We start from the raw sequence: 60723 nt of genomic DNA, 5'->3' as shown, positions 1-60723 counted from the left end.
TTTGAAGTAGGTACAGCCCGCTGGATCGGGTATTAGAAAAGGTGGAGTCACGAGAGCCGGGCAGGTGTTAAAACACTATGGCGTGTGTTAATCTAAGTGTTACTGAACTAACGGCTTGTCTGCATGTATCGTGCATGTGTAAAGAAACAAGAGAGAAAGAGGAGATGTAAATGAACAAAATGACTTTTATTAAGCATTGTTCTAATTCAATTAGTGGGCACTAAGATCACACCGCATGAATGATTGTTAATCGGCACTGGACACCGCCCCTCCCCTCACACACACACTCACAACCTCATACATATATTCAGTGAATTAAGTAGTAACACATTATTTACACACACCAGCCCTTCTGTGCACATTTACCAGGCACAGTTATAAATAGTTTATGGATGTGGTTGAAGTTAATTTCACCGCGGTCCTATTGACAAGTGTGTTAAAATGCTTCCTCACTGAAAAACAAGTTTGATATACGATGCTGATAAATTCCCTACTACGCAGAGCAAACTTATCTGTTGTTTGCTTTCGTGATGAAACAGCTGGGAGATTTCTTAATGTGTGTCAATACTTTAATGAATTACTGCAATTGTGGTTGAATGATACCCAGAGAACACATATCGTGGGTGGATAACCATCTGCTACCGCAGCCTTTTGGATCAGCGTCCTCTTCTGGGAAGTTAGCGGAACTGCAGAAGATTTGTTTTGCGTGATCTGCATTGTAATCGTTGCCCTCCAGAATGACTCTGCGCCTTTGTAAATAAAACGAAACGGCCTGTGAAATAAAGTCTTCTTCGTCTCGATCTTTCATTCAAAATATTAACAGTTGTTATCTGAAGTAAAATAACTGAAAGTAAAAAGGATCACATTTTGTAATATTTTTAAGTATGTGCACCACAATTATTGGCACCCTTGATAAGTCATATGAGTAAAACGTAGCCGAAGTATCTTCTCAGTCATATTTTATGTTGCATGTCTATCTGAGTCATTAAAAATACTTAGATGGCCAGCCGTGTTTCACTGGGGTATGAATATGAGTGTGTGTCATACACAGAGCAAAATCCCTTAGTCAGCTATCACGATAGAAATATAGATAGAATCTTACACATAAAACCTTCTGGTGCCCCCTGGACACACACCCATATCACCACTCCGCATGACACTGTCCCAGGGACAGATTATGGGTTGTGTGGGTCCCTAGGCAAAAAGTTTGCGAGGCTCAGAAGTCAAAGTAACACAGTAAGAGCTAAGGGAAGAGAGTGTGTGAGAATGACCTGCAGCGCCACAACCTTCACAATGAATATAATGCATGATGGTTTATCACAGAGTAAAGTCAGATTAGCCATGATTAACTTAACTAAATTAACCCTAACCAGTGACGTAAGCTTGACCCCAAAATCACAACTGATTAATCCTCATGTTATTGGTGTATAACACATAATTCAGGATAATACTGGTATTAAAAACACTGAGTTTAACAGTTTTAAGTTTCAGATCCGAGAGGGACATTGTTTTACACAACCTATAAAACATTGTTCTTGATCTGTTAGGTTTATCTACTAGGTTTACGATGACGGCCAGTCAGTCATTTCCACGTGGGGAAAAAAAAGATTCTCCTCAGGTACGCTGACATTCACTGTAGAAAATGTCTGGTAATGGTTTACTAATCTAGACAATGATTGTTGCTATTAACAAAAACTGTGGCACTGAAGATGGAGGTTCACCGTGGGGAGGGGGCAGGCCTGTCACTGGTGTGCTGACTGACGACTGAGCCAGGACATTCCCCATGCACTGTGTGCACAGGAACCACAGAGAAGTCAAGAAACACAGACACACAATCGTGGCCGAAGGGACAGATTCAGGAACTAACGGCGACACACATCTCGACAGTCCTCTTTTTAATCAAAGAAAAGGGATTAAAAACAATTTAAAATACAGAGACGCAAAATACAACTAACTGAGGAACAAGAAAGCAGTGTACTTATGTTCTGTGTTGAGATCTAAGGTTCTATTAGTCAAATACGAATCGTACGCGTGTGTGGCGAGATTCCCTTCCACAAACTGACTGGTACCTTAAAGCTGGCTCTTTTAGATGTTAATTAAATCATATATACCTACAACTCTGTAAATATATATATATATTATATATATTCATATAATCATATAACATTCATTATATATAATCATAAAAAGGTATGTGTCTAATGCAATTTAAAAGCAGTCTGTTCTGCACAAGATATAACATTAGAAAACTAAAATTCAACCTACTGCCAAGCAGAGAACAAAGAACCGAACTCTGTTTTTAAAAATAGTACGCAAGGAGACATTTAAAAAAAATGTACATGAGTACTCGAGTCCACACCTTAATTCCAGTTTTAATTTCTATTCGTTAAACAGATGACACCTATAGGTTATTGGGAGGTGACAATTCTAATTTGACATGTGATAATTAGTTTAAAGACTTCATATCTGCTCTATCCCCAGAGAACTTAAGTAAAGAGGAAATAAAACGCAATACGTCAGTCCACGCAGATCAGACAGTGTTATGTTGTGTGCTGGTATCATAGTCACACTCCTACTCTGAATACACACAGCCAAATTAAATTAACTATACAGGCCGGTGAAGTAGCTGAAAGACAAAAAACAGTCCTCATTCGATACACTTCAAGTTGAAGGGTCTGGGTGGTTAGTAAAGTGTAGCATCAGGTTACTGGCAGCATTGAGACAAGCAAATCCCTTTGTTGCAAAATGTATGGAATGTAAACTCCACAGCAGCCGTTTGACACCAGCAACAAACAAAACAAACAAACAAACAAACAACTAAACAAAGCCCAACAGTCTATCTTCACTTCTCTGCCGCAAAACCTAACTGCTAACATTTTTTTTTTTAATATATATAAATTTTGCTTTGACATCATGAGTTTTGGACTTAAATGAGGCGAGTGATATCGACATCTGACATTTTTCAAGCTTCGAAACGAGAACAGAGTTTTGGCAGCTGCTCTCACTCAGGCACTGCAGTACAACAGATCCCGGCACAGGAGTAGCTTCAACATCGGATATGATTTGTAAGACAAAGAGATACACAGAGAGCAACAGACACGTCTACGCATTGAGGTTCTCTGGAATCACCACACGGTACAAGACAACTGCGTGGGATCGGAGTTTTAGTTCACTAAGGAATGTCACATATGTAGTCCACAGCTGCATGCCTTGTAGTCTTTGTTTATGTGTGGGGATATCTATATTTAAAACAGTATACACAGTTATAATACCGATTTATAGTACCTCCCCACTTTTGATTAAAAAAAAACAAAACAAGAAAAAAAACAGAGGATCATGAAAAATAAAGCACATGGTTAACTGCTTACCAATAAGTCCCCCCCCCCCCCCCCCATTTTGGCCTTCCTTAAGCTGAAAATAGAAACTAAGTGTGTGTATGATATGAATTAAAAAAAAATGTCGTAATGAAAATGAAGGCATGGTCCTAGAAGATGACAGACAGTACTGTAATACCCTAATGTATATGCAAATACTTTCATTTTGGAATGTTCTGAGATGGTCACGCCTCTCAGCCAAAGTCCTCTAAACCAGTGATTCTCAGCCTGGTTCTCAGGAACCCCGGACAGTCCACATTTTTGCTCCCTCCCAGCTCCCGGAGCAAAAATGTGGACTGTCTGGGGGTTCTTGACAACTGGTTTGAGAATCACTGATCTAAACTACGTGTATATTATTTATACCAATTAGCAAAAACAGCCGTTAAAAACACACCCCACCCCCAAGTCACAGCTTAGCAGAAGCTTCCAAATTTCAGCTCGGGCAAAGGAATGCAGAGTTATAACTGAAGTCTTTATACGTGAAAAGGAGCTATTGGAGTTAATATTCTATGTTGTACTTCAAAGCACTGGACAACGAAAGTGTAGTACAGGCAGCCATCTGGTGATGATCCACATCAATATGACGAAGTCGCACACAAAGACATCTTTAAGGAAGAAAACAGGAAAAGGAATCGCAAAACAAAATGCCTGCGTCAGCCAATGTTTTTTTATGTCTGTTTTGCTAAATTTGATTAGTGTTCAGGGGAATGAATTGCAGGTCTTTACACTGACGTACAAAAACACTAAAGGTTAAAATGACCACTGGAATAAGCACACTTGATTTGCTTTTTTTTTAAAAAAAAATGGCATGTAGCTAGTCAATAATGGAAAGAGCCAATTGGAAAAATTCCGACATGATGATTTAAAAACTAAAGAACGGTAATAATATTAAACTGTAACACAGCTTTTGCGTTTGTTCCCATAGCATGAACCCAGTCCTTCCTCAGCCTCTCCAATCTCTTTATTTTAAGAGCCTTAATTAAAAGGGAGGCGTTTCCACACCATGGTTGGCGGTAATTTCTAGGGGCCGGGCGACGCCCCCCGCGGCGCTGCCGTAACGTACGCACTCACCAGCACACACACACAGACACAGAGTCTCGTTTTCCTAAGGAGCTGCTGGATTGGGCAGAGGGACTCAATTGCTGTCCTCCTTGGCCTGGGCTAAAGCCTTTTCGGCGGAGGCCGAGCCCTCGAAGCGCTGCGAGGCGATGGCGGCTTGGTGGGACATGCTCTTCCTCACGATGTCTCCTTTCCTCCAGAGGGTGATCTCCTGCAGGAGGGAACACGGACGCTTCAGCAAGGTGCCTGCATGCAGTTCTTGTTGTTCGGAGGTTTTGCAATAAGCCCCACAACCACTGGACAGATATCAACAAGTAGCACCTTCTGGATTCAAGGCGTCAAGGCAATTTCCCCACGGGGATCAATAAAGTATCGATTATTATTATTATCATTATTATTATATTTTATTACACGGGTTCCCAACCCACGTGTCCGACTCCTGACCACAAGACTTAAGGAACATGCTTCTTTTTGGTGAAGGATTCCCAATTTCCATTATTTCGACAGGAACCAATTCTAACCAAGTGTTACTGAACTTTAGCATAGAAGCCCACAGACGCTACAGCTATTGACATCTGGTCTTCCCTAAAACTGGTCATGATAGGGATGCAAAAACACGTCGAGCCTTTTCCGCGTGGACCTGCATCACCAGAGCGATACCTGCTGTTTGAAGTAACGCCTCTCCTCTTCATCTATCAGCACCAGGTTAAGGTAGTAGCGTACAGAGAACTTCTTATTAATGTCCCGCATGGTGGGGGTCATCTCATAGCCAGCCAAGAAGAGCCTAATAGGGATGGATTCCCCTAAAAAAGAAAAGACAGAAATAAAGAAAGAAAAACACACGTGACGTGGAAAATTCAAAAGAGTAGCGGAGTTTCAGCCACACACACGCCGGACGTTCGATTTGCCACTATCATGAAAAATTAAACTTCTTGGGCTTCTGTAAATTTTGTTAGATGCACAGCACAGACTCCCTTGGCTGCTACCTGATATAAATATATTAGTAGGAAAAATTGCACACATTCTTCCTTTCCCCTTTTCAGAAAAACAGGCTTACACTGTTTCTCCATATCCTCTACTTCCCTCATCTACCCCGTTCCACACGAGCAGGTGCTATGGACTGATATGATTCTATACTGTTACATTGCCCCTTCATTCAATTTTCATTTAAAGTGTAAATGTCACATATTATAAAAAGGAAAAAGACAAAAAAAGGTCTTCTACAGTTACTACATGAATGCATCTCATTTCATACATAATCCATTTCAGTGAAATCTTTAACATTTATGACACCCTGGCATGAAAAAGAATGACCATCAAGTACATTCTACGTGCACCATTGTTCCACCAAGCTAATGCTTTTCATGTTTCCTGGTGCAGCATTTTCTAATTATCAACTAGGGCCGCACGATATCGCATCACGATCACATGGTGCTTTCGCAATAATCACCACGGCTTTACTAGTATCACTTTATATAAATCCGGCGTATCCTTATGTTTACGTTCAAACGTGTCGGACTTTAAACTGCAAGAAGTAGCACCGCACCACCAGCGTCTTTTCACCTTGCTTATCCACAATGTCTCCCCTTTTAAAACATGTGGCTGCTGAGCTGCGCCTTTCTTCACCGCCACTTCAGTGCTTTTCACTTCCATGACTTACAAAAACATTAGTGTGTGGCATCCTCCACGAACTGGGATTTAATAAACATGAGGATATGCCGAATTTATAATGACTACCGAGTTTTGAGTGGCACAGTACGCATCTCATTAATATTTTAGGCACTAAATTGTGGCCATATCGTGCAGCCCTATAATCACCCCATTCGTTTATGTTTTGCGAGTTGACTGAGAAATTAGGAAGGGCACGGTTCATTACCTCTTACTGGTGCTCCGTCCATGATCTCATACTTAGCGATGGTGTCATTTTCATGATATACGTTGGGACCGGTGCCCGTTGTCTCCCGTTTGATGATGTCGATCTCCATGTGTTTAATCTTAATCCGTACCAAAAGGAAGTAGATCTTGCCCACTATGACATCTTTTAGGTGGTACCTGCAATTTTTTTCCCCCATCAAAAAAGAAATATTTTATTATTGGGTGGTTATTTTATTTTCCTGACTGGAATATACCATTGTGTGGACAAGTTAAAAAAATTTAATAAATAAAGACAGAGAACATAAATTTGGGTTGACGATGCAATGATGTCAGTTTTAGTTTTAAGTTCCTCTTTCCAGTGCTACTAACGTTAGCATATTGGGGGAAGATGGTGGCGCAGGAGGTAGTGCTATTGTTCGGCAACCGGAGGGTTGTAGGTTCGAGTCCTGGTTCCTCCTGACCCCATCAAAGTGTCCTTGAGCAAGACACTGAACCCCAAATTGCTCCTGCTGTGCAGGTTGGCACCTTGTATGGCAGCCTCCACCACCGGTGTATGAATGGGCGGCACTTTGAGTACTCGTAAGAGTATCATTCCATTTAGTATAGCAAGTATTTTAAGTTAGAAACAGCAACAACAAAAAAAGAAGATACATTTCAAAGCAATGTAGTTCCTCAGTCTTACTTAGATTTGTTGTACTCAAATTCAATGTGCAGGCAGTCTTCAATTCCCACTTCCATCTTGATGGAGGAGTTCAGCTCGGGGTATGTGCTGAGTGTATGAACCACAATGTCCATCTCCTTGGTGATGTCATTCAATCTCCTGCTGATAGTGGCCCTTAAAAAATACCTGGAACACCCAAAACGTCCACAACGAAGATGAGAACCAAGGAAAAAACGTACGCAAAATAATCGCGGACTGCAAAGCTCCCATCATATTTTGCATTACCAAAATGATACGCAAGGTTAATTTTTTGCTTCTCGTTTAATTATGTCAGCAGGACAAATCTTTTGTAACATGGGCTCAATCAAGGTGTCATTAGCAGCTTAGCAGGCTAGCTGAAAGGAGTTGTGCTGAATGATAAATTTAGAAACAGTCTGGTGTATGAGATCATGCAAAAGCCTATCATTACCTTCTCCTGTGCATTGCTGCCTTCAGAAACGCAGAGAGTCTTCTACGTGCATAAAGCTAATTGTCTCATACAACCAGGTATATAACCAGATTTTTATCTTGCCACTTGTCTTAACACCATACTACCAAATGAAGCCCCGGGAAAACGCAGGTGGAAGTGAAAGACAGTGAGCATTTCGCTTACCGTAGTTTGACGTTCTGGCCGGTGTACGACTCGTACGGTTTTTCCACATGTGTGAACTCGAAATCAAAGGTCTGGGACTGTGTGAGCTCACCAGGCCGTGCCAAGTCTTTAACTAGAGACACAAACTCATGGTGGTTCCCTCGGTCATAGTACAGCTCTGTGGAGACAGGAACGGTCACTCCATATCGACCCCAAATGGTCCACAGAGGCAAGATGCAGAACAACTCATAGCTAACTGGCACAGCGCAGTTTTTTCAGTTCCCCAAAACAACAGAGAGGGCTTTCATGTAATCTCGTAGACGTGAGATCCTACGTTTATTAAAAACCGGCATTTTTTCATGGCGTGATGTAAAACGCTCACTTATAGGCCATCTTTAATTTTTAAAAATACTGAATGCGGTTTTAAAACCGACACCACTCATCAAACCAAACTGAGCTAACCACATAAATAATCTTTGTTCATTATTCTTCTTTGTACACAGGTATCAAAACACAGCGAACCAAAAGACAGCTGGTGACCTATACAATTCAATAGATTCCTTGTGTTCTTTAGTACCTGTTGAACCTAATGATTATCAGTTTTGTCAGAACATGACAGCGCTTGTCAATCTTTGAATACGTTTTAGCAAGGATTAATTAAGCATTAAAATAAACGCGATCTGAAGCAGCTATTAATATCCACACATTTCATGCTGCCATAAAACCTACGTTATAGCGTTGCTTTGCAGCGACGGTGCAGCAGTAATACTCAGACAAATTAATGCACAAAACAGCTGTGTGTGTAACTGTCACATGGCTCAGCTGCAGCTTGATCTGTCTCCATCTAAGACTAAGGTGCATGTGCACGTTGCAAGGAAGCTCCGCTGTCTGGTGTTTTCCCGCAAGTTTATGCGACTGGGCCGTTTTTTCCTTCCTTCCTTCCTTCTAGCGCAAATTAACGCCCGATCTGGTCACGAGACTTTAGTCACTTTCATTATCAGCCCTACTCACGCATATATGCGCGTCTCAACCCTCTCTCCCCCCCAATTAAACGTAGTGCAGTCGGAAATTCACCGTTTATACGCATCTAACTGTGGGTTTTTCATCTGCCCTCTTCAGCGCTGTTGCAGTTCTTATCGGGTCACTTACAAATGCATCACATCGTCCCCGCGTTCATCGTGGCCTCCGCTCTCTGCAGACCAGCCTCTACGTGCCAGTGCCACTTACCAATCTGCCCGATGAACTCGATCTTGATCCCCTGATGTTCGAATCTTTTCCCTGCATTTTTGAGCGTCACGTTTACTTTCCCAGACACTGTCTCGCCATCGTAGAAAAGAAAATATTTGTCCTTTTTGCCATCTTCTGTCTTGTGCTCCACTTTCTTTTTTGTCTCAGCGTCATTCAGGACTATGTCTATTTCTGCACTTTGACCAAAACCAAAGAAGCTCATCCCTACACCGTTGGATTTTACTCCCCTCTTACTGTAAAAACCGAATTCAGTCACTCATCAAGATTGCCACCTTCGTCGCCAAACTGAATTCCACCAAGCTGCGGCAATAGTGTTTTTCTCGTTAAAACAAGTCGACTTACAGCAAATAATGCAGGTTGCTGTAAATATTACCAATTGAAAGACTGTAGCAATGTTCGAGATAACACTTCCGAGCAGCTTCCTCTCTGCAGGCGCATGCGCACACCGCAGGCGTCACACTGGCGCAAATACGGGAAGCGTTCTCCGCGTAGGGTGTCCAGAATGTATTTTAATATCTGCAAATCGGAACACGCATAGGTTAATAACAAAAGTTTAAAATAAGCAAGATATAATAAACGCCAAATTTCTCATGAACATATGTTTATAGCGACATTTGGATAAAATTATTAAGAAGTGGCAGATATTCTAAAGTATGACATTCATGTTCTGCAATAGACAGTTTTTTGTTTTGTTTTGTATTTTTATACTGAATATAGAATTTGAACGTTGCCCTCAATTTTGAGATCACTTCCTGTGACAGGGTGCAGTTCAACTTCAGAGGCGGTAGGAATATGAAGTTTTAGAAGATTTCAAAATAAAAGACAAGTAACGACGCAAGTAAAATCTCATTTTAAAAAATGGGAGCGCATATGAAATATTAGACGTTACTTGACCAAAAGCGATAACAGCGATAACAGCCCTATTTTATACATACGTCTTATATACTGGCAATACAGAATAACATTTTGCCTCATACGGTCCAAATATATATTCAGCATGTGATGTCTTTATTGCAAACATTTCGTTTTCCGTAGGCTACGAAGACATTGTGAGAGAAACTTTTATTTTGATACACATATGCAGCGGTAATAAACAGCATTTCCGTACTGTATGACAGCCGCATTAATTTTTGATTCGCTGAAAATGATCACATGTTGAGAAAGTCCGCAGTTCCTAATGTTTTAATATGCTTGAAAGGACGGTTGAGTTAGGCAATTCCAATTTAAGAGGCTAAATGCTTTATTTATTACTTGTAACCAAATGGAGTGTGTTATTCTGTTTCCAGTTTCATGTGTTTTCGTTAAGCCTGCAGCGACCCGATTTCAATCCCAATTCTGTCCCAAAAAATAGTGTTTTCGGATATTCGTTTGACCTTATGACGGTTTATTAGTACTAATCACACAACAGTGACAACTGTAACTATAATATTATAAAGCAAAGGGAAACCGCCACGTAAAGTTATATATGCAAAAAACTAAATTAATAATATCACAAAAACAAAAATACGAGGCATAAAATGGAGGTGAACGTGGTGTGACGGACTTTGGAAGAATTCATTAACTGGCAATTAAGCAGCAATTAATAAATTCCTCCAAAGTCCATCACACTGGCTTTACATTGGCATCAAGGCCACGGTGTGACACTACGCATGCGCTGGAGCGCTTAGTGTTTTGGCGCGTGGATTCGAAGCAAACATGGAGCTTGTTAGCGCGCTGGATTTACTGAAAATAAAAACCGTTTCAAGAGGTAAGTGGCGTATGTTCAATGCGCTGTTGTGACTGTCGACATCGGAACATTTATCAACAGGCTGCGCAGTTTGGTTAGTGAGTCGTCAAGTGTATTTTATCCTGCCAGCTGTCATTGCTAGCTAGTTAATATTAAGAGCGAAGTCGCGTTGATATTTAATGTGCAGTAATATTTAGGTGGAGTAACTGTAGCACTATTAAGGATCTTATTTTAAGTAAGGTATTTTATATATCGATGTTATTAGCTTTTCTTTAAGGTTGTCATGCTAAAACGTAACTTGACTAGGTGTTTAGCTGACATTCTAGGTAGCAACTTCCGAAAGCCTTGTATATACATTTGATTAATCTGTCTTGTATGTAATTATTCGATGTAGTCTGGGTGGACAGTGTTTGGGGCTTGGAATTCACCGAAGCGGAACCGTTAGATGTGGCTGTTGAAGATGAGCTCATTAGTAATGGGCCCGATGCCTTCAGAACTGTTTACAAACTCCTCCTGCCATTTGCGACAGACGGCGAAGGAAACGCCGAAGTAAGTGTGTATATATTTCTCTCCGTATTTAATGATGCTTGAAAGTAACATGTAATTTCAACCGTTGTAATTTACTTCTGTTTTCTTTCCCATTTCCTCCGATGTCACTGATTCCCCAGAATGTTTGGACGGTGTTGGGTGACAGTGGGATTTCTACCCACGCCCTGGTTGCCGTGCTGTCCCACTTCGTGGTTAGACGTAACTTTAAAACTGCTGATCTTACTTATCGGTTGGTTGCGCTGCAGGCAGCTTCACTCTACCTACTGCTTCTAGGAATACCAGGCAAGTTGCTTCATCCATCCATCCATTGTGGGGTTACAGCGACCCCTATAGCTTATCCCGGGAAACACATTGGACAGGATACCAGTTCATTGTGTGGCGTATACTCACACAGTATGGACAACTCGGTTTCCATTTCCTCATTAAGATAATTGTTGTTTCAATGAATATCGGCCTGAATTAAGACATTAGATGGAAGTCCTTTCCATGAAGTATTCTGCATACCTAATGATACCATCACCACAAAGATGGTATCTTCTCACGTGTCTGATTTGCCCCCCAGGTAGTATAGCAAACAAAGTGTTCCACCCAGTTTTGTTTGATGCCTGTCTGGATTTGGCAAAGAAGTGCTGGCCCCAGGATTCAGGCAAGAAGCGCAAGAAAGATGCATTCAAGAGTTCTCAAGGCGTTTCCAAGGGCAGGAAACGGTCAAAACCCCATCGGAAGGACGACGAGGAAGTAAGGGACTCCTCCGGAGTCACATGCTGTGGGACCAGGCCTTTTCTGCCATGCTCTCATTGCTGCGTGTCTCTGTTTCGGCAGGAGATGGAGGCCGACGTGTTTGGGGAAAGCAACGAGGATGAAGAGATGTTGTTCTCTGGCCGAGATCTGCTGGAGATCAGGAATGGAATTGTCCTCCTTGTGAAAACTCTCCTGAAGCTCCTGACGAGATTTTCCCTGAAAGACAAGCCCCAGTGTGTTCTGAAGTGTGCCAAGGTATGTGTGCCTTTTACCCCTCATTCAGGCAGAAGAAGCGCAGTAAAGCCATTTTGGAGCTTGACACTCGGTTGGAAAAACACCTCAACCGCGTTGGCATTTATAAAGGGAAGCAGTCAGTTACAGTGTATAGGTAATTATTTGTAACTGTGGCCTGAAAGGTACTATCTCATTATTTTGCAACCAGTAGTGTTGTGGCTGGGGAAATGATGCGAACATTCCTAGGTCAAACTGTAGGTGGTGCCACATTGTAGTACCAGGAAATAACGTCCAGATGAATAAATGGTTGTGCATTGTATTGGCATAATCAGACACAAAATAAACTATGTGAATGATTGCCTCTTTTGTCCTGCTCTTGCTGCTGTCTCATGATGTGTGACTAGACCCTTGAAATGGTTTTGGTGGTGTAAATTGTATTTTTTGTGCCAATTACTTTTTGTTTAGATTTTCACTCAGCTCACCCATTTCGAGCCAGTGATTGGCGAACTCACGTTTGAGAAGGAACCGTGAGTAATCCCATGTTCTGTGTTGAAAGGGCAGTTGGGAGCTCTTATGCATTAAAAAACAGTTTATTGATGCATTTAAAAAAATTTTTTTTTATAGGGTCATTGATGACATGGGAATGTTGCCGGAGTTGGCCTACCATGGGCTGAAACTTCTCTGTTTGCCAAAGCAAGGAGATGGGACTGAGGTACATAATTATATTTAAATTGTGTTTCTTTAAATTTGTATGCAGTTTAATGATTTCAATTGCCTACATCTGTCTTTAGAAATGCTTTATTTGGGATTTTTCTGTCCAGTCTTACAAATTACCAGAAAATTTGCAAATATGCTCTTCCTGCTAGTTATAATTGAAATTATTTTTATGCACTCCTACTACGTACTATTTTGTTTATAACGTAATGGTTTTGTTTATTTCCACTCACTGTTTTTTTTAATGCTCCTCAGCTGTTCATAATGTTCTCATCCAGATTACTGCTTTTCTTCATGAGTTTCCACATGGAATTTCATTGAGACAGTGAAGGTGTCTTGTGTCTTAAAAGCCGATTTTTTTTTTTTTTTTTTTTTTTTTTTTTTTTTTTTTTTTTTACATTCACATGTGATTTCGTTTCTGCCCGCCCCATTTGCATTGCTTTAGGCTGTGAAGCTGGTCTTCCACAGACTCCTCTACGTGTTGCTCATGATGAGTGAAGGAGATTCGTCTCGCCCTTCGCTGCTGGTTCCCGGGGCGGCCGTGTTTACCGCCCGAGATCAGGCTATTAAATTTGTATGGTGAGGGACGCTGCTGAATCTTCACTCCTTTTCATTTTATCTATCTTGTTATGGGGGGGGTGGGTGTGTCCCTCAGTGGGTTAGAACACTGTGCCTGTGATCAGAAGGTCAGCAGTTCAACTCTCACAGTCAGCAGAGTGACTTCGCCGTCGGTCCCTCATGTCAGACTCAATTGCTGCAGGGACTGTATCCTTTCAATTGCATGTTGCGTTTGTGAAGTAAAGATGTTGAAATTGTAGTTTATTTACATCAGTATATTTTGAAGTATTTTACCAATCTGTATATTTAGCTTTGTTTGTACCTTTTTATTTCATGTGTACCTTAATTATCGTTCCCCCTTTTTTAATGCATCTTTTTAATATCAGAATATCAATGATGATTTACCTCTGGCGATGTAAGTTCTGGAGAAGTGGCATCTGAACTCATGTGTTTAAGCCATCAAAATATCTAGGCTAATCTAAGAAGTTGGCTATTTAGGCCCCTCTGCTATTCTGATGGGTAACTGCTCTCCGTGTTTTTCCTCACAGCCATATTGTCGACGAGCTGAAAGAAGTCGTTGTTCTGCCGACCCTTTGCATCCTGCTCCAACACATCTGCGTGCAGGTAGGCAGGGCAGGCTGGTGTTTTATCACCTCCATAAAACTGTCCCGACTCTGCCAGACACGGTCTTATCCCCCTGCCAAAAGGTACTCGATGACCGAGCATTTTCTTGGCCTGCAGATGGTTGACAAGGTGGAGTATCGCAGCAGTGGAGCACAGACCGTGGTGAAACTGCTGGCCAAAATGCCCTGTGCTAAATACGCCTCCTTCATGCAGTGGCTCCATGCCTTCTCCTTACACTCAAAGGTGAATTCCTGGCTCCATATTTCTGTGCTCATCTGTCCTCGTCATTGCCAGTACACATGTATGGGCAGTATGCAACGCGTGTAAATCCGGACTTGCATAAAACACATCCAGACTTCAGTGTTTTACAGAAGTGTTCATGCAAAAAAGCAACTCTGAAAATATCTTCTAACTTTATTTCCTTGTTTTATTTAATATATTCTTTGGTACATGTCACTAGTGTATTTCTGGTTTGTTCTTTGCTATAAGGTGTCTTGAATGGTATGCAGTAAAATTGAACTTCTCTCTGGGTTTGTAGAACAGATTACTTCTGAGAGCAGTGAACCGCCTGTACAATAATAGTTTCAGTGTTATGTTAATCCCCAATGTCTTCCAAAGAGGCTTGATAAGAATTCTCACTGTTCTAGGATTTGATAACAAGTTTTTGTTTTACCTTTATGCTACCAGTCAAAAGATTTTTGCATGCACTGAGATTTTCTACATTTGCATGTCACTCACTTAACATTTACCAAAAATACACTAAATATTGCACCAGAACAAATTCCTCTGTAAACTGCCCTGGAGTAATAATGTGCTTCTAATTCAAATGAGGCAAATAGTACATGACAGGATACAACCTAGGGCCATTTAGTAAAGTGTATATACTGATCTAGTACGTACATGTTATAGGAAGTCTGTGTTTTCTGGCAGGTTGTGCGCAGGATGTTCGCCCTAGACGTGGCGATGGCCCTGATCGAGCAGCCCGAACGCCAGCCTGAGTCCTCCCTGTCTCCAGAGGAGGCCATCTTCCTGCAGCACAAGTTCCTGGTCCAAGTAATGGTGTTTGGGCGGCGTTCGGACCGGGCACCCTCGGTGCGAGGCCACGCCCTCTCCTGCCTGGCTCGGTGTCTGGAGCTGCAGTCTCCCAACACGGTGGAGAACATCCAGGAGCTCTTCTCAGCCAGTGAGCATCCTGATCTCACGCTGGTGTCCCCAACCCCACAATATGAGAGGACATTCGGAGCAGATGTGTGTAGAAATCGCTAGAGGCTTTTCCCACAGATATAAACCGTCCTGCTTCTGCTGCTCACTCTTGTCCTTTGGACCAAGAATGGCTTACTTTTTGAGGCATGAACACCATTCTGTATAAATGTTTTTGATAAGCATAGGCTTGACTTGGTCTGTGTGTGTGTATGTATGTATGTAATATAATATAATTATCTGGATGTTTTCAGCTTCTGCACAGACTGTTCTTGAGACAGAAGGCTGTGAGGGTAAGTTCCTTTTAAGTCATATATATATATTTTTTTTTATTCAATGTTTTGTCAGAGCAGACTAAAAAAACGCATGTGTGGTTAATGATGTTTTTGTTTATTTAGCCCAAAGTAAACTGCAGTTCAGTCTCTTGAATTCCGCAGTGTTTCTCTGTTTTCATTTGACTTCTGTTTCAGTCACCAGTAACGTCCATGAGACGAACTTGCAAAAGATGGGCATAAACTTCAAAACCATAGAGATGACTGGAAAGGGGGAAGTGACCACTTTTGAATGTAAGGTTCTCGAGTCGTCAGTACAGCGTGAATGGATGGAAAAACGTTTTATAGGCCCAGTCTTCTGGTAAAATATAATTTGCTGGTATGTGATCCGGCCGAATGATTTGACCGTCATCTAACGCCCTGGTGATTATTGCAGATGCACGATGTGATATCGCTCAGCCCTAGTAAATTAGTGTATAATAGTCAATCCGCTTCCACACAGCAAAAGAGACGATGGCTTTGCTGAAGAGACGCTCAAGCGATGAGAAGACCAATGTGAGGAAGTCTGCCTTGCAGGTGAAGCCTCCTGGATCACCATGGATTCAGAAGCCAGGAGAACCTTACCAGATGTCTGACCTTTTTTATTTTTATTTCATCATTCAAAACACAACTGCTCTATCCAGGCACTGATGGGTCTTCTGAAGCACAGCGTGATCCCTTGCACCCAGGAGAACCTGGCCATCCTGTCAGACCGCTGTCGGGACCCTGCTGTCTCCGTGAAAAAGAAGGCCCTCCAGTGTCTCATGGACCTTCTTGCTGTGAGTGCCCCATCCGCCACTATGCTGCTACCTTGGGTTTGGTGCCTCTCAGTTCACACGGTCTTCTCATGGGTCTGGTCTTCATTGTGCCAAGGCTTTGCCTGGGTCCAGTCTGGTGCAGATGGCCTGGCTGAGGGGAGTGGTTCCCGCAATCGTTGATTCTGAGAGCTCCGTCCAGGAGAAGGCCCTGGAGTGCCTGGACCAGGCCATAATTGGCCAGATTAAGAGTGGTGGCACTTACAGTAACCAGCATGTCTCACAGAAGCTAGCCTGGGACTTGCTTGGGCTACTGTGCGGAGAGAGCCAGGACCTTGGGTAAGTGGGGTTCCTTGCTGTGGTCCTACTTGTCGTATCTAAGAGCTATATTTTCCCAACCTAATTTTTTAATTACACATCTTTTATTGATCTTCATCCAGCATTCTATGAGGTGGCATTCGTTGTTTTTGAAGTTCTTGAGAAAGCATGGAATTGCCTTTCCGTTAGCTTTTTTCTCTTTGTCAGCCGTTACTTCAGCAAGGCCTTCGTCATTTGGTCCAAGCAGAATAAGTTCCCCTCTGCTTTTGTCAACCACCTGATCTCCCACACGGGGCTGGAACACGCCTCAGCTGCCTGGCTGCTGCTCTCCAAGGTGTCAGGTTCCTGCTCCAGGCTCAACTATGGCAAGATCCTGGATGCTTGGGATGAAATGATTAGGTATGCATCTCCAGACTGTCTATCTTGCGTCCTCTTCATTATCTGATGGTACCCCCCCCCCCCCCCTCCAAAATACAACACAAAACCACATGTCTGTTCCCTAATGGCATTTCCTGTATTTGTGTGTGTTTACCTTAGGACAAGCAATGTTCCAGTTTCCACGTCTTGTGACATCCTGTGCGTGATCGGGAACATCGCCGCACATCTTAATGACGAAACAAAGAGCAGGATCGTGGGTGTGTTACTAATCAAGATCTCGCTTTCTTGGGAGAAGGGAATGAACGCATCATAGATCATGCCGTGCTGTTTCCTGCCCACCCCTGCTGTCCTCCCCCCACTCCAGACGATATCATGAAGTGGCTGAAGAGTTTCGAAGTGCCCCTAGAGATCATTGGCGCCTCTATAGAGACCCTATTCCAGCTGCTGAAGGTTGAGACGGTCAAGGACACACAGGTCAGCAGGCGCGCAGACACAGACAGCACAGATGGCGAAACTCTTGGGGCACAGAACTTGATAAATGACAACGTGCAAGAGCTATTGAGAAATGGTCGTAAAATAAAATAGAAGAAGCAGCGTGGGGTGTGGCTGAGGTTGAGCCAGTGCTTTCGCCGCTGCTCTCTGGAATTGCATAGGACTGGCTAATGTCACGTCCCATCTGAGTCTTGGGTTCTGTTCCACTTCTCCAGAGGATGCTGAACAAACACTGCGGGGAGCTGGTCTCCATCTGTGAGTCTTACCTATCCAGTGTCATCTTGAACGAAGATGGCCTGCAGAACTTCAACGAAGATTTGGTGGTACGCGCATTCAACAGCTTGACCCCCTACCCTTATGTACGTCTGCATGAGCACATAGAAATAGCGAAGCTCTCTCTGCTGCGTTCCCTACACCCCTCCCTATCGATCTTTCCCAAAAGGTCAAGCACTTGTATACCCTTGGGGTCGCTGCCCTCCAGTGTCCGGCCCAAGTCGGGAAACGCACCTCTCTCCTCGTTCAGTCCATCCTGGCCTCAAACGTCGAGCTCCCGTCGGGTAGGTTGTTGGAAGGTCAGCGTTTTTCCTCACGCTGGGTGTGGGAAATGCGTGGTCAGGCTGCTGCGAGTGGCTCTCACCCCTGGCGTACTCCAAGAGTCTCTGTCCTTCGAATGCTGACTACCAGGTCCGGCTGCAGTTTCCACAACCTGAGCTGTCAGCATATTGAATAGCTGACTGCAGAAATATTGCACTCTGGATATTACGTGAGGAGTAAAATGTCTCTAGTCTTCACTGTTCCAGTACACATGTATTTTTTTTTCTTTTATTATGTACTATTATTCCCTATATTGGGTGTGGTTGAATCATTCCAGTGCAGTTGTTGGTCGGTAAAATATCTTGTATCCTGGCCTCATTCCATCAGTGTTGTTAATGGTTATAGAGATCTAAAGTCAACTGGTCTCCCAGTCGCTCCCAGAACAGTCTGACTCTGCTTTCCCAAAAATCTGTCACTTTGAATAAAAAATAAATTAAATGTAAATATAAGCAAAACTCATGGTTTTAACTGTTTAATCAGTGACCATGCTATCCTACCCATTGGCCCTCAGACTTCAGTGCGGTACAAATCTCGTTGTCGTCTCTCTTCAAGCTGACAACCCGGATGAGCCTCCCGCCACTCAACCCCTATCGCAGTTCAAGGCCTCCTCGTTGCCAACTGTGGTCCGAGCCCATGCCTTCATCACCCTGGGTAAGATCACCTACTGCTGCTTTTCCTTGCATAGCCGCTTGGACTGGTTGTTGCGTGATTAGCTCGTAGTGGAATTTGAGCATTGTGGTAGAAATAAGTATGACTGACTGGTTCGCCATGTTTGTTCAGGGTCGTAGGAAATATGACGGGAATGTTCTGCGTTGCGAGGTCTTCATCCAAGTCTAAATCTTCAAAACGAATGCGGTGACACTTAGACACTTTTTTTTTTTTTTTTTTTTTTTCCTCCTGGTAGTTTGACTGCTGAACAGTGTAACATGGGGTCTCCTGAAAGACATCTAGAGCATCTTATGTCCGGTGTTTGGTCTGTCTGTCCTCATCACACTCTAGTCTCTGCTTTTGCCCTGCCTGAAATGGACAAAAAATGAAACGTTTTTTTTTTTTATATATAATTTCATTTTCTTATCGTTCGATTTTTCACAATTTCCTTCAAAGGCGTGTTTGTTTTTCTTTTGTGACTGGATGAATTGATGGACGGATATTTTCATTCCCAAAGGAAGCTGCAGGCTCTACACAAATGTAGGCCGTTAAAAACAGCAGTTGGCTATCTATGATTCCATGGCGGTTAATGGGGCAGATGGGGTTTGATGCTGCTTGTGTCGCTTCTCCCCCCGGGGGGACGGCAGGCAAGCTGTGTCTGCAGAATGAGGATCTGGCCAAGAGCTGCATCCCGGCACTGGCCCGCGAGCTGGAGGTGAGCACCGAGGTGCCGGTGCGCTGCAACGTGGTGGTGGTCATGTGCGACCTGTGCATGCGCTACACCACCATGGTGGACCGCTACATCCCCAACATCTCGGCCTGCCTGAAGGACCGTGAGCCGCTCATCCGCGAGCAGACCCTCATCCTGCTCACCAACCTCCTTCAGGTGAGGAAGGGAATTGCACAGGGGCGGGGCTACAGGGCTGCTGGCCCCAGCTGGTCTCCCAAGTGCCTCCTCCCCTGTCACTCCAGATTCAGAATGCATCATTGGCTAATGATAAGGTTGGCTTCTCTGCATGAAGTAAGGATGAATACTTATGAGTAAAGCCTGTATTTACTCCAAGATAATAACAGCATGTTGGTCTGCTTTTTTGCCTTAATTATTGTTTTGGTGTAGGGCTGTGGAGTTTATAGTATGCTCCGCTGTAAGGATGATGGTGTTTTGGCTTCACTAATTCTTTAGGGTCATAGTGAGCTCAGACTCCGGTCTGTACCCTTTGCAGAATATTTTGATTATTGGTGTTGGTCAGAATTCCCATATTTGTTAACCATTGAGTTGCGTTGTGTGTCACGGGGCCACTTAATAGAAGAGAGAGTGAAATCCTTAGAAAAGCTATTTAACATGTTATAAGTCAGTGTTTGGTCTTTCTGGCACATTGTGGATGAGTAATGCAGCACGTTGCTCACAGGAGGAGTTTGTGAAGTGGAAGGGCTCACTCTTCTTCCGATTCGTGGCTGTGCTCGTGGACCCCGAGCCTAAGATTGCCAGGTACTGGTCCTGCTTCCGCCACTTGTGGGGTTTAATTTACTGTCTCCTTACTTTCCCTCTTTCACTTCTGTTTGTAGTGTTTCTCCAGGATGGGAAAACCCTGCCGAGCTTTTAATTGACTTCAGGGCTGTCAGTTGGAGATGCTTCGAACGTAGTTTAATGGCTTCCTTGCAGAAAACGGGTTTTCTGAATGCACATATAGCAAGAAATATTTATTTCCGCTCCTTCCTCATCTCCCCGAATGATCAGTTCAGACTCTTAACAGTTTCCATCCCCAGCTCTGTATCTATGTGACATTTCTAGAGCATTTTATGACTGGTCATAGTCTGTTTTTGTCCTCGTCCCCCATCCCAGTCTCTGCGAATTCTGCTTGGTTCATCTGCTCCTCAAAAGGAACCCGACCATGTTCTCTCAGCACTTCATCGAGTGCATTTTCCACTTCAACTCCTACGAGAAGCACGAGAAGTACAACAAGTTTCCGCAAACGGCCAGGTAAGGCCGAGCCCCAGAACTTGCCAACTCGGATGCGCAGCAGATCGGTCGTTCTTTGTGTATAAATTCTCCCGGTGCTGTGGCCTTTCAGAGAGAGAGCCCAGTTTTCTTTGCAAGGAGCGAAAAACAAGGAGAAGAGGATGAAGATCTACAGGTTCCTACTGGAGCACTTCACAGATGAGCAACGCTTCAATATCACCGCCAAAATCAGCCAGACTATTCTTGGTGAGAGTCTGAGATCATATTCATTATTATTACTTAACATATGGAGCGTCTTCTAAAGTTTCATCGCTTGGGTACTGTAAGCTAAACGCCCTTTTCCAGAATATAGTAATGTCTCTCCTGGGAGCTCTTCTAGAGTGTAGACGACCCAAAGCATGTGTCACTTATTCTTGGCTGTGTATGTCCCCATTTCCCCCCTACACCCTAGCAAACTTTGTGGACGGGATACTGCCCCTGGACGCAGAGGGGGCCGAGATTCTGTCGGACGCCTTTGACGTGTTGAGCCTGAAGGAGATTAAGCTTTCGGCCATGCGCAGCCCCGTGGAGAGGGACGAGCAGCAGGATGATGAGCAGCTGGCCATGGCCAACGCTGTCATGCAGGTGGCCCAGAAGAAGCTCATCTCGCAGGTACTGACAACAAGGCCAGATGGAGACCTTGGTGGAGATGGTCCTCACATTTATTACCAAAAATGGGGTTGGAGGTGGGTGGAGATGGATGTGGATCCCAAATTCCCCCCCCCCTCTGGTTCGGTACATTGCTTGGAGGTCATTGCCATCACAGTTGCTGTGAGTTGCTGCTAAAATCCTCCAGAGGGCGCTGTTGATAGTAAAACTGCTGTGGCCTCCATGCTTCAGGTCCAGAAGAAGAATTTCATTGAGAATGTGATTCCTATTATCATTGCGCTGAAAACCATGCTTGAGAAGAAACGCTTCCCAGTGCTGAAGGACCTCATGGGCTACCTGCAGGTAAGCAGAGATGTTTTCTGTCAGTAAGGAGTAACATGGATGAGCAACTGACCTGTGATTTTAAAACATGCCAGTGAATCTTCCGGCTTTCCTCAGATGAACGGTTCATGCAGTTGCCTTATGCAGCAAATGGGCTTTTTTGTGCCTCCCCGCTATCCATAGGTGATGATGCAGGACTACCGCAGTGAGGTGAAGGATTTCTTCGCGGCAGATGAACAGCTGGCCGCCGAGCTGGAGTATGACATGAAGAGGTTTGAAAAGGAGCAGGAGATGGAGCAGCAGATGTCGAGCCGCAGAGTGACTGACTCCCGCCCTGCGAGCACGCTGCCGTCAAACGTCACGGCAGGAGCGGCTCTGGTAATCGCCCGCATTTACACAAACGCGAAATCACTCCTCATCCTTCATCTGTTCAATTTTCCCATACCTGCTCATCTATTGCAAGGTTACAGTGAGCCTGGTGATTATCCCTGGAAGCCTAAGGAAGGGGGACTGTCTGGAAGGTAGAAGAGTCCACATGGGTGGGCTGTCGCTCAGTGGGTTAGGCCTCTGTGCCTCTGACTGGTTTCAATCCCGTCCTCACCAGAATAGTTGCATCTTCATTGGGCTCTAGAACAAGGCCTGTGATGCTCTAGGTCAGGGGTGTCAAACTCCAGTCCTGGGGGGCCGGAGCCCTGTGTAGCTTAGTTCTTTCCCTGTTTCACCATAAATGATTCAGCTCAAGAGCTGTGTGGTAATTAGCACAAGGATTTGAATCAGGTATGTCAAATGAGGGGAAACCCAAGAATGCGCAGGGCTCCGCCCCCCCAGGACTGGAGTTTGACACCTGTGCTCTAGGGGGATTAAATGGCTGATTGGTGGAGAAAGATTGTGCTGTAATCAAATGACCCGATACAAAGAAATGCAGCTTCATGTCTGTCTACAGGCTACTGTTCCCGCATCCCCCAGTCCTTCTGTGGGTAGGACAGTGTTGGCGGTCCAGGCCACACCCCAGATGCCGGGATCTGCCCCCCCCTGCTTCCTTTCCCCGAAAAATGTGGGCTCATCCAGGTGAGCAGACCAAGCGCGCTACCGTAATGTCAAAGAATGCAGTTTTCCAGATGGTCTCGTTTGCCACCACCTTGCATCATGCGGATGGTTACTAGTCCCAGGGTATCGCTCCCCTTTCAAATAGCAGGCGTCAGACTCTCAGCACCAGCGAAGTCCTCAGCAAGGCCCGGACAGCAGCGAGAGCGAGTAGGCTGCTCCAGGGTCGAGCGGGGTCGGCCAGCAACCAGAACACTCCCGTCGATGGTTCAGGTACCGTGCTGTCAGACGAGCTCCACCTAGAGCGCCGTCTGGACAGACTCATCGTGACACTGTTTGTGCTCCGTCCTCAGCAATGATATCCAGGCGTCTTCAGAGTTCCACCACCGGAGACTCTTCTGTTGCCAACCGGGCCATCAGTACTCCGCAAAGTAAATATCAAAGCCCATCTTATGACTGTTCATGCCTCGCATCAGAACATTTATGATTGTGAATTGCATTGAATATTATGAGATGTGGACTGAAGTATCACCTCTAAGAACCTTTTTGAGGTTCCTCCATTTTGGCACAGGAGAGTAAGGCCAAATGACATCATGATGTCCAAGGATGACATCTGAAGAGTGTTAAGAGGAGTTTGGTGCTGCTTAACACAGGTTCCTGTGGTGCTGTTCTAAGAGCAGAATTCTAGGTCTCCCAGCTCAATTTGATGGCCCCAAAGTAACGTTAGTGACACATTTATGCTGTAGATTCACACTACTTACCTATGTATCCCCCCCCCCCCCCCCCCCCCCCCAAGGGAGCATGACTGAGGTGACCTTTGGGGATGGTCTCAGTGTCATCTTCAGTGCCCATGGGACAGGTATGCCCGATGCGTTCTGTGATGCTGTCCGGTTTGCCAGGGTGCGTTTTGGCTCCTCACTCACATCCCTGCTTTAACAGAGCCTAAGTATCCAGGAAACAAGGACAACATGCTTTTCCTGATGTCCCCGGATAAGCCGTGAGTAAACGCTTAATGTTGTGCGTGGGAGAGACGTGAACGACTCGCTGTGGATGTGTGACTGCAGCTCTTCAAAATGGATAGAGGTATCCTCGTCACCCAAAGGATTTCTCTCTGACACCCCCCCCCCCCCCCCCCACTGCTGTTTTCGCTTCAGGCATGCACCTCCCAAACAGTGGAACGTGGAGTCTCCCCTCTGCCGGAAGGCTAGAGGACATCGGCTGTAGGCTGATCCCTCCTGTGGGGTGGAGGGAGAGGGGGGGGTCCCCTCTGTAGGAAATGTAGGTGATGTCCCATTTGTAGACCCGCTTTTATTTTTTTTTTCTCCATGGAGCGTATAAATAAAGACACAATGGCACGCTAGGAGTTAACTTTATTAATCGAAATATACAGTTGGAGAACTCCCACAAGACGTGTACCGGGCCCCAACAGAGTGGACATTTCCAGAGACAAACACGAAAACCAGTAACAGGGAATCGGTGCCCTTTCAGATCTGCAATTTTAATGTCCAAACCAGTAGAGCTGAGTATCGCCGCTGAAATCAACGGGGGGGGTGGTAACATCACCACTGTTAAAGGGTTTGTGGACCTAGCTGACCATTGTTGGTTAGCCCCTGTTAAGGAATTATTTTCCAGTGTTTACTGGTTTCTTTTTTGTATGTTAGAATCTCTTCATCTTTAATAAGTTAAATGTCAGGCGTTCCCTTTTACTGCCTTACTGGAGTTATCCCTTAATCCCAAACATTTGCTCCCTCATTGTCACATTGATTGTGTGTGTGCCAACATGACACAATTTAAAGTTTCACTTCACAATGTATATACCGATTGTGTATGTTGAGTGACTAAGTGAATATGCATGTCTGCTTGTGCATCGGCAAACTAGTGCTACATATTAATAACGATTCACTTTGTTCAGGCACTATTACATAATAAAATCTACTTTTTGAAAGTAAAACCTTTAACCTTTTAATTCTGCAAAAACTAGAATGTTACAGTGGCATTTAGAGAGGATTGTTGAGAGTGGAAAACTAAAACGTAGAAATACAAAATTTAAATGGTTTAATAGCTGGCTGTGGATAGACCAGGACTGTTGCTTAGTAAAGGATTTAGCTTATTCCACAATTTTGATTCTGTGATCCAAATGAATCTCTGATTATTCTTTGTTTCATTTTTGGTTGTGAGATGGGGATGCAAAAATCCCCATAAAATCTGATGCAATAAAAGTTGTAAAAATATAAGGGGAGGTGGGGTGGATACCTATACGATTAGCATGCTACAGGAGTGTAAAGATTCATGAGTCCTAGCAGAGTAATAATCAGCACCGCCAAATACAAGCAGATCTCCGTTTTTGCCTGTAGGTCTCCTGAGCTGGATTGTGTTCGAACCCAGTGCAGCTGGAATAAAAAGGCACTTGAGAGCAGCAGTGTAGCTAATTCGACGGTTAACGTTCTCAGTGCCGTCACAGAAACGCAGAGTGGCGCTCGTCCGCACAACTGTAGGTATACTGTAAAAAAATTAAGTGGCATGAAGACTTGCCTTGCTACCTTTCCTGAAGGTGTCAAACTATGCTAAGGGCTCAGGGTAGGGGTCTTCAACTCTGGTCCTAGAGCGCTACTATCCAGTAGGTTTTCTGTCCCCCTTGGCATCTGATGAGCCACACCTGTTCCTGGTATTTACCTGAGAGCAGGTGTGACTCATCAAAAGCCAGGTAGGATAGAAAACCTACTGGACAGTAGCTCTTCAGTACCGGCGCTGGAGACCCCTGGCTTAGGGTGTACTCCAACAACCGAGTTGAAAATATCTTCCAAGCAGTGTGCCGGTTTCATTTCGAGATTGGAATAGTTCATTAACAGCTAAAATTTTCACGAAGCGGTCCCTGCTCGTGCCAATATGCACCAGCTAAGGCAGATCCTCTCTCTACCACCAGTCGTCCATTGGCTTCCTTAGAACCAAGTAAAGAGCATCATATAGCCTAACCTAGGGATGTGACAACTCGCTTTCCTCTGTTGCCGCGGTACATCTTTTGGGGGCGGGCACTGCTGATTTGCACAGCTAATTTATTTACAACCGATACGACACTTATCAGCCGACAAACAAACCCTGTGTTATATTTCACATAATACTGAAAGTACCTCCAACTAAAAAACAACACACACCAATGTGGATAAATCTGATATTTACAAGATGAACAGCAAACACAGAAGGTCACTTAAATCAAGGATACTCTGCACTGACACCTTTAGTGCTCGACAATGATCTAATACAGTGCTTCAGTATTGTTTTTGGACTATCTACAAGACGTGAGATTTCTTAAAAAATATCAACATATTTAAATCCCAGCAGAAATCAAAAGGTAAGACCATCAATCGAAAACGAAAAGTAAGAACCTGATATGACGATTTACTAATGAAAAGTTGCCTATCTCATTACACATAAATGAAATTGAATACTGAATTGTCACTGAAATGTTGACATCTTCTCACAACCAAATAATAAAAAACATTGGTTTTTAAGTGTTAGTATTTTACAAACATTTAAAAAAGTAAACCTTTTTTATCTATAGACATTTCAAAATATATTCCATCAAAAATAGTTTGACAAATTTTGCTGGTACAAAAAAATGGTTATGTTATACAAATAACAACAGGGTTGAAGTAGCAGTGTTTATCGTATAGATTGGCATTTTAGTCTGGATCTCCTCTAATCTAGTATGTAGGAGGCTTGTTGGCTGTTTTTACTCATTTTTTTGCTCTCGAATTTGCCATCTACGTTTGAGAATAATAAAAACATACCACTACCATAAAGTAGAAGTGAGACTGTAAAATGTTTGTTTTGGTGACAGCGGGGTTTTTACAGGACAAGGAGTACATGGCGATTTATACAGAAGTCGAAGGACATAATTTCAAATCTCGGCTGTTTCTTTTCCAATTCATTACGATGCATTTTTTATTTAATCGGTTTTGCCAGGCAGACTAAGTGTCAGTGGAAGGCGCAAACGTTAGCCACTTGGACGTTGCCACGGGACCCCAGACGTTCAACAAGAGGGTGTGTTGCACCTTGTGTTTAATCTCACATCGGCCACTTCCTCCCCCATCTCAGATGACAAACGAAGATTTGTGCCGGAAATCACCCTGGGGAAGAATGATCAGGAAGAGATCAGATCAACGCTTTACAATTTTTCCCAACCGCCGTGACTACAGATTCCACCACCCACCCATTTTGCATTTTAAAAAAAAAATCTTTGGTCAGAAACGGCATGAATGTCAAGTCACTTGTGGATGGAGTTTGATGAGTTGACCTTTTGTCTAAAGTTGATGTGGCTTGATAAACTGACCTTTAGCTAAAAGCCAGCGTGAAAGCCTGCTGTTGCATTCTACCCACAGTTTACCCCACGAGGGATGGTCAATCCCCAAATCCTGTTCACTTACCTCATCTTCTGTCCTAACATAGTCCACTCCATCTCCTTTGGATGGGGCCTTGTAGCTGTGAGACAGGACAAATAAAGCCAGACAAATGTCACAGCACCCCAATACATGTATCATACCTGAAATATACGGCTATGAAGGACAAGACTGCTTCACTTGGGCAACCAGAAATCATACAAAGGCAATAAAGTAAGATTCAGTACATCTGCAAGTCTGAGGTCATGGTGGAAAGACCCCTGGGTTTCAGTCTTGTGCCAGTTTTCACCCATCTGAAATAAACTCATTGCTATAATTGCAGGCCTAATTTTGCATTTCCTCCAAAAGTCATTTGAACTCAGGCCCTTAAAGTGGTGCTCCTTAAAATGAAAATACTTTTTTTCTAAAGAGGTGCATTTTTCAAAACACCAAGCAACTTTATAGGCCTAAGAATTGTTCAGTTTTACATGCGATCCCTGTTTTTTTTATATCGTTATAATTTCGTCACTCACTTGTTTCCCGTTTGTGTCTGGATTCCGAAGTAGCCCTTTTTGCAAGCGCAGCAAATGCCGACTGTTATACACAAGAGCACGATGACCACCACCAGCACTCCCAATACGATGGCCGTGACATTGATATCATCTGAAAGAGAGCAAGGGGAGAAAAAAAAACATCAACAAGAAGTCTGGGAGACGCCCTCTTATAACAAAACAGTCGGACACTTAGGTGGTCTTAAATTACTGCGTGTCTAAAGTCCAAGAAAATCACATTTCCTGGTGTAACATCAAAGTTATTGTTAGGAAGTTCTTTGACCAGAATTGCGGCTCATCCATGTGTTCATGATTTGTGTCAACAGTTAGCCCTGGAGCTTGGCTAATAGTTTTGGAGGCTCCTGCCACGACAGACGACCCACTTACAGACTTCCATCTTCTGAGGGCCGCACTGTGAGTTTCCTGCCTCATTCTTTGCTCTGCAGTAGTACTCTCCCGCGTCCTCTTTCTTGACGACACTGAACCTCTGCGGACCAAACAAATTAGGAAGACCCGTTAGAAGAGCTCTGCCTCACGGCTCCATGGAGTATGCGGTGGAGTACCGGATACGCGTGATGGGCTACTTTCGGGTCCAGTTTGGGAAGCGCTAGAAAGCTCCTCCCAGGCTGGAGGGGTTGCAGGTTCTGAAGCTCTAGATACAGAAATAAGGCACTCAGGAAGAAATTCTCCTTGGGCAACCTACTGTACCCTCTTTGGAACAGGCTGGAGGTATCATAACTGCAACCTTTAGAAGTGAGTGCAGTAGGTTGGCCGCCCATATGGAACTGCACGAGACAGATCAGCGAGGCCTGGAATGCGAACACGATAACAGCAGATTGCCTACATGGTTTAGACCTCCTGTACATCAACTGTCTCCCTAAAATATCTCAAATGCCCTCCCGTTACCCTTGCTCCACCCAAAGGCCCGCCTTCGCCCCCTCCACATCCCAACAAACCCCGCTCACTGACCAGCGTTCCTGTGCTGGTATCCAGGCTGTAGCTGGAGTTGTAGAATCGGGGATTGCTCTTGGGGTCCAGGGGAAGTTCGTCATTGTTCCGGAACCACTGGTACTGCGGTTTGGGGTATCCCTCGCTCTCCTCGCATCGGAGCTCGGCCGTCTTCCCCACAGGCACCGATGTGGGCACGCTGCATCTGGGAGTCACCGGCTTCACTGCGGAAGACGCCGCAGAAGGTCAGAAATCGAGCCGGCGGACGGCCGGCGACCCCATGGTCCGTGAAGGGCAAATAAAGATCGATGAATCTGCGTGGAAGGGCATCCAAGCACAGATCCCAACTTTGCCAACCCAGCATACTACACCGTCCATGTTTAGCCCCGGTTAAACTCGGATGCGGTTTCAGAGATTTTCCCTATATAGCCCAGAACACGCCTTGGGTGGCAGCCTGTCAGAACGCAGCGCGGGCTCCGGCCAAGAAATGGCGGCCCGGGCAATACGGTGTCAGCTTACAGCGTCACAGGTGGGGGACATTAATACAAATGGATTTCGATGGAAATAACTGAGAAACACACCCCTCGCAAAATGGCTGGGACTCCCACATGTTTACAGGTAAAGGATGGGCTGTCGACTCGCAGGATTCCATAGAAGTTTGCGGGGAGCGTTACTGGCAACGACAAAACTGCAGGAATCTCTTCTGAGAATATATCCGTAATTGGTTGCCCATCTGAATTATTCTGAGCAGCTGAGCTGCAGTTTTAACCTTCGTCGCTATGAGGAGCATCCATGGAAATCCATTTTAATGCCCGACTGGGGTGCACAGACGTCATTATATCGAACGCTACAAAACAAATGAACGTTGAAAAAAGATTTCAAACACGGGACATGCATACCTCTTACAGTAAGGTTGATCAAAATCTCATCAAAAATCTTGTCATCCTTATGGGCGGTGACCTCACACCGGTATTGTGCGGTGTCTGTTCTGGTTGCATTGGTTATAAACAAGGATGCGGGTTCTATGAGTTTCGCTCTGCCCGTTAAATCCCCTGCAGGAAGCAAAAGCAGGTTTAAATAGGTTTTTAGTACGTGCCTTTAAAATCAAACCGTTGACAGCTTCCACAAAAAAAAAGACACATTATTTTCATATCATAAACTTTTCGTATAATTTTATATTTTTCGTATATTTTATGTATCTCATTAAGGTAATTTAACTATGGACTTCAAAGGATGGGAAGCTGAAATGAATAGCAGTGAGCTGCCCCCAAAAGAGGACGGTATGGCAGGACGACACCGATGCTGAGAGGAGTGCTTAGCTTACCTGATACTTCATCTGCGAAATAGACGTAACTGGGTTCGCCATTTTTTATCTTCTTCCATTCAATGCGTGGCTTTTCTGTAATGATGAACTCTATCTTGCACGACAATTCAATGGCTGAAAGAGGAAAAGAACAGGCCGGGTTTGGCGGCGGCACGTGGGAAGGGACACCGGCCCGTATGAAATCGACTCCATCGCAACGGGAAACTTCTGTGGTTTCACTGCAGTCCCGTTACCCGTCTAGCAGCAAAAAACAAAACGGCAATGAGTTTCGCTTACAGCCGAATTCCTCGGTCCATGGTGCAGGATTTTCACTTCTGAGGTTCACCGCCAGGATAGTGACATAGCCTAAAAAGAAAAGCAAACAACTTATAATGTACGACTGTAGTACAGTGGCTAAAACATTATATATATATATATATATATATATATATATATATATATATATATATATATATATATATATATATACATGATCAGTATCCAGTAAATAAATGATACCCGACGAGAACTATTCCATCCAGATGGTTCTCATGAACTTGGTTCATCAAGAGGAGTATGTGAAGTATGCAGATTACCACAGGAATGAGCATCTAAACTCCACGTTAATACCAGAACCTCCCCCCATATCGCTGTGACCTCTGTCTAAACCACGCCCTTTCTGTCTTGCTGACACGATCTACTTGTGTCCATTTTTAGCCCAGTTCTGAAAACAAAACGTATGGAGTGTGTCTGGCTGCGTTTGTCTGCCACCGACGCTGCTGTTTCGTCGGCCTGAAGCAGACCAGCTAGATCAAGGCTGCGCATTCCTGCCCCTGGATCTACCATCCTGGAGATCCTCAATATAGCTGGCATATAATGGCATCTGATGCCGAGATGCTACTGAAGGACCTGATCATCTATCAGGTGTGTCAAATTAGGGCTGCACTCTGCAGGGTGGTAAATCTCCTGGAGCAGAAGTGAGTAGCCGTGGACAAGATCCTTAGCCGCGTCCTGCTCAGCAGCGCTCCTCGTGGTCTGCGGCTAACCCTTATAGCCGACGGCCAGAGCAGCGAGGACATTAATAACCAGCAAATGGCCCCAGATGCGGAATTCTTCCAGAACATTCCAAGTCTGTCTTTTGAGTTCTGCTGCCAGCACGCCTGCATCCACATTCTTGAAGTGACATATATGGTTTGTACAGCACTATGCAACCAACTGCTTTTGGATCTTTTCAGCTCGACGACGGCGCCACGAGACCCAGATGGCGCCGAATGTTGTCCAAAAGAGACCACTTCGTTGAACGAGCAACATCGCCGAAGCAGATGCAGCAGAAATTAACGTCTTTTGTGAGGTCCTCTACAAGATGCATTTCAGCAACTGTAGCCAATTAGTTTATTTTTGGATTATATTGCTTTATATAAAAAGGGTTAGAGTGGTTCGGCTGTGCTTAGCCATTTGAATTCTAGATGTTAACTCGGCAGAAATGGTCAAATTCTTCCATCTTAGACAGTAACATACTACAACAGTCATACTACCAATTAATCTCATTGTAAACTATCAGAATGCCAAAACCACTCCTGCCTAGTCACATTATAGACTGCTCTGTTCAGGGAAAGATCAGGCAAGAGTGTCCTATACTGTCATGTGTCCACTGCAAATGTCACTGTCATGTGTCCACTGCAAATGTCACTGTCATGTGTCCACTGCAAATCTTACACTGTAAAGCTTCACTTTAAAAGTCACCTTAACGCCACCCGTAACAACAATCTAAGATGCTTAGCCAGAAGACCAAAGATAATTGTAAAAGTAATCCAAACAAATATTCCATTTTCCCAGCTTTTCAAATCTCATCTCTGATATCCACATTTTTTGATAGCAAAACAGGTGTTTGCATTCAGGACTTAATTGGATTTTCAATATGCAATGTGTTTTTCACATGATGTAAAAAGGAATGGTAAGAAAAAAAAGATGATTAATCACTATAAATCCTAAGTTTTTACCTGACAGATGTATTAATATACAGAAAGGGCTCTTCACATTCAACATAAAAACACTAAGAGCTATGCCACTTAACTCAAGTATCACCCAAGAATAATCTTTCATTACTATTATTAAGCTGATTTCACTCATCTGATTTCATTGTAACTAAGCAACCAGACATCAGATGGTAACAGAATACTGGGAGATACTGTGAGCCCTAATTAAATTAGCTATGTCACTTATCGTGTTATCCGACTGCCATTCATCTGATAATAACTGTGAGATATGTATCTTAACAACACCCGGTTTGGACGAAACACAATAATGAGAGACCTAATTGCATCTTAACGTGTTTTTATATCTCTCCATGTGAAAACAATCCGTTCCAAAAATGTGCCGGTCCTCGGTATGCAGATAGATGGCTTCGGATTTCACATATCGGTGTTTTGCTCTGCCTTCTCACCATAATCTAAGGCACATGTGGATCACTGAAAAACACACCCGGGCTCATAAATACATTATAATTAATATGAAGTACAGTCAATGTTTACAAACGACTTCGATTAGCGTTTTCAGCCCATTTATAGCATTGACACCTCCCATCCTTAAATGTCGCTACATTCCCCCCAAACCTGTTACTAAGTCAGACACGGACATGTCTTCCAGTGCTTCACAGGTCAGACTGTCGACTCGGTGTTAGCATAGCAACGAGGCTTAAGTTAGCTTGACATTCAGCTAAAAGGTTGCAAAGCTCGTGTGGGATCCCGTGTTGCTCAGGGGGACATACAAAAAAAACCTCAATCGGAATGAATATCGTCATGGTTTACAAGCCCCATGCTTAGAGTATGTTTACAAGGCTCTCGCTGAAGTACAATCCAAGTTGCTATCTGCAAACCCACACCGATCCACACGTCTTACACTAGGACAAAACAAGGTTGTACTTGTAATGTGTGTCTAAGGATCCAATAGACTTTCGTCTAGCGGCGCTAGGGGGCTCAAGGCTAGGTTCTGCAAGTGAGGTCACATGTAGGAGGGGCTAAGGGCTGCCGACGTGCCGTCCAAATGATGACATCCTCCTCAGGCTCACGGTACCCAGCTGCTGCTCTGAAACAGCCTGCTGGCACTACGAACACTGCTACAGTTACCCAACCGGCGGGAAGTGATGATGAATGCCTGGCGGGTGGCAGGTGCCTCCTGCCTCCTTCTTCCTTCCACCGCCACATCCTGCGGCCAGATGTCCCTGTCATCCTGAGCTCGGTCTTGGGAAAGGATGTCTGGTCGGGGCTTGCGAGGGAGGGAGAGCTCACACAATGCATAGACACCCTCCCAAGTAGTCGCTGTAGCAAGCTTTCACACCTGGAGGAATGCTGGCAGGCATTATCCAGGAAGACAGGAAGCCTGCCCTTATCGCGGGGGTAATGCGCGGGCTGGACATTCCAGGGGATAATCGTGCCTTAAAACACTACACATTCTCTGTGCCCTATAAAACCCTCTGCTCTTTCTAAACATCAGAGCTGGATGAAGTCCAACAACTTTAATCTTTGACTTTCCGCTGTTAGGAACATGGCTTGCCTTGCCCGTATAATCTCGGTGCAATGTTGCGATGAAATCCCCAGCATTACAGAACCATCGGTTCCTGCCCTCTCCCCTTGAGTGAGATTCAGACGTCAGCACAGAATATTCTAGACAGCCTAATGTTACGGTGGCTTACAATAGCCCACTTGCGGATTTCCCCAGAAACCAAAAACTCACGAATGCTCGATGAAGTTGTCTACATCGGAGAATCTCAATGTTATGAATGCAAACCTAAAATTCCCATACTGGATACAGCAGAGGTAGGAACCCAGTAATATGTCTCCTGACAATGCATGTTGTTTTCACCACAGGGTACAGAGCAAGTGCAACACTACTGAGGACGAAAGACCAATAAATCTCTGAGAGGTTGTTTCCGATATCAGGTAACCGACCGGGTTTAGAAAAAAACGGTGTCCTCCAGCAGCATCCAATAAAACCACGAGGAAAGTTCATGCAAAACAGAAAAAGAATGTTGAATTGGACCAGAAACTGCATAAGTTAGAGCGTGTTGTGATCCATTCGACCTGTCCACTTCGTTTGGCAATGTGCCAAGCGAATGATGTTCCGTGTTATTTTTAAACTGCCACATTGATTGAATTCCTCTCAGAAGAAAGCTCTGTCCTTGCTCGGGAAGCTGGGACTCACAAAAGGAATTTGTCACACCCACCGAGCCCCTGGACTGGACTGGAGGTCCTCAGCTGAAACTTCCGCATCTTGGCTCTGTTTCATGACTGAATCACAAGCTGTGCACTCAAGTCTGACACCGGGCCCAGGAGGGACGTCGTCCAGAACAACATCGCCCGGGTAACAAGCAGGCGGCAGCTGGATTAAATGGATCGGCAGAGATGCTACCCTGAAGAATTCATGATGGAGGGGAAACATCCAAGTCCCAGTTGATGTCAGAACATGCAGTGATGCGCCACTAGTGGTCCACATGAAAGGCTTCATCAAGTGCTTCGCCTAGGAGCTTTGTACAAACACATGTGTACGTTCAGCAGTGGAACTCTTACCGCTATGTTCACTCTCTGAGGTATTAGCTTCGCCATTGGTCAACCTGAACACAACCGGGTGACACGGATTGGGCGACTGGAATGTCACCTAGGCTACGGAACATCTTAAATCCAATAGCAGATGGCGATTTTTCTGACATTAAATTCAGGAATGCCGAGAGTATCTTTTGAAAACAAAGGAAGTGTGGAATGACTATATCAGGCTAGGTGAACACAAAACCTTAAATAGTAACAAACTGAGAACCTCGATATTAAATGATTGCATTTCTGAATTTAGGCATGACTTGCTAATTCTTACATTCGGTTTTGCCCGACAGATAAGGCACTTAGGTAAAAGCTCAAGAAATAAGTAAAGGTCAATTAAACGTCCCATCACAATGGATGATGTGCGCCAAGGTTCTCTGAACCAATCACAGCCGTGCTTCTCTAATCCATGCCATGCCGTGGAAAAAATGGCAGCAAAGCAGGGACTGTAAGTGTAAGGTTCATTGCAGGCTTCACCAGCTTCGGGTATCAGCCTCTAGGTTTACAAAGGTTAGGGAAACTGCAGCAGAAGTGAGGATACCGGTATTCAAAGAGCGGGTTCACGCGCGCTGCATTGACGGCCGGTTCACACGCCCTCTCCAATAGTGTTGTCACGGCTGTGGATGAGGAGAAAGTTCCACTTTCAGGTCTGGTTCTCTCAGCCCAAGCAGGTGGCTCCAGCAGTCGGTTCCCTCACACAAGGCAATTCATGCTATTTTTACGCACTGCTCCTCTGACTTTATTGTCATTAAGGTACTTAGCAGGTTTAGAGTCTTTTCTCAGGAGCGGGAGGCACTATCAATTGCGTATATCCTAAGGCTGCGGTCAGAGGGTTTTCCGTTAACCTCCATCGTACCGTGCAGGGATTGTCAAGTGGGAACCTTAAAGGAATGTAGGGATTGTCTTTTTTTAGTTCCCCTTCTTTTGTGGTTTTCAATACACTGATTTTCATCTCTCATAGTAACGATCTGAGAGATGTTTTGAGAGATGTTTTACTTACTGTAAAACCAAAAAAAAAAAAAGGTCAGTCATGGTACGGTGTGATGACTTCACCTTTTCTTCACCTCACTCAACATTTTTTATAAACATGTTTATAAATAGTAGCAAGCCCTGCTTGGGGATGCACAAGTGAAAATAACTGGTCTCTGACACATACATTTCTTTAAAAACACACACACAAAAAAAAAATCTGCCTGGCATAAGGTGGTCAGCTTTCCCAAATTCCTCGCACATCTTCTCCAAAGACACCGTAATGTTGTCGCCCTCAAAATGGGTGCATTGATGACATAAAATCTCCTGCCCAGCAACGTCAATCCCGCCTGCGGGGGTGAGCTCTCGCTGATTTATGGGGCTTGAAACGACCAATGAGAGAGGGGATGGGCTGTGTTTCAGAGTGCCTGGGAACGTGTCACTTCACATCAGCCACACTGGCCGAACCCTGCATACTTTCGCCTGACCACAACCAACACCATTATTTGCAGAATTATTCTGTTGCATCCCCAAGCAGACATTGGTTTGGCTCATCTGGTAAAATGATGTATTTACTTCTCCAGTTGGCCATATGCATTCATTTTGCAACCTTGAAATAGCATACAGCATCCAAAAAATGCTGCAAAAAATGCACTGACCCGATTATTATGTTTTTACCCCACTATGAAAAGAGTATCTTCACTTCTGCACCATGACATCTAGCTTTAAGCACCCCAAACCACTCCCAACGCTAGTAGTAGCCTTTGTTTTGTAACACAGATTCAACCAGTGGGAGTAAATGAACATTAAATCAACAAGACAATGGTTGGCATCAGCAGTGTCCTTCTCACGGAAGTATTCCAAGCTCACGCCAATTCTGAGCTCCACCGGACATGGTTCTCCCTCTCTGTCAATTCCTACATCCTCATCCGTCCATTTTGTCCCTGAAGCACCTCAAACTTGGCTTGACTCAAGCAGGGGGTGATTCAAGAATTTTTTTAAGGTTGGGAGCATGAGAGTGGCCTTAATTCATACAGAGGGGCCAACCTAATCATGAACCAATGAGACATATTTAATCAGTGAGAGACAGGGGAAGGGGCTCTACAGAGGCCAATCAGCTTTTAGCTGGGGCCAGTGTCCCCTGTAGCCCCGTACCATTATACACCACTGGTGCAAAGGAAAGGAATTATTTCTTGACATTAAAGGGTCTGTTTAATGTTTCAGAAAATAAAAACACCACGTGAGTGACTGGTGGCCTAAAACCGAAGACTTAACGTCCCCCTGGACATTAATGTCCCCCTTAAATCAAGACGTGGAGGTTACCTCCTCCATCAGAGACAGCATCGCTCTGCAGCACAGCTGAGTCACAGCATTTTAAGAACGAACAACTGAAAACAATTAATGGTCCAAACGCCAAAAGAAATTACCGACAACTACAAATTTCCGACTAATTTTTTTAACAACCGTCCTGTTTTAATCATTCTGCAATGTCATCGTGGAAAACGTGTAATAGTTCTTCCTCCATGCAAATAAAAATATTTGCTTCGGCAGTGTAGAGAAGGTTGCAACAGAGCTGAGCAGCTGTTGCATATATTTTCAGATTTCATTATTCACATTTACTGGAAGTTATACTGCGTTGGCCCCGTGACTCAGTGGTTAGAACTGTTGTTTCATGCTTCCAAAGAAGGAGGCTTGAATCCTGGCTCTGCTCTGGGTGTGGTGTTTGCATGTTCTCTCTGTGTCATGTGAGGTTTCCTTTGGGTACTGTTTTCCTCCCACAACCCAAAAATACACCGCTGCCCTAACTGGTGTCTCTAAAGTATGACTGTATGTGTGAGCCTGGGACAGAAATCCTATCTAGGGTGTACCGCAACCTTATGCCCTATGCTACCTGCCATAGGCTCCAAGCCGCCCCTTTGACCATGACCAGGGTAATACGTTAGAGCAGGACTCTTCAAATCATGTGCCTCAATCCAAAATCCAGGCCATGTTTTCAATTCATTATTTTAATAATGATACTGATTCTGATTAGCCAGAAGCTTCACAACTGGCATCCAGGAAACGGATGGCTGGAAAATCAGCAGGGCTTGGACCCTGAAGAATGTGATTTGAATGGTCCTGGGTTAGAGGGTGGATTGTTGAATATGCTGTATATAGGACTCTAGAAAGGCCAAGTTCGGGTCTCCGAAGACAGTCCAATTATTCTGCTTAGTATTAGCATAAATGTAGCCTGTATTCCATGTCAAGAACACCAAATACCTGGTATAGGATGGTGGTGAGTTGGTATGGAGCAAAGATGTAGTCAGCAAGGACTGGGTTGATAAACACTTAGCGCTTTTCAAGAGACAAAAAAACAGTTCTGTTCCGCTTCACAAAAGAGTTCAGTTTGGAACCAGGTGCCAACCAGCCTACATTTCCACCAATTTTTGTCTCAGCACTCAGCACCATTGCATCATCATGGGTGGGTGTAGCTGAGTAGGTGGAGTCTGGAGAACTCCAGCAATGGCAGGATGCATTGCTTACTTACAAGCATTCATAAGCATTCACTTGTTTTGCCTCGGTAGATCGAACAGTACACGCTCACACATGATTTCATCATGGTTCCCATTCAGGGACTAACTATTTCTTGGTTCTCAATGCAAACCAGTTCTTTGGTTCAGAACCTGTTTTTATTTTGATGGCAACACGCAGAACCAAAAATTGGTTTTCTCAACAGGACCAGATCTCCGTTGGTGGAAAACGGACCACTGAGATACGGCAGTTTGAGGTACACCTCAGAAACATATCAGAATTAGTACCTGAAACACAGCTATACCCCCCCCCCAAATGACGATATGATGCAAACACAGAGGCACGCCAACTGATGGATGACGGCTACGAATAATTTGTAGGCGTGGATGGGGAGCAAATCTGTCAGTGAGCAGGATAGCGTTTGAGAGCCCCCCTGCCGGGTTATTCATAGCAGCTGTCAGCACCAGTCCCGGACCACACCACATGCTAATCGCTCACACTTTCAGGTAGAAATCACCCTGTTGCATGACTGGCTTTTTCATGGCTGCCCAGGAACCGCGACCCACCGATTTCTGCTCAGCTGGCTCGTTTTTCACCTGTCGGGCCACAACAAACAGATGTAGCGATCTCCCCTCGTCCAATGAAATGAAGGCGAGCCCGTGCTTCCTCAGGGCAAAATCCAGCACAATTGAGCCCCTTCTAAGTTTCCTCACTGGCATTTGCTGTCACGGTGATCTACACAAAGTATCGATCCACTCGGTCTGCGATAGCCCAAGTATTAAACCGTTCTTCCCACTGGCATCTGCTTCTGCAGCATGGTCCGTGGAGTGAACATTCTTCTGCCTGTCTAGACTCTGCTCAGTAGACCACAGGTCACCTCTCTCGACGTAAGACTCACAGCCGTGGTGCCCAAATGTAACAAGACAAATAAAAAAAAACCCAGGACTGATGCGGCTGCCTAAAAAATACCAGAAGGCCACTGCCATCCAAGCTAAGGTACTTTTCTTCCTCCTCTCTAGAAAACACTACAGGTCCATCAGGACCAAAGCTTCAAGGCTCAGGAACAGCTTCTTCCCAAAAGTATTAAGAATGTCAAATACACACTGATAACTCGCAGTATCATCCCAATCCTCACTTCTGTTTATTAACCACTGCTACTTTAACCTCCGCATGTTGTTGTCCTACTTGTATACTCCTGTGTATTGCTTATATATTGTATATATTGTGTGTATATTGTATGTGTCCATTATTCTGTTCTGCGATTTATTGTTCTTCATCATTATATGTCGTTTAAGTACACAGGGAGGTAAGCAAGTCCTTCTTTGTGGTTGTACTTGTACAAATGAGCTTTTGAATTCTTGAATCCTTTATGTTGACATCTGGAAAAAAAACGCCTGGTGTTTTGCAGTACAGGTCAATTCCGCTCTACGTAGAATATAAGCCCAGAATATAAACACCACTTCGCAGGTAAGTGAGAATTTTTGGAAAGACCTAATCAGCAGTTCAGATGGCTGCTGCTTTTAGGCGTGTACTAAGTCAGCAGAATTAAACACGTTTTCACTCCCTTTGCTGGGGCTGGACTTCCAGCGCGATGCAATTCCGACACAATAGGCTGTACCTAATTTGGCGCGAGGTGGCGTTTTGCAGGCAAGCAGTGTGCCCCCCCCACTCGGGCTTCCAGGAACAGTCCCGCCGTGCCCCGTGTCAGAATTAGCTGCTCGCTGTGCTGCGCACAGATGGCTCATACCTGCTCGCTGAAAATACCATCCATCCTGGTCCAAACCGAGTGACCTCTGCCTTAATCCTAATTAGGATCCATCATTTGGGGGATTTTTCCAAGTGTGAGAAGGCAGAAAAAAAAACCAGCCAGTAAACCAGAATGGCCTTATGGGTAAAACTGGTTTCTAACTAAAAATATCGGTTTGCACATTACTACCAGAATCAGGCATCCAATTTCACTGGACATTTAAGGTTTTTACCTAAAATCCAATGCATTAATTACTAAAGCCCCTCCTCTTAATATTCTCCCATTCAGCTACCCCTCCTTTCCTTGTGAAAGGTGCCAAAATATCCGCCCACTCAGGACAATGCAGGTTTGCGCGCCCCTGCATTTGGCAAAGACGCTGATGCAGACCCACCCCGGCCCCCACCAGGGCAGCAGTCTGTGGCAGGCAGGTACCATCGAAATCTCAGACAGTGGGGGTGGTCACCTGCGAGATAAGAGCAGCTCAATTGCAGAAAAGAACAGTTGCAACACTGGGGTGAGACTCAGGCTGGGGGGGTCAGGCAGAGCGTGTGCCAGGGAACTTAATCCTGTCCGTTTCTTGTTCCAGCCTGTACTACACAATGAAAAAAAACGCTGAGTAAGATCTGGGTGGCGTCACAGATCCGGAGGCCTGGGGATGAGTCTGCTGCAGGAACTCAAAAGCATTTCATTCGCGGTCCAGACCTCGCTAATCCATCTCCGTAATAAACAACATTTCGACATCCAGGATTCGCCGACCAAAAAAACAGGCACAACAGGGTAACAAATAAATAAAAAAAAAAAACAAAAAAAAAAACGGTTTGGATGGGGGACAAGCAGCCTCTCGCAAATGGGCCCTGTGCTGACCGGACCCGGATGACCATAGGAAGCCCATCAACACCTACAAAATGGGCCACAGAGCAGCTGGCTGTGTGCTCAGCCAGATCGTATCGGGCCCAGAACGCCAGCCCAGCAGAGGCTGACGCTCTCATTGTGTTTCGTCTGAGACTGCCCCCCCACAAGCTCACCGCTTGCTCCCCCATCCCGATCCAATCCCCCGTTGATTATCCTTTGTCTGCGCTCGCGAACAAATGACATTTTGTACGGCCCTAATTAAAATGCTGTCGAGTTAGTTAGGCGGGCCTAGATCACCTTGGCCGTCAGAGCTGGGCTTTCAGCCTTCGGCCAGAATAACAATCGCCCTCGCAGATTCGCTCCTCGCAAGCGCGCCAGGTGGCATGGAGCAAAGCTATTTAACGCGGTTTGCTTTAATCATTAGATAACTGCACAGTGAGGTGCCACATCCGTGATACAGACCCGGGGCGCAGCAGCTCCAGGAAATAAACATAAAACCACAAATGTTTTGGGGTGGGGGGGGGGGGGGGGGTGGGCTCAACATGCAGGTCACATGACTTCCTGTCCATTTACACTAGTTTTAAAACAGAAGGACCGACTGTAAGACAGGATCCGCCATGCAGATGTGTATCTATTGAAAATGGGCCAGGCAGGGCAGCAGGGAGAACTACCCACGGTCCGAATATCCGTCTGGCTGCGATGTTGTGATTTCGAGAAGTTTCAAGAATGCCGCTCTTGTTAAGCGCCATGGCGATTCTCCCCCACGTGCGTTAATCAGGATTGTGTGGCCAGGGATGCTCTAAAATGATAATGCCAACCCGATATCATACAACAGGGTCACTGGAAATTATTCCACATTATATAAGGACAGGAGATGCATGGAGGCTGTTTAGCATTAGCATAAACGTAGCCTGAATTCCGTGTCTAAGCTCTTTTCTGATTGCCGGAGAATGGCAATTTAATCTAAATATAAAGATAACGTGGTATGTAGTCGTGCGTGTGGGCAGCTCAGTGGGTAGCAGTCTAGCTTAATCTCCCCCGTGCCCAGGCTGTGTCTGTGTGTGTGTGTGTGTGTGTGTGTGTGTCTGTGTGTGTGTGCGTCTGTCCACACGCTGTTCCGTGTTTGCATGGGTCTCTCCCGCTTTCCTCCCACAGTCCAGAACCACTCAGTCAAGCGAAGCGGTGTTTCTAAAATTGTCCATTGTGAGCAATCGCGCGCGTATGAGTGTGTGTGCGTATGTGTGAGTCTGTATGCCCCGCCCCCCCACCCAAAGGACTGGAATCCCATCCAAGGGGCTTCCTCTGCCTCGTGATCCTGTGTGCTTCCTGGGGGCCCCTACAATGGGTCATCACGGTTATGCAAGATATACGTGTTTATACATGTATCGCACAGTGGTACTTATCCAAAAAAAATAACCCTTCCAGTTCACATCACAAAAGCCCCACAACATGTTTCCAGTAAAAAGAACGCTAGTCAGTTAATTCAATTCAATTCAAAATAACTGTATTTTTCTTTTGTTATTTTTCTTCCCTCGGTAACAAATTCCTGATCGGGAAAGCGTGCCTGTCTGGGGGGGTCGGGAGGTCACAGTTGACGCGGGACCACAGCAGCGTACGCAGGGCTAAAGATCAAACCCTCGGGCCCCATCACCGGCTTCCTCGGTGACCCCGAACAGCAGAGGGCACCGGCATTGCGGGGGTTGGGTTACCGCGGCGTCAGCGACTTTCGCTGCTGTGGGGAATCTGTTAAATACTGCTCCGTCGCTTCCTGGCATGCAGGTCCCTCAGTTTCGGAGGTAAAGTCATCCAGTAACAGAATCATTCGTAAAATTCACAATATTACGAAAGTTCACTAAAACCGATACTTGCAGAGCTGCCGTTTGTCGTTAAAAACTACGCAAAAAAACAAAACACTTCCTCACAAAAATTAAAAGAGCGTGTGACGCCTCAGCTTAATGATGGAAAAAGTACAGGCTGAATATCCCCAAGCCCCCCTTTGATAAATGAAAACAAAAAAACAATCCACCAAACAGCCCCTCATCAGGCGAAATGTGACCACAAGCATTCTTCAGATTCAGACCGTCTGGACCGTCTGGACTGGTCGACTGGAAATCCAGGCCGAGAATGTCGCGTGACCAACAGGTGGGGCAGAGCCAGAAATGAATTAGGTCCACCGTCATCCCTGGCTGGCCCTGATAAGACAGACCCCACCCTGATAAGTGCAAATTAAACCTCCCGCTGTTTGTGTGATTCCATGATTCGGGCCCCAGAGTCGGCTCCGTGGGGAGAGGCGATATGCCACAGTTTCGGCGTGTTAACCTACATATCCGGCGCCACATCTGGGGCCTCCGCGCGCGATGGAGCGGGTGAGACGACACAGGAAGCCCAGCGATCCCCCGGTGCTCTCTGGCGCCTCCGGACGAGTGGAAACACTACCCCTGCTATCCTGCCCAGGGACATATGCAAGGAAACCCCACCGTCTGCGGTGGGAAAGCCGAAGCGGGCGTCCGGGCGGCGGCAAAGGGAAACCGGAGAACCGGCGGCTTGACCGATTCACACTCTCTTTCACTCTTTTTCCCCAAAGTGACCTACGATAGGGAAATTGGCTGTCCCTGGAGCAGGGGTGTATACAGGGGTGAGGCGCAGGGGCGCTGGTTCCAGCTAATTGGTTTCTAGAGTGCCCCCTTCCTGTCAGTCACTAATTCCATAAATATGATTGGCTAATGATGTGGGTGGTCCCTCTGTATGAATTACGCCTCCTCCTTAGCCTTCCTCTTCAAAAAGAACTTCTAAAATCGCCCCTGTTGCAAAGTCATTAACAAACTGTTCCGGATCCAGCCAGAAGCAAGAAAAGAACATGCATCTCACTAGCCCCTCTGAGGTTCTTCGGGTCAGACTGTACACTGCCCAACCCCCCCCCCCCCCCCAAAAGACGCACAAGTCAGCCCACACACATCAGTCCTGGCTGAAAGGTTTCCTTTTTCTGATTTTAAGTGCTTTTGTTTGTCTTTCTATATCAATTATTTGCTGCTTCTGCACTATTCTCTGATCCTAATATTTCACACAAAACCATCTGTGAGCCCTTTGTTCTGAAGTCTGACAGCTAGAACAGGGGCTACCCTCAGATCCTGTTTTCAAGGCACGGTGGGCCGTAAAACCCAGGCGTGCCAACTCTTCTTTACATCACGGCCAAATTCTCCACGCGACCAAAACACTTTATGCAATGCCTATCTGATCTGCTGTACATCTGTGTCGGTACATGAATACGATTTCCCACACATGACAGCCAAATCCACGAGCAAAGCAGCACGAAATACACGCTAAGTACAAAATCTAAATAGAGAAAAACTAAATCTTAACTCTTTTACTCTTCAGCACAGAAGGTTAGGACAAGTGAACAAATCAACTGATCTTCGCAGCAAATATTTTCACAACTATCTACTTTAATTACTATGAAAACAATCAGCATAAAGAATACTATTTTATGACAGTCAAATGTGTTTTCCAGATATATGGAGAGCCCACATTCTTGATCTTAAAGAGGCAGTTTACTCCAAAACTGAAAAACTGAAAAAAGATGTTTTCGAGTCTTCTCTCGAATATAATAGGACTGAATGGCATTCACTCTGTGTAAGAACTAAAAAAAATATAAGAAAAATGCAACCAATCGTATCACTGCGCAGAAGATATGAGTATGAGCACCCCGGCAAGTTCAGTTGAAGAAAATAGTTCCTACTTTAAATTGTTCACTACAAAGACTGTGGTCTTGAGTAGCCGATCATGATTTCTGGTAAGACACACTGCTGTTGAATTTTTCAAATATATTTTATGGCACTTTAAACGCCGCAAAAAGACTGTCAATCAGTCCCATTACATTTGAGAGAGGCCCTCATTTGTACGGCAGATATCTCCAAAACAAGGAGCAGCCTTGACGGACAGATAGCACTATAGTCCTTCTAGAACATCTTTCTTTCAGTTTTTTTTCCAGTTTTAATGCAGTGATCAATAGCCAGGTGGCGGATAAAAGTTTACATTCAATTTCCATCCTTAATCCATATGAAACCAGTAACGTTCATCGGGAGATTAGACACGGCAGTCATCGCCTAAGCATTCCTGTGAATTCCTGTGAATTTGTGACTCTCCTTAGCATTCCAGCTACAGGTCGAACGGTGATCTGTGCGGCTTTTTGGGGACTCAGGTTCTTTGTTTTTCATGAGGAGGTCAAAAGGGAAGAACAGGCAAACTGAAGAAGGAAAAAAAACCAACACTGATGAAAAAATAATGCATCTGCTACAGTCAATTCAATCCCAACTTCAAAACACCTGTCACTGTGCCCCCGGGATGAAATGCCGCGGGTTTAAATGGGGTGGCGGTCTTTGTTTTCTTGCAGCCATTCTGTTGTCTTGGCACGTTTTGTTGACATGTCACTGAGGTGAACTACAGGTGTCTAATGTAACAGTAAAGGAACAGCCCCTCACTTGCAATCTCCCCAGAAAACAAGCACCATTAAAACAATATATACTTTTTGCATAAATTCATAGTTCATCTCTCTGTATGTAAAGAGCTCTGGTAACAGGTTCAATGTATCGAGGCTCAGTGTGCAGTGACTTTACGCCTGATTCTGCCACGTAACGTTAAGATTAATCTTTCCCGTTAATAACCGTTTCCAGCTATTATCCCATTAGTGGCCTTCCTCTTCAGGCCATGTGCTGTGTAAACATTTACCCTAGAAATCATCGAGCTGACTGCGCACTGGAAGCCAGGAGGAAGCCAGATAAGATAACAGTCACAGCTGAGTCAAACACACCACATTTTAACCATCCTGGATGACTGTAAATGTGCGAATTATACAAATTTCGACCAAGTGTTCCATCTATCGCTTCTTTTCCTGTCGTCTTTTCCTTATTTCATTCCTCAGTTCTTCCCTTCCCAAGTTCTGGACTGGAAATAGCAGAAGCAACTATGAGAAGCGGAGATCGCACCTTCCTCGCTTGCTTGTCTGACGCTGGCTTGGTCATATGTTTATGCACCGTCCCTGTAAATCCACCCCCCCCAGGCCTTGGTACTAACATGACCTGCCCTGTGGAATGGAAAGCAGACTGATATCACCACCCGGGCCGTACCAGCATCTGACGGCCGTTCCCCAGGACTAAACCCCCCGACTCTGGCGTCAAAGTGCTGTCAGATGACATCAGCTTCCCAAGGTTCTACTTTTCTGTCAAAATAAGTCAACGGCACATAGACGTGCCAACGTCCGCAGGGAACCACAGCAACCAATCTCATCCGAAGCGGCGTACATTATTAAGAACACAGGGTTAGCCCTCAGACCCAGCAGCAATGGGAGGATAAGGGCTTCGCTCAAGGGCCTAATGGTGAAATCACTCTGCCGACCTTCTGATCACAACAGCTGTACTGTGCCCGTACCTTAGTAAGCAGTGTTTTACAAATTCTCACTGTTCTGCTCGATCTCTCAAACGATGTACCATCTAGAACATTACTTGTCATTACAACTTATTTTCACAGCTAAACTGCAATCCACCTACGTTCTTTCAATGGAAAAAGACAAACATGCTCCTCAAACCTTGATGTACAGTTACCTTTATTACATGATCTTGGGACGTGAGAAGAGAAAAATATATATTGAACCTGACACCATGTGACCAGCTATCACCGTTCCATATGTTGGTTCTGTTTTCTGGAGGGTGTGAATGTTTAGTTTCTGTTTATTTTTTAAAAAAAGAGCTTCAGGAAATAAAACCGCTCTTGGTTGGTATGTTCACTAAATAACACCGCAGAATCAATTAAAATTGCCTTTGCTAGACGGGCGTGTTGTAAACGCAGCTCAGCTCCAAGAACTTGTGAAATCAGAATCCCGTCTTTTTCCAAACATACACAACCTTTCCTGACATTTGCCAGTAAGCATCACAGTTTATATTATCCCAAACAATGGATTACCAGATGTTCTGGTGTCGAGCTGTCCAATATCCGTCTGAGCACGAACGGCACACCTCGTGCTAATGGCGGACTCACTGTACACTGACATGGGCCGGCGGTTCTGGACTCCCAGCAGATGTTTCGTATTCACTCAGTTTTGGAACGCTGATGGATTTTTTTTGCTATCACTTCCAAAAAGTGTCATAGAAGTAGAATAATAGAGTAGGTGTCATTTTACGAAAGTGACGGCTAACCGACTGAATTAGCAGATGGGCAGTGGGCGGTTCTTAGATTAGGAGTCTGTGTTTGTGATCAGAAGGTTGTTGGTTCCATCCTGTGGTTGATAATGTCACCATTTGGCCCTTGTTGCGAAATGTTCCAGCGAAACTGGCAGACCATACTGTCTATCCTTACTTTTATAAAATCTCAGACAAAAAGCGCTGCCTAAAAGAACAAACAAAAACTAAACAAACAAACATTTCAGGGCTTTACAGCGTCACGAAATTGCCATCCTAGCTACCAAAAATGAGTAGCGGTGGCTTGTGTCTCTCCAAATGTGTCAAAGTGAGTCTCGCGGAATCACAGTGTCCAGGAGAAGTAAAGAGGAGCATATTGCAAAAGTCCTGACATATGCCACACTGTTTGCCGAAAGAACCAATGGAGAATTCCTCTTCTGTGGCTACAGAGCATTTTTGTGGCCAAGGGATCTGAAATCTCAACACTGATGGAAACAAACAGCTTTTTTTTGAGCATATATATAAAAAAAAACAACTCCATTTTTTAACCTGAGAACAGGGGGCATATAAGAAGATAGAACACAAAAAGAGAGACAGAAATGGAGGCGGTGAGAGGTGGTGAGGCTCGGGTTTGTGTAGCGGAGATGTTGATGCCTTCAGAAATGTCCTGAACGCAAGCAGCTCATATTCTTAGAAGCTCTCGACCACAGTGGTGGCATCAGCCCAAATAAACAATGAAATATTAAGCAACGACAGCCCTCATTTTGTTCCCTCGATAAAACATGAACTCTGGACGACAACCAACACTTCTGACGTCAACTTTAAGGGAAGGCTTTACCGCGCCATTGGCTGGAAGCACCATGAACACCCCGGGTCTCACATATACAAAAACACCACCAGTTTGTGCAAAAAACAGTTTGCTTTGCTCAATAACAAATTATAAAGCCAGGAAAAAAAAGTCAAGAAATAGCTTTCTCTGTCCTGGGCCAAGTTGTGCATTGTGAATATTTCAGCCTGGGCAAACACGATCTATAAATCTTAGGCGTATTTATTCCAAAAAAATGTAGACAGACGGACAGACAGTGCTATTATATGTTAGGCATGTCTGCATGCTTTTCTAATATGCAGACACTAATTAAAATTGCATTCTCTAATCGAATTGTTTTTCCTAAATAATTCAATTGCAGTTTCTAATTCAGTTGTGTTCTCTAGCCTTTGAGGAGAGCAACAGGGCTGATTTTAGGCAGCCATTAAGTAGCCCTCACAAAGGTCCGGTCCGTGAAGGCAGATTATTCTTCTTGTTTATCTAGCTCTTTCTCCCCCAAAGTATTCTGCACTTATTCCTGGTCAATCAGCGGAATCTTAGCTTAGCGACACTTGTGGTACCTAGACTAGGTTCCTGACAGCTGTATGCTTGTTTCATATATATGCTCAGTCTCACTTGTGGGGAAAAAAAATCATCTGCCAAATAAATACATGTAACCCTGTTTTTGCCTTTGATTCGACGAATCAAAAATAAATTTAAAAGGACACTATTTCCAAACACCCTTTGTTCTTTGTAAGTTGGTATGGCGACAGTGCATTACAATAAAAACAAAATTTTACTGAGGCAACTATATTATGAAAAACTCTTCGCATGTAAACACTATTATTTTGAAGCATTCTTCACACCTGGACGCCTGAAATTATTTTGAAGGAATAAAAAGTACCAATCTGAGAAGACCGCGATGCTATTACTTCTGAATAATTTACTTGGCTGTAACTTAAAGCACGACAAAGCATAAATTGTTTTCATGTGATTAAAAGGGGCCCTAGGGGGATCATAACCTCTGTCTTGAACCCCTTTTGGGCCAGTGGTAAGCCCAGATTTATGGCAGCGATGTGCTTGAGCTAAGATAGGTAATACAAAAGAAGACATAAAATCCATTAGTGAACAGTGTCCTTCATGGCCGAAACCCCATTACTGTTGTCTTAGCGTAGACCAATCGGATTCATTTTCCCCTGAATGTAAACAATAAGGTCGCAAACAGGAAATTGTTGGAACATCCCTCCAACTCAGTGATTTTCATATCTTCTGGGATCTCTGGCCATTGCTGTTTCTTTTCCTTTTTAACCCACAATCAGTGACACCACATGAGAATAAAGAATAATATATAAATATTTTTGAGATGTTTTGTGAAGGTCACGTTGAGCCTTACACTAACAGGAGTGCTAAAATGTAGTTATGCAAATAAAAATCATGTTATTATCTTTTACTACTTTTACTGAGGAATAGTTCAATGGCTTAAACAATAGAGGAATTAATACACGACTGATTTTAATGTACAAAATTGCATTTAGGTGACATTGCACTTTATAGTTTTGAAAAATATGAAAATTGCTTGCTAGTCTATGCAAAATCTAGATCTTTATTTCTTCGCTTCCCCAACAACCTTCAAAACTAAGTGATCAGTTTAAAACCATTCTGAGCAGCAGACCGACCCCACCCAAGACTAGGCTTGACAAATACAACCCTAAACTGATTAGGCAGAACCATTTCCAAAGATTATAATCCACATGGTGAGTAAAGAGCACATCATTTTGTGAGAAAATATCCAAAATCACTTACAAGAGATCACTTGCAACCTAGAAAATGATTGTTTTACATTTTCTACTTAGCCCAGAGACAAAACAATGCTGACTTCTGTCACTGAGATATTTAATTTTAATCTCAAACTGGGATAAATATTCTAAAATATCACCAGACTACATTGCACAAAAACGATTATAATCCAGAAAAATGTTTACCCCTTTGATAAAGGCACAGCTGCATTTTCTAGCAGTATTTTAAGCGGGGCGGTCAGACACTATTTTGATCACGGGCCGTCTTACACATGGCCATGTTATTGACATTCCGAGAATGTGCATGTTTGCCATTCCTAACGCGGCTGCCTCTGCCTTTGCCTTTGCCCCTCCAAATCATCTCCCACTTGGCTGGTCAAGGGGGGGAAAATTATAATAAAAGCAAGTTTCGAGATCTTGTGAAAAACATGGATAAAATCTCGGAATTAAAATCTGGATTAGCGTACGACCCCTAATCTTTTGCTGGTGATGTAAATTTTTTGGAAAAACTGCACCTCACGGCAATTGCTTCTTGCCAGTTTTTTGCACATCAAATTCTTTAGTTCCATTCGTTATTGAGTTAGTCACGTTAGTGAGTTCGTTATTGAGTTAGTCACGTTAGTTAGTTCGTTACTGAGTTAGTCACGTTAGTTAGTTCGTTACTGAGTTAGTCACGTTAGTTAGTTCGTTACTGAGTTAGTCACGTTAGTGAGTTCATTATTGAATTAGTCACGTTAGTGAGTTCATTATTGAGTTAGTCACGTTAGTTAGTTCGTTACTGAGTTAGTCATGTTAGTGAGTTCGTTATTGAGTTAGTCACGTTAGTGAGTTCATTATTGAGTTAGTCACGTTAGTGAGTTCGTTATTGAGTTAGTCACGTTAGTGAGTTCGTTATTGAGTTATGTCACACCTGCGTTCAGCCCAGCAGCTGGTTAAATGATAGCTAGAAGCCGGCTTGTTAGTGGTCAGCTATCCTGCATTCCATGGATATTCTGATCACTCCTGGACATGGATGGAGCTCCAGTGACTTCCACCCAAATCAGCTCAGCTGTTTCTAGACTCTGGACTATGCGAGTCACCAGGCATGTGCTCTGGAACTCAGTGTGTCAGCAACTTTCCCCCTAGACGAGGGCTGGTGGAGGGACTGAGAGGGACACTGGCGGAGAGGTCAGAGGCCAGCGACATCTTCATTTGCGGGATCTTAGCGTGGATGCTCCCCCTGCTTAAAAACCTGACTGGCCGGTTACATAAAACCAGTGGCATTTTTTTACACCAAATCCACACTAAAAGGAACAGCTGCACAAACACTTTCAATTAACACTTGCTTTTGGCATGACAAATAAAAAACAAATAAAACTGGGCGTCAAAGATGACTTTCAGCATCAGAGGGTTATGGTTTTTTTTTTTTTTGCATTTATTAAAATGCCGTTTGGATGCAATGATGGTCCTGGAGTCCTTTCAGTGTTGGTCCCAGGCATTTATTTACAAGCTGTGTATATAAGTGTGTGTGTGTTATCTATATACTACATTGTGGGGACATTTGGTCCTCACAGTGTGATGAATACCTGTTATTTTGACGTTGTGAGGACCACTTTTTCTGGTGCCCACAAGGGGAAACTTAATTTTATACAAATCTGTAACTGCAATCAAGCTAAAAAATGCCAAAGAAAAACATGTTCTTTGTTTGTCTACTCATGGTTAAGATTAGGGCTGGGTAGGGGTTTGGGTTAGGGGGGGTTAAGGTTGTCATTGTTGGGATTAGAGATTTTCCAATACAAATGAATGGATGGTCCCCACAAAGATATAGATATCTAATCTCTGTGTGTGTGTGTTGGGGAGGGGGTGTAGAAAGGTGGCCGGGAAGTGATCAAAACTTTCCCCAGAGTCTCCTGGGAAGACGTAAGGAAATCCCGTGCCGTTCCTCACGGATACAAGCTATAAAACTAAATATACACAATAGGCAATCCACTTCCTAAAAAACATCCGATAGATTGTTTTGTGATAAGAAAGGGAAAACGACAACTGAACCTGCAGTCAAAATGTCATAATACAAATGAATAAACCCTCCCACCACAAGTATGTGACTGTAATGATTATGCCAGTATTAATTAAGCGTGCTTACCGAAATCCCCAGTTATGTTATCCGCAGCACGAGTGCTTGACTGCTGAGGTAGACATTGCAAATCTTATAGCAGCTGTTTTCCAGATTCCCCACCGAACCACATCCCATCTGTAGTATTTGGTTATGAGAAACACTCAATTTTCTAACCCACCCATTTGCCCTGATACACTCAACCTATTACATACCTTCAGAATACCGAGAATAAAAGCCATGCATAGGCGAGGACAGAGGCTGTCGCACTCAGCTGTGACTTACTCTGCACCGAAAAGACATCAGAACTACACAGTCCCCAGGATCATCTCCGGTCTTAAGTTAATTTATTTTGGTCATAAACCTTATGGGGTCACGTGTTTCTCCTGCTTCTTAAAAATCAGTTTGATTGCTTTTAATAGTTGCCAAGATGGGCTGGAAATGTGGCTCCATAGCACTGGGGTTTCTACTCTGCTTATTCTCATCTTGAACAGCTAATACTACGTGCTGTGTGTCGTGTGGTATCCTGCTGTCAGGCAGGCCTACTTTTGGTCTCGGATGGGGTACACTTTTCCCCACCTTGGTAACAACTCTCCATTTCTTACTGGATGCGTTTATTTAAGACCGTACTTTTAAAACCAGCTGCTTGGTTATTTTGTGCCCGCAAGCCTCCAGCTAAGAGCATTTGTCGAGTGTTTGTTCCGTCTTTGTCCAGCTGTGATGGAAAACAGATAGGAATACCAAAGGTGGATTGTGATATATCTGCAATCAAACTGAACTCATTTTAACTATATAAAGATTTCATATGCGAAGCAAACATATACAATTTTAAAAAAGGAAATAAAAAAAAAACCAAAAGCAGAGATATTGCTCCTCACATGACAGTAACTAGGAAACAGCTGTGCTAAAAATATCACAGCAACAAAACCGCTTTTTCAGTAAACCGATTCAAAAACGTGGCGGATCAAATCGACCGATGACATCGCCGTTTCTCTTGATTTCTCCGGTTTTATATAAAGCTGGCGCGTCGTACGGAGCGAATCAGTCCCATAATAGGCGAAACGAAGACAGAACTATCACATTTATAGCTAATAAGCAAGATCCTCCATAATTTAAATTAAAAATGCTTCTCGACAACGAAGAGTGTAAGCTAATATATTCTAAATCGTAACCTGATTGACATAACATTGCCCATAATTAAACAGTTAGGCCTATAGTTACAGTACTACACAAATTTAGGCATAATAATAAACAATCTCACCCTCCTGTTTTATGTAAAATACTATTTCCTAATTTACAGTAGGCCTACATTTCAAGCGACTGAAAATTAAGCAAATCACTTACTAATTTGCGATCACCTGTCATAACAGACAGCTATATTTGACCAATTCAATCACTTCTAACTTAAAAGCGGGGAGAGGGGGATGCTAATGAAATATAAAGAAAAACAATCCAATGAAAGACTTATTTTTCTGCCTTATTCTACTTATTTGTCCTTGTATCTTTACTTTTAGATATTTAGTTGTATGTTTCATTTTGCTTATGTCATAATACCATCGGCATCAATAAATATTCCTTGTACTTCTTTGTGCTTGGCGAATAAAAAACAAGATTCAGATTCAGGGAGCAGAGGATTCAGGCGGCGGATCAGTGCGCTTGAGTGATCAAAGGGGCCGCCCGCTCGCCCACTGCCCGCACCCCGGCCGCCCGTTCGCCCGCCGCCGCCCGGCGTCCCTTTGTTCCCCCGGGTCCCCTTTCGCGGCTTCGGGCTCAAGGACAAACGCGCAACACTCCGCTTCCCTCTAATAAGGCGAAATACACACGTTATTCAACCTATTAAATTGCCAACCACTCCTTTGTGAAGAGTTTTCTGGCCAAAGCGATAACTGCAGCCATCACGAATAATAAGGAACGGCTTCGTAATGCACTTATTTTGTCAAACTTTATTTACCTTCCGAAGCGACTTCCTTAACGGCTTGGGACTAACTATTAATTCCGTGGACTTAGTGAAAATGTCGTCACTCTAATCAATAAACGCAAGCAGTCGCGAATCTTCGCAAAGTCAATACATTGTTACTATTTGTCAATCGTGCCGACAGATCAAAGGCAGGATGCAGTCGGCTGTGCATAAATCAGTACCAGTAAGTCGCTGGTTAGTTAAGCTAGCGGAGATGGGGCGGAAAGGGGTACCGTAACTTAATCACGAAAACAATAAAGATAGAAAGAAAGAAAACAAAAACAGATAAATGATAACCATGCACTCAGTTTGCCTTAAAAGGTACGTCAAAGTCTTTAAATACACGACTATAGTGATGCATCGCAGGTCCTTTCCCGCTGAATTTAATCTAACCCTGGAAAAACATTCCGTTATCTCTATCATTAAAATGTAGAGCTTGTCTCGTCTTGTTCCAGAGTTTTTAAAATCTTTCGCGACCTTTCTGCAATACACCGAAAGCACGCAATGACAGTGGATAATTAATGCAATGATTTCATGTCAAGCAAGCGATATTATTTGCAAAAGTAAAACTTTTACACGTGTTTTTTAAAAAAGACAAAAGAACAGATTCGTCTTCAGCACCGATTATGCTAAATGTAATTTAATTTTGAATGGTTCCTGAAAACACCTAGTCATCACTGATATTTACCCGCTATGTTAAAACACATCGTCACCTTATCACGAAGTAAATGTGGATATTTATCCTATAGTCTAAGAACGATTTAAGCAAGAGCAGACGTTGCTTGTTGACTTTCTGGGTTGAAACCGTTCAGAGAGTAGATACTTGAAAATAACGTTTGTTCACTGGAATTACGTGTAGGCAAAAAAAACAACTAACAAACATTGCTGAATCCGATCACTGTTTTCATTTCTTTTCTTTTATTTTCGGCGTACCTCTATTGCTTTTCCCATTACTATCTGAGCATCCCACATTTTACCGTTAGCTAGCTAAGTTGGTTCAAACGCCTTCCCTTCCCTAAAACACTAAGATTAAGCCGACCGGAATGCAATAAAACATAAAACACAACAGTCGGCCACCGTCAGGTAATAAAGGCAGAAAAGGCGTAAAGATCGAAGCATTGCCTGGACTTACAGTGTGTACACAGGAGGATCATAAAGAAGACCAGCGCTCTTTTCGCCATCTTGGAGTCGATGAATGCTCCCGTTTGGTTGTACATGCGCAAAATACGGCGTTTTGAGGGGATGGGGGGGGACCGGCTGGAAAGAGAGAGGGGCGCAGGCGGCTCCTGTTGTATCGAGTTGCCATGACTACGCAAAGCATCACTTTGTCGGAAATGACCGTACTGTATTATTTAATAAATCGGGTTTTTTTTTAATAAACATAATTTATTTTATGAGATACAAGACCATTTGTCATCCTAATATTAGTGCTTTGTAGAAGCTGATTTAAAGCACTTAAATTTCCACTCAAACCATAAATTTTAAGTTCGCTTTGATCCTTCAGTGTAGAAATCAATCGAAGATGATGATGATTATTATTATTGCTAGAACTAGTACTACGACTAATATTGTTACTGCTACCGCTTTTTAAATGTTGTGTATATGCTCTGTAATACGCAATTTAAAGACATTTTTCATAATAACTACCTATCGTGTATTATACGTATTTCTCGCTATTGCTGGTCTTTCAGAAATTAAGACTTTTCATGATTATGGTTTGGCTTCTAAACAAAGAGGTTTAGAAGATTAATTTAGTATTTAGTCTATTTACTAATTCGATATTCTGAATCGTTCGGTTTTTTCTGTCATAACTGGATTAAAATTTAGATTGTACCCGTACTAATTATAATTCTATACAATGAACAGACGAAACATTTAAACAAAGACCTTATGAGTTTGAAACGGCATAGATATTGCTCAAGCATAAGAAATGTACTTAATCTAAATTCATAAGCCGTCACGTGATGCTAAGGTCTGGCTGTCTCAGTCACCACAGCTCCGTGAAAATGCGCTAATTAACATTTTAGGATGCTCAAAGAAACCGCTAATTCCCCGTGGCAGCTAGCTCTATTTTCAGGCTTTTCGGCTAATTTTAATCCTAGTATATAACTTGTATCAGTGACAAAGCTTTCAGAAAATGCTCCTCTTTTTTCGGTTTCTTGCATTTGTATTGCCTTCAGATTGCTGTTTTTATGGCAAATAACACATTTAAAAACTACGCCATGGATGCGATGAAATAATGCGTATTTTTAAATATAACGTGGGAAAAATAAACTCACAATAACTGACCGTATAATAGTGTTGACCGCTATATAATCAGCACGGTATTTATCTGTAACTTATACTTGTTCAGTACTATAGCAATTGGAAAACTTAAGCTTCAAAACCGAAGGATAAGAATTTAATATTAACCAGATCAACTGCAAGATTAACAAATCTTGCAAGGTAATTTCCTCCATTTTTATGATTAGCCGTCCGGAGCTGCTGGTTTAAAATTTACTGAAAATGGGAGTTGGACTCCTACACTGGAAAGTGGGACGCATTAAGGGGCCTCCGCGGAATGAGTGTTGGAAATAATATTCAGCTGCCTCTCACTCCATAACTTAATGCTTTATAGGCAACTGGGTTGAAATATGCGGGTAAAAAACTATGAAAGCTGGCCTTTCGTCAACTTGCTCTTGGCAGCTGCTTCTGAGAACACATTTTACCTAAATAGTGTTGTGCTTTGGTTTTAGTGACCTCTGTTCACAAAAATGAAAAGGCATTTACACGCGTTTTAAAAGGAGACAAAAGATCAGACTAATGTTGAGCACCGCCACCACCACCGTCAAATGTAATTTAATAATAAAAAAAATAAAAAACGGTTCCAGTAAACGTCTAGTCGTGGTTTATCCTAGGTACACGAAAACGGCATATGTTGCTTGTTACATTTCTGGCCTGAAAAGTGTAAATAGGTCTACTGGATAATAACGTCTGTATGCTGGAATTAACCTCAAGCAAGAAAAAAAATCCTGCTGTGTTTCCTTTTTTATTAATTTTTTATTATTCTTTTGTATTAAGTTGTTGCTTTTGCAATTACTCATGGAGCGTCTGACATTTTACCGTCAGCTAGCTACGTTAGTTCAGAGGCCGCTTCTCCCTTAAACCTACAAGCAATGAGATAAAGCACATAATCCACGCTGAAATACAGGCACGAAGGGCGTAAAAAAGAAAAACAGCACTGACTTTTCGTGTGAACACAAGAGGATCAGGAAGAAGATCGGTGCCATTCTGAATACAGTTACCTCTATTTTTAACAAGGTAAGAGGCCTGTGCTTATAACTCGAGTTTTCTAAGTAAACTTTATAAACCCTGCTAGTTCTGGCCCGATGACGAGATCCAACGCCACAAGAAATTACTTTCTTTTATCGCGGTGTAAAACTTTGATTTATGTGTTTTCTTTGCTCTGAAGCACATTTGGCTTAATACTACACTCTATGAGAGTATTTAAGTTTTTATAAATGCAATTCCTTTTTTTCGGGGGGGGGCGGGGTCAGCAATACAAGGTCAGGAGGAGGATATTCAAAAGCAGTAAAATGTTACAATAAATTATTATTATTTTAATACATTATGCATCGTGACATTCATGTTGTGCATGTTGTCAAATGAAATGTTTATTCCTTTTAATCATTGTTTAGTTTGTTTCTACAGGGAGCATCAAAGATTTGTAGCTTGAGATAAATGCACATTAACTGTACGATTTGTCTATTTTTTTCATTCCTGCCTTTTTTGGTAGACACACACACACACACACACACACACACACATATATATATATATATATATATATATATATATATATATTTTAAGGGTGGAATGAATATGATAACTTGAGTTTAACTGAGATAACTGAAAAAGTAGTAGACCGATATCATCATTTATGCAGCGCTCTTGTGTTCTGCCTGCTGCCGGGGTAACTCTCCACACGAGAGTTTATCTGGCAAACGCCGAAGACAAGCATATCACGCCAGGGTATTTTTACCACTGAAGTTTTATATATAGAGTTTACAAGACAAGAAAACACAGTGCCCACCCCATGAAGTCATGAGTTTATATCTTGGAAGATATTTATTTACTGAAAAAGCAATTACGGGGATTAAAATTAAATCACGATGCAGTGGGTTCATCACGTTACTGCTAATTTCAGTTCCCCTTCGGAACCTGTTTACAATGAAATTCATGAATATGAAAAGTAGTATTATGGATTATTGTTGGATTGGATTTCACAATGTGCCGAGATTGATCTCATTCCACCTGAGGTGTATCTCATGTAATCCTTCTATGTTGTGAATCTCATGTAGCCCACTGATGACCCCTGTGCTCTGGTCAAACCAGGGGCATGTATCAGAAGGCCACACTTTTTGGTTAACTAGATACATTGTCAGATTTAAGGTACCCCAGTTTAAGTGAACTTTATCTCTGTTCACTTAAATTTAGCCCAGACTATGCCTAGTTATCTTACTAACTTTTGTGATACTGCTCCCTGACGTACCTTAACTGCAATCCCCCAAAACCATAGCAGAAACCAAGGAAAGAATAAAGAACAGACTGTCATATAAGTTACACTCTGTAATTTTTGTTTGTTAATGTAACGCATTGCTTCGGGGATGGCGTACGACTCACTGGATTAGGACAATGTGCCGGCAGTGAAGAGGTTGCCAGTTTAAATCCCAGAGTCAGCAGAGTGATCTCACCGTTGGGCCCCTGAGCAAGGCCCTTGTCCCCCCGTTTTTGCAGGGATTGTCTGACCCATATTCATCAGAAAGAAAAAAATGCATGTCACTTTGGGTAAAAGCGTCTGCTAACCAAAGAACAAAAAAAGTGCACTTTTTAATTATGCTCATGTCAGTTTGTCAGCAACAGTGGTTTTCGTGAAAGACAGCGATAGTACAATACTGATTGGAAGGCCCAATCTGGCAGCATGGTGAGTGTAAGCTCATCCCAGCGGATGTTTACATTCCTATAGGAGACAAGAGAGAACATGCCTGCAAACTCATAAATATGAGGCCTTCAGGTGAGAATGCTGCTGCTGTTTGTTTCACATTCCGTCTCAAAGCCGTCCCAGGGGTCTATAACTCCTTTGGCATCTAGCTGACCTCTACTAAATCACAGCCCTCTGCGAGAAGCAGTAGCATTAAAGCAGAGATAGACAGCTATAACAGGGCACAGCCGCAGATGTCAGAACACAATAACTATTTTAGCGTTCTTGGTATCCTTCACCCTATTAATTATTTATTCACTTCATTCCTGTCCTTGTTTGAATTATAAAGAAATGCTAGTGAATGTTCTGGTGATTTGACCCATCTTATACAGCACCTCACAAAGCTCTCCATGACATGTTCCAGGAAAGCAAGGTCTCCTCACACGAGGCAGTATGTTCTTGGTTAACCTATGCACCCAGGGGCAATTCTCAGATTCTTTTTTTTAAGGTGTGGATGCATATACATGGGGCCATAATTCACAAACGTTTTCATTAGCCAATGATATATTTTGAATCGGCGAGTGACAGGAGAGGAGGCACTCTGGGGGACCAATCAACATTCACCTGGGGCCGGTGCCCCTGTGGCCCCGCCCCTGTGCACATTTCTGTATGCCACTAGAGCCAATTCATTAAAAAACCAGGAATGCATCTACTGTCACACTTTGTACTGGTCACAGTAACCCTCTTTGTGAAACTACCCCCCCCCACGCAGAATTGCTAATGAGTATATTTTTTAATGACCATTAGACGTATAATCCTGTCTGCACAGCCTCCTAATTATCCAAAGAATCCATCTGTTGAACAGTGTCAATTGGGAGCAGCACAATCTGGAGGTTATCCACAGTTTTCTGCTGATTCAAAGCCACCTCTTTATATAATTAGCTTGGACTGTGTCCGGAAATATCCGCAGCTCCTAAAAGAGCCCATTCTATCGCACCGTCCATTGCTGGGCCCAACTTGCTTATGAAATACCGTCTCCCGACTTCAGGTTCCATTTTTGCCCGTGCCTTTTCCCCGCTCCCATGGGACAAGCACCGAGCAAAAGCCAACAAACATGTAATTGCTAGGAAGTAGGTATCCTAACATCAGTCTGCCGGTGGGGAGAAGGCATTGCTAATGTTTACTGCTTTAGATAATGACCTTGTTATCGTCCCGGACTCTTCCAGTGTGATACACAGGGCCTTCAGATATCTCTGTAGATGGATATTTGCGATATTTATGATTCTGTGTGTATATACTGTGTGTTACTATATATATATATATACTGTGTGCGTGTGTATATATACATATACTATATATACAGTATATCTATATATGTATACAGTATACACTGTGTGTGTGTGTGTGTGTGTGTGTACATTAGGTTGTTCCTGAACATCTGGGCTATATTTGAGACTCATTTAAAAAGCGGAGCACTTAAGAGAAGACATCCAACACATTTATCGTTCCCTTGAAGTCTTCCAAACTGCTTTATTCATTCCACTTTTAGAACAATCTGGCATTCCATCACGGCAGCGTTACCTTGTGAACGTTTCAAAGGATTCATCCTGTCCGACGTCTCCTCTGAGTGTCCTGCATGTCACAAGCTATTTCATGGAGTGGTGTCATGGTGAACTCCGTCTGCCCGAGTTGTGGCTCAGCAGGAAAGGCCTTGGATCCTGTGATCAGAAAGTCGCTGGATAAATCCCTGGGGATGTCACTGTTGGGCCCTTGAGCAAGGTCCACGCCCCCCACCCCCATTCTTCCAGAGACTGGTTGAAGTAAGAAATGTAATGTCAATGCTCTTTAAGTCCAAAGACATGCAGTTAGGCTAATTAGCATCTCTGAAATTCCGATTATGTGTGCCTTGCCACAGACTGGCATCCCGTCCCGGGGCGTGCCCCTGCCTTGTGCTCTACGTACCTGCTCTCTGACCGAGATAAGTGGTCCGAGGATGGATGAATGCATGGCATGGCTGTTGTAACAGGTGTGTTTAAGCACTTTGGTGTGTTTCCAGATTGATTCCATCCATACCTTCTTCCTCCAGTCATTTTCCTGGAAAAGGGTCACATGGTTGCTGGAAACCTTTTCCAGGCAACATGGGCACAAGGCAAAGGAGCATCCTGGATGGAAATCTTACGAGTCGGTAATTCAGGGAAACTGGGCTGCCGGGTGCTATGTGTCGGTTGCATAACTGAAATGTGAATCCAACGTTCCTGATGAGAACCGGCTTTGAACGTGACACAGCAGAGAGGGACTGTCGGCAGGCCCAGGAAGCGGCCGGTGAGAACAAGGCTCTCTTCTGGAACCAGTGACGCAGTCAGGATGGGGATCCCTGTCCAGCAGCATCTCACTTCCAATTAGGAAATGGATCCTGACAGATCCTGCACAAAGG

The 60723-nt window shown here is 43.8% G+C and overlaps 3 protein-coding genes across 7 annotated transcripts; 1 reads left to right on the top strand and 2 right to left on the bottom strand.

The window, feature by feature from the left end:
• Positions 1-3587: 3587 nt before the first annotated feature.
• vps26bl (vacuolar protein sorting 26 homolog B, like) lies at positions 3588-9302 on the bottom strand. The gene is made up of 6 exons (XM_048984232.1): positions 8828-9302; positions 7622-7778; positions 6991-7155; positions 6310-6485; positions 5094-5236; positions 3588-4644 (listed from the first exon to the last, which is right to left on the bottom strand). Exons 1-6 carry the CDS (start codon positions 9048-9050, stop codon positions 4510-4512), a joined length of 999 nt encoding a protein of 332 aa, XP_048840189.1. The 5' UTR covers positions 9051-9302; the 3' UTR covers positions 3588-4509.
• Positions 9303-10002: 700 nt separating this feature from the next.
• On the top strand, positions 10003-24614 carry ncapd3 (non-SMC condensin II complex, subunit D3). 5 transcript variants are annotated; one of them, XM_048983884.1, is made up of 35 exons: positions 10003-10595; positions 10969-11123; positions 11243-11405; positions 11686-11861; positions 11946-12119; positions 12564-12625; positions 12723-12810; positions 13258-13391; positions 13919-13994; positions 14112-14237; positions 14925-15177; positions 15449-15487; positions 15665-15760; positions 15969-16042; positions 16150-16284; positions 16379-16599; positions 16786-16977; positions 17116-17213; positions 17321-17430; positions 17664-17807; positions 17891-18005; positions 18595-18693; positions 19338-19576; positions 20100-20179; positions 20534-20671; positions 20763-20896; positions 21102-21301; positions 21530-21640; positions 21803-21997; positions 22563-22687; positions 22815-22936; positions 23017-23094; positions 23460-23522; positions 23603-23660; positions 23818-24614. In XM_048983884.1, exons 1-35 carry the CDS (start codon positions 10544-10546, stop codon positions 23885-23887), a joined length of 4395 nt encoding a protein of 1464 aa, XP_048839841.1. In that variant the 5' UTR covers positions 10003-10543; the 3' UTR covers positions 23888-24614. The 5 variants fall into 5 exon arrangements, with proteins under 5 accessions (XP_048839841.1, XP_048839840.1, XP_048839839.1 ...); XM_048983883.1 differs by having other exon boundaries at positions 11243-11409; positions 11690-11861; positions 22812-22936; XM_048983882.1 differs by having other exon boundaries at positions 10004-10595; positions 22812-22936.
• On the bottom strand, positions 24016-54576 carry jam3b (junctional adhesion molecule 3b). Its single transcript, XM_048983896.1, has 9 exons — positions 54462-54576; positions 30139-30207; positions 29863-29976; positions 29438-29590; positions 28560-28762; positions 27978-28077; positions 27573-27702; positions 27088-27142; positions 24016-26790 (listed from the first exon to the last, which is right to left on the bottom strand). The coding sequence occupies exons 1-9, from the start codon at positions 54544-54546 to the stop codon at positions 26755-26757; spliced, it is 945 nt and encodes a 314-aa protein (XP_048839853.1). The 5' UTR covers positions 54547-54576; the 3' UTR covers positions 24016-26754.
• Positions 54577-60723: the final 6147 nt, after the last annotated feature.

Source organism: Brienomyrus brachyistius, chromosome 18 (genome assembly GCF_023856365.1).
Source record: "Brienomyrus brachyistius isolate T26 chromosome 18, BBRACH_0.4, whole genome shotgun sequence".
NCBI classification, from domain to species: domain Eukaryota; kingdom Metazoa; phylum Chordata; class Actinopteri; order Osteoglossiformes; family Mormyridae; genus Brienomyrus; species Brienomyrus brachyistius.
This window is presented reverse-complemented; position numbering and strand designations above follow the sequence as displayed.

What these genes read in the sequence shown, in the direction of transcription:
- vps26bl (XM_048984232.1), bottom strand. Translation starts at nt 9,050, where the DNA reads ATGAGCTTCTTTGGTTTTGGTCAAAGTGCAGAAATAGACATAGTCCTG. An exon ending in GGCCAGAACGTCAAACTACG is followed by an intron (nt 7,156 to 7,621) that starts GTAAGCGAAATG and finishes TGGGTGTTCCAG; the next exon opens with GTATTTTTTAAGGGCCACTA. An exon ending in GGACGGAGCACCAGTAAGAG is followed by an intron (nt 5,237 to 6,309) that starts GTAATGAACCGT and finishes TTTCTTTTTTAG; the next exon opens with GGGAATCCATCCCTATTAGG.
- jam3b (XM_048983896.1), bottom strand. Translation starts at nt 54,546, where the DNA reads ATGTACAACCAAACGGGAGCATTCATCGACTCCAAGATGGCGAAAAGA. An exon ending in ATGGACCGAGGAATTCGGCT is followed by an intron (nt 29,977 to 30,138) that starts GTAAGCGAAACT and finishes TTCCTCTTTCAG; the next exon opens with CCATTGAATTGTCGTGCAAG. An exon ending in CAGACACAAACGGGAAACAA is followed by an intron (nt 27,143 to 27,572) that starts GTGAGTGACGAA and finishes CCTGTCTCACAG; the next exon opens with CTACAAGGCCCCATCCAAAG.
- ncapd3 (XM_048983883.1), top strand. Translation starts at nt 10,544, where the DNA reads ATGGAGCTTGTTAGCGCGCTGGATTTACTGAAAATAAAAACCGTTTCA. An exon ending in CTTCAGTGCCCATGGGACAG is followed by an intron (nt 23,523 to 23,602) that starts GTATGCCCGATG and finishes CTGCTTTAACAG; the next exon opens with AGCCTAAGTATCCAGGAAAC. An exon ending in CTGATGTCCCCGGATAAGCC is followed by an intron (nt 23,661 to 23,817) that starts GTGAGTAAACGC and finishes TTTTCGCTTCAG; the next exon opens with GCATGCACCTCCCAAACAGT.